The 72089-nt window shown below is 30.5% G+C and overlaps 1 protein-coding gene across 1 annotated transcript; it reads left to right on the top strand.

Annotated features, from left to right (window-relative positions):
- Positions 1-44167: 44167 nt before the first annotated feature.
- Positions 44168-60392, top strand: LOC111629225 (homeotic protein ultrabithorax-like). Its single transcript, XM_023373102.1, has 2 exons — positions 44168-44712; positions 59752-60392. Exons 1-2 carry the CDS (start codon positions 44256-44258, stop codon positions 60075-60077), a joined length of 783 nt encoding a protein of 260 aa, XP_023228870.1. The 5' UTR covers positions 44168-44255; the 3' UTR covers positions 60078-60392.
- Positions 60393-72089: the final 11697 nt, after the last annotated feature.

Raw genomic sequence — 72089 nt, 5'->3', positions numbered from 1 at the left:
AATTCCTGTATCCTTTTCTTGTATCCACGTCACTTTGTGTGACGCAGTTTTATCCAGTCGTCAGGATTCCAAAGATTTTTTTATTCCTGGAAAGTGGAAAAATATGTCAAAAATAAGAGCATTTAAATGGTAACATTGTTTAAGTGTATCCATATAGGAGCAGTGGGGGGAGACAGTTGCAGTTGCCCTCCTGCTGCAACTCTGTTGCTATTATACGTATAAAAAAAATGGGGAAATAGTTACCATTCCTCGTCGACAAAGCCTAGGTGTATCATAATTTTGTTAAACTATATATATATATAAACACATAAAAATTCTAAAAAAAAAAATAAATAAAATAAAATTTATATATATATATGGTAAGCTTTGTAGTTTTTTAATGATGTGTTGTCTAGATTTTTGGCATCTGTTACCTGTTTTTTATTGTTGTTATATTGTTGTTTGTGTGAATAATTTTTCCTTGACTTACGGGCAAACCGACGAACGTTCTGTCTCTGTAACATTTTTTGCGCTTCGTCAATAGAATGATCCCATATTTTTTAAGTTATTGGAATTCTTGTGATAAATATTTTTTTCTCGTTTTTTTTTCTAATGTTGCTGTTGATGGAACGTTTGATACGTAGATTGGCTCCTTTATGGAAGCTCTCTGAGCCTTTAGAAGGCTCTCAATACGTTATAAGAGCCTGTAGAAGGCTCTGATATTGAGACTCTTCTATAGGTCATTGATATATATATATACGTTAAGCATCATTCTATTGATGGATATTTTGATCATGATCACTCTGTGAATGATAATTATGTAGATAGAATCTAAGAAATTGTTTCGATTTTGTATTTTTTTCTTGTTCTTAACAAAAGAAAAAGCTTTTATACGTATTGATGCTGATGATGAAGATGAGGATGAGAGTGGAGGAGGAGGAGGAGGAGGAGGAGGAGGAGAAGACATCCCATGATGAAGATAAATTGATAAAAGTGTCATAAGCATTCCCACCGTTATATAAAAGTTGTAGAGAGAAAAATTAATGTTGTATTATCTGTCTATTGTGGAAAAAAATCTTTAAAAATGATAGAAAAAGAAGTACAAATGAACTGGTAGAATCTATTTACAGTTTGTTATTTATAGAGAATCTGGTTTGAATTTTCGAATCGTCCCATTGTACTGTACTCCATAATTATGTGTACAATAAAATATGTAATATGTCGAATTTTTTGATTCGTTTATTTTGTCTCTAAACATGAATTTTTTAGATATAACAAGCGATTTTTTTAATATACCCGACATCCAGGAGGGAATTAAATAATTCTTCCTCCTGGATTTTGATCGATTAAACGAACTATAATTTAGTTTAAATTGCTTATAAAGTATAATTTAACGTCTTAAAAATAGAATTTAAAGTTTAAAATTATCTTAAAATGCTTTTAAAATGTTTTAAAATGCTTTATTATTAATAGAATTTGCTAGAGTAGCGAGACTACTGTACTCATTAAAGGTATAATTCTTTACTAAAAATTAATTTATATGAATTTTTATATTATAATATAATTTAAACATTAAAATTACTTCTTTTTAATTTTTTAAATAATTTCTTAAACTGAAAATAAAAAGAGAATATCATTATAACGTGGAGTAAAACACACGTGTTATGCAGTGAAGCTACATTTACAGCGTGTGCATATTTAAATACCTTTATAAAAAACGAAAGAATCAATATAATAATTAAATTTTGTAATTATTTAGATAAAATATAAAAACATTTTATATAAATTAAAGCAAATTTTGCATTAAGATCGTTATATAATTTCTATTACGCAAAGATCACATAAGAGCTCCTAACGTTAAGCCAAACATTATTATGCACTCAGACGTGTCTATGTAAAGTTATCTATGTTAATATCTAGGAAACATGATACATCAATATTAAGATCACGAAATGATGCTTATACAGTTCTTTAACGTGTCAACAAACGATATTTTAACAGTATATAGGAGTTAACGTGTAGAGAAGTGGGATAACATCGAAATTATTACGCATCTCCATCATTGGAGAAGAGGATAAACATGTTAAAAGATCTTAATTGTATGAATCAACTAAATAAACAAACGTAACAGAAAGTAAGCAGGCGTAAAGATGTTTCATTTAAGCATCTTATCCACCTCAACAATAGACATTTATTCAAATAATTGGTTCTAAAAATACACCATGCTGATTCATTATATGATATACTGTACTTATATTTATATCAATCAAGAAAATAATGTTTGACGATTTACTTAATGTTTTACTTGCATACTAATTGCTGCTGGACATTAAGTCGCCATTAATATTGATACTTAGTCTGTAGTGCTCTTATCTAGCTTATCGTGAAGTAAAAGGTGACGACAGTTCTGCTTCTATGATGACATTTACGACGTTTCTTTCCTAACTGTCAATGCTGCACGTTTATCTTAAGGCTTTATAAATAATTTTCTGTATAAACTTGATATACCCCCTACAAATATCACGCATAAACTTGCCCCCATAGATCCATAAAATCGATTTTTGTTAAGTGTATCCCTGTAGGGGATACCGTATGCATTTAACGTAATTAAAAGTATTTTTCGAACGTTCAATCAGGAAAATAAGGTTATTAATTAATTTTAAGTGTTTTATTTGGTGTCTAGGCCGTTAAAAAAATGGTTCCTAAACCTATTTTAGGAGCCTACCCCATAGCTTAAAAATCTTCCATTTAAGAGCCTACTTAGTGAATTTTAAAGTGATATTTTAAGTAAAGCCTTTCTTGAAACTTTCAGAGCTCTTATTTAATAGCCTACTTCCTAGCTTAAACATCCTTTTTTAAGAGTCTACTTGATAATTAAAAAAGCCTTATTTGAAACCCTTCCCATATCTCGAAAATTGCTATCTAAGAGGACGATCATTATTGAAGAGCCTACTTTATTTAAAATGTCTAAAACGCCTTATTTAAAAGCCTATTTTCTGATTAAAGTTTCTTATTAAGACATACTTTACACTTCATCAGATATTCGTAAGTTCAAAATCCTGTATTAAGGATCAGTTCCTTATTTTATTAACCTTAGTGCATTCCTAATTTTCGCCATAAGTCTTAAAATATAGCCTTCTGTCTAATTTAAATAATGTACAATTTTAAGGCTCAGTATATAAAAAACCTAGGCCTTTAAAATTAAAATTAACCCGTGTAGTGTGCAGATAACTCGTGTAAAAAGTACAAATGCTTGAAAACGTACGAGCTAAAAATGGCCTGATTATAAGGCTCTTTAAAAAGAAGCCTTGTAATCAGGCTAATCTACAATAAGAAATAGTTATTTTAAGTTCTGTCAAGAGCCTTGCTATATATTAAGAGCCTGTTTTTAATTTAAACAAAACTCGATTTTAAGGCTCTAAATTAGAGTAGAGTACATCAAAATCCAGGCATTAAACCTAGAATTAAGCAGTTTAGAGTGCAGTAGAAACAATAAATGACCGACAACATAAGAGAAAAAACAAGCAGCAGCAACCTTTTGAGCAAGAGCCTTTTCCAGCTTTAAAAGCCTACAAATAAGAATCAATTTTTTATATTTTAAGAGCCTGTTATAGTATATGATATCTGCCAAAATCATGTATTATATTACGAGCCTGTTTTTGATTTAAATTTAAAAAATGTTTCGAGAAGCCATGCCTTATCTTACTATAAAAAAAACCAAGGATTAACCTGATCGTAATTTACAGTTCAGTTAACTGCTATAGAGGCTATGAAAGCCTGATTATATAAGGAGCAGAAAATCAGCAGCAAACCCCCTGAGCAGCATTTCTACTCGTTGGTTTCATCAAGTTCTTTATCGATCCAAGCCACAGACATTATTCTGATAGAAGAGCAGACAACCAACTTTCCTTAAACAAGATTAGACTTTAACTGAATCAATGGTCGATCGTTAATCGCTTCTCAGATCGATCACAATTAATTAACTTTTTCTTGGTAGTAAATTTACTTCTTCTTTGATCTAAAACTTTGGTTTTTCTACTTAATTAGACTTATCGCTCTACAAGGCTAAACTCTAATTGGTTACAGTAAATTGGATGGTGCTGGAAAGTAGTGCACAGGAAATAGCACAGATTTTTTTGGAAAAATAATAATTAATTTCCTACTTTGGAGGAAAATTTAGCCACACTAAAGCCTTAAAATCTCGAAAAAAAATTGAAATTATTCAGCAAAAGCTCTGAAATACCCTAAAAATATTTATAACCCTTAAAATTAAGTGAAATATTTGTTTTAATTTTAAAAAATCTCACATTTTTATACATTTTTAACGAACATTTAAGTCTCTGTAACTCTAAAAAGGCTTTAAAAATTTTAAACTAATTCTAAAGTCTCATTTCAGGCTAAATTTTAACGGTTTATAATGAGATAAACGTATAGACGAGCCTTAAAATTACGATCAATTAATGGAGAATTATTATAAATTGAGCCTTTAATTTATATGAATAGCAAACAGAACTTAAGTTATATATTTTATACCTCAATTTATCATATAAAAATACATTTTTGTAGCCTTTAAATAATTAAAAGACTCAAAAATAGTTTATTTTAAAACTATATGTGAAAATTAAAATTTATTTTTCTTGAAATAAGCCTTAAAATTTGGCACAATTCATAGCAAATTGCGGAAAATTGTGTTTTTGTCATAAAAAAAATGTAAGAAGAAAAATTAATCTAAAAATTTGTAACTCAGTTTTAGCCTTTATGACTAAATTAAAATAATTGTAAGGCACTGAACTGAATAAAAACATGATTTTTTTATTCAAATAAGCCTTAAAAATTTGCATAATTCTTAAAGAATTGAGTGAAAGTCTGCCTATTTTTGAACAATATAACAAGAAAAAGTACTTTTTACACTTTTACATTTAGCCTAATTACCACGCCTTAAAATTAATTTAAGGCTCAAAACTAGTGATAAATGTGATATTTCTTGAAAATAGCCTTAAAATTTCGTGACGAATCTCGGAAAATTGTGCCTTATTCAAAGACAATGCATCGAACAAACATAATCATTTTAAAGAGAGTTTTTGAAGGAATTTTTGAATTTTATTTTATTAAAAAAAAGGCAATTTTATTATCACTAAAACGGAAATTTTGATTGTGTAAAGTACAAAAATCAATTTTTATTATTTTTTATTTTTTAAAAGGTACATTAAGGATTTTTATGTGATTATTTTTTGCTATTTCCACAAAAATTTGCTAGTGTTTATCAGTAGAAAAATAAATAGCTTTTATCTTGTTGTAGTTCATATACATTTTTTTCCTTTCCTAACAGCCTGTTATCTGTGGCAATTTGTGAAGATATCTAAGCAATAATTGCATTTCTTTATTGCATAGTTTCTGTGATAATGAGAATAATTTTTTAATCAGTTCTCCTGTCAATTGAAGTTGATGTTTGCAACTAACTTCAATAACATTTTTTTTTTTCAGGCGAGTTTAATAACTATATTTTCTATAGAAAAAAAATTATGTTAAAAACAAGCTCTTTAAGGCTAATTGAGCCTTATTTTTTGTGTAAATGTCCATTAGAATTATAAAAACATTCGATACCTTATAAGATTTATTGATATTTCTTTCGAGAATTCGAAGGCTTAAACGTTTCAGAAACCTGAAAAATAAGGAAAAAAATTGTTTTAGAAATGTAAAAGATTATTATTTGCATTAAAATTAATTAATACTTTAATTTAATTCTTTAAAATTTTGTAAATTTTGCGTATTTTTAAGTTAGTTTCCCTTTTTCTATCTTCCTCGAATGCTGCTCAAAAGGCTCAAAACAAATGGGATGTTAAGCCTTGAGGCTTTAAAATTTTTATATTTTTATTGAAATTTGAAAGAATTTATACAATAAAATTTAATTTTTTTTTTTAATTATAAACTTCAAAATTTATGAATAATCTTTAAAAAAATCTTCATCTTTAAAAATCAAATTGAAGATCTCTTCTAACGTTTATGTAATTTAAATCAATTAAACTGACTTTAAAAAATTAAGAATAAAAAATATTTAATTAAAATTATTCAAAACTTGATAATTCGAGAATATATTAAATATATAACGAGTTTAATCAAGTCTTAATTGAGATGATTCTAAGAAGCTGACAAACTCCTCCGGGATGCGGCTCCAATTTAATTCAATTTAAAATAAATTATTTAAAAAAAGTTGCATATTTAAAATTTTTTTGACCAATTAAACTCGTTTCGAGTGTTTTTTTAGAAGCAGGTAATTAGTAGAGAAATGTGGTAACAGGTTATGTTCACCTGTATCTAGTGCAATGTCACCTACCTTGACTTTATAGCTGTATAATACAGTATAATTTGTCGTATAGGATTTTACGATCTGAATACAAAGGTCGTAAATGTTAACGTTATCTAAAAGTAGCTCTATATCCCGTCTGTATGTCTGTACAGGTAGGAATGCATTAAAGTTGTAATCATTCAAAATAATAACCCCCCCTTTAATAATTCATTTTGGTGACGTTTCCGAGTAAAATTGTGATTTATTGTTAGAATTTTAACCTTTTCTTTAGAAAAAAAAAGGCGATTTTTTCCTGAGATAAAGTCATAAACTCAACAAGAGCCTTAAGATAAGGAGTGTGGTCAACTAGAATTTTATAGAATAAGAATAGGATTTTAACTTGTAAAGTGATCGATTTTTATACAAAAATTGTATTTGATATATTACAAAGCCTTAATTTTAGCCTTCTAGCTTATTATTTCTTCGGTTATTAAGGCGCAACAATTAATTGCAACCCGATAGCCTTAAATCACGTTAAACTCGCGGAGACTTTCTATGCGGTGTTTTAAGGCTCAATAAAACTGTTAATGGTTAAAATAGATTTTATAGCCTTAAAACAAAAGCATAAATACACGAATTATAAATTAAAACTAACTTACTTTGTAAATATTATTTTGTATGGAAACGTGAGTTTGGCATCAGGCTCTTAAAGATTCTACCCTTAATTATAGCCTCTGAATTTATTGTTTACGTATGAAGCTCGAAGCGTGTTAATTTAACCGCTCTTATAAAAAAAAATTTAAAATAAAAATTATATTAATTTACAAAGTGTTTTCATTATGTTTTCAGGCTTAAATAAAATAATTTTACCATCGAAATGTTTATTTCTGAGCCTTAAAATAAGCTACACGCTTTAATTTTAAAGTTAAATAAATCCTAATTTTATTAGCCTTAATTCAGTAATAAGGCTCATGATTTTATTACGCGTATTATTAGGCCAGGAAAGTCTTTGATTTTTTTTCTATTTTTATAAAAAAATAATTAGAATTTACTTCCAAAAAAATCTAAAAGTTTTTTTCTTGATGCTTCAGAACTTTAGTTTTAAGTGTGTTCAACTTAGGAGGTGCTTCAATTGCCATTTATCACTAATTTTATTGTTAAGTAATTCACCGACTTTGAAGAAAACTGGAGAGAAAGAATTCTCAGATGTAGGTCCGAGTTTTGTTCTGGACAATTTCTGTCATCGTAAATAACATAAATTAGAACAGAGTTGGGATTGGTCGAACACTTCTACACCAAAAATAGTACCTTCTGCTATTATTTTAGGCCCTATAGGCTTTAATTGATACATATAACCGACTAAAGAGCTTCCTTGTTTCGGTTAAATTAGTGAAAGCTTTCGATAATAGTTCGATTTAAATGTATTAAGAATGAAATTGTAAATTAAATCTACTCAAAAAATACTTCCGAAAATATCCTTAATCTGTATTAAACTTCCAACTTTAATTTAAAAAAATATATATATATTCAAAAATATTTAAAAGTTTTAAAATTAAAAAATAAATAAATAAATTCTAGAATATTGCAGAAAGCGAGAAATAATTCTGTAAAAGTGAAATTAACAATTAAAAAAAAATACCACGTGGTTTTTAATAATCAGTTTCATTCGTTTAATTGTGTTACGAATAAAAATAGCGAAAGTGATCAGTTTCGTAGACGAAAGTGATTGGTTAAAAATATCACGTGGAATTTAAATTGAAATCGACAATAAAATCATGAAATTGATTACTAAAAATCGACAATAAAAACGTGAAATTGATTACTAAAAATCGACAATAAAAACGTGAAATTGATTACTAAAAATCGACAATAAAAACGTGAAATTGATTACTAAAAATCGACAATAAAAACGTGAAATTGATTACTAAAAATCGACAATAAAAACATGAAATTGATTACTAAAAATCCACGTGTTCAACATGAAATTGATTACTAAAAATCCACGTGTTCAACATGAAATTGATTACTAAAAATCCACGTGTTTAACATGAAATTGATTACTAAAAATCCACGTGTTTAACATGAAATTGATTACTAAAAATCCACGTGTTCAACATGATTTATTTTAGTAAAAAAAAAAAAAATTCGAAAGTGAAATTGATTTATTTCCTACTGAAATAGATTAATAAAAATCACGTGGATTTCAACAACTGAAATTAACAACAAAAATATGGAAAATTGATTAATTAAAAAACCCAGGTGGTTTTTTTTCGGTAATTGATTTCATTTTATAAAACGAAACAGATTAATTTTGTAACAGAAATTGACAGAAAATACGTCTTTAAGAGTGAAATTGATTAATAAAAAAAACCACGTGGCGTTTAACAAAGAAAAATATACCGTAGAAATAGAATTAATGAAGTAAAATTATTTTAAAAAATCAACGCGTTAAATTGAGGTTATAAGCGAGGAAACCAATTATTTTGCCCTCTATTTGAGACAAAATTAAGCCAAAATCGAGAAAAATCCATCAGATAAAACAGTCGAAAAGTAAAATACAAGCGACTCGCTTCTACTTAATATGAGGTAATGACTTCTACGAGAACAGGTTCTACACCGACATGCTAATTAATATCGTCTAGTCTCTTCTCTACTCGGTCATAAAATAAAGCAGCGTGCAAAGAGGGCCCTGGGGCCGGTTAACCGGCCTTCTTAAAAATAATCTTCAGCGTGTAAGGGCGTGAAAATTTCTTATGCACGATCACTTTTGGAATGCCTACTAATTTAAATATTCTACTAATTTCTTGTAGACTTTCTTTCTTTGTTACTCTACTTCAGATGAAGTCATAATCATTTCATATATCTAATCTAAATAGGGCCTTTGCCAGGATAATGAGGTAGTTTTACACGCCTATATTTGTATTTTTTTTAGAGCCGTTAAATGATTTATTTTTTTTTGTTTCATACATTTAATTACCAGCTTTTATAATGTAACTTAAACATAGTTTGTAAATATTAGGCTCTTGGCAATTATGCCTGAGTGGGAATGTTGTAGGTAAGTCGTAGAAAATTAGCAATTTAATTAACTTAATAATTTCAATTATTACTATTTTTATTTTATTTTTCTATATTTTGCACGTAATGAAATTTATAATTTAGTTGGTGATTTTATTAACGTAGCCTGGTAAACAAGCACAGTAAGGCTTAAAGTTGGTTTAATTAATAATAAGTTTTTTAAAGCCTCAATTTTACTACGTTTTAAGTAAATTTAAGGTTAAAAGGCTATTTAAACCTACAGGAGTTAATAGAAAAAGGTGTAAAATTAAGGCTTCAAATGCAGATTTTACTTTTAAAAATTGCAATCAAGCATTGTAGCATGACCTACTTAAGGCTCAATTTTAGCTAATTTTCTATCTAAATAACTTATTTTATTATTTTTTTGGCTAGGTTAAAGGTTATGAAAGAATGTTTTGTGCGGGTCTAATGATAGCTCGGAGTGTTTTCTACCCCCCAAATGATTGTTTTTTCTTTAAATTACGACACTAGAAACAGTACAAACTCTCAAATCTGGGTCTAACGAACAATGTATCATTTATATACAAAAAAAAAAAAAATAAATAAAATCTAGGCTTTGCACCTATTGACAGACGAATTATAAATTATCTTGGAGTAAAAACAAGCAAAAATTAATTAACCTGGAGGCTTAGAAACACTTTATACACCCTCAGGCTTGTGTGTTTCTGTAATAGGAAGCACTTTCATTACTAAACGTCACCTGAGATTTTTTTTTTCTGTTGTTAGTTGAAGCATCTCAGAGATGCACCTTTGCATAACGTTCAATTGCACAATTGACATTGAGGTTTAAGGCTGCCAGGGTATGAGAAAATCTTAAGTTTGACTGCTTATCAAAGCGTGAAGGACGTATGCTCATGGTTGAATAATATTTATAATACTCCTATCTCGATATTGGTCAGTTATAATGGGGCAATTAGGGTAGGACGATACTCTATAATGATGTAATATTATAAATTCAGCGCGGCTTTAAGGGATAAACAAGAAAACCTGTAGTCATAAATCTCAGTCCAGACAAACAAACGTTACTTTGTTTTCTTCTATACTTTACTTTTTTACTTGAATAATATTTTATAAGCATGCAAAATATTTCTATAGAGCCTCATATTTTGTAAATTCTCATTAAAAATATTCATTAATACCTTTTTTTTTTTTAATAGGAATCAACGAAGGGACTCATGAGCCTTGTGTGAAGTACCAACTTATATGTTAATTTTCTCACATTATGAGGCATAATAACTTAAATGTTTAAATGAAGTTTTAAAATTAGATCAACAATAATGTTAAATAAATCATATAAACTGATCAAAGCCTCATAAATTATTAATTTTAGACAGTTTTAAGCCTGTGTTTACGTAGTGTAGTAAGCGCATAGATTTACTTTAAATCGTTTAAAATCGCTGAATATTTAAATTTAAAATTGGAATTTAGGGTCTAATTTTAATACCTATATGGCCCTATTAACTAAAAATTCAAATTAGGTGCACGTGAATTTCAAATGAGTCACAGAATTTGCATTTTATTACAACTAACTTTAAGGCATTGGAAAATTTCTCAACCATTGATGAGATTTGTAACATTTCTCTATTTGTATAAGGCCTCACCGAAAAGAATTTTCTGGTTTTTATGACATCAATGCTGACAGTTGGTAGTCTAGGGGATTCTGTGGGACCGGAACTTGACTCGACCATTCTATGTGCGGAGGGGAGAGAGTTACTACTGAATGAAGTTAACAAGAGACTGCGCTATAACAATGTTCAATAATCGAGATAAACGTAATTTTCCACGAAATTATGAGGTTTTATATATAGAATTTACCCTCATAACATTAACTAAATAACCCGATTAATATCTTAAAGATAAACTTCATAGCCTACAGGCTACGGCCGATTTTATTAATTGTTTTAATTAAGGCTAGCGGCGGCTTAATTTTAACTCAATTATCAGCCTTTCTAGCGTCGTAATGATGCATAAAATACACAGAAGTTAGCAATTTTTAAATATATTTTAGAGATTTATTAACTCATAAATTTATTACAAATATAAACAATAAAATATTGTTAAATAATTTATAATATTTTAAACAATAGAAATCACCTGTAGACGATTTTTTCGTTTATCTCCACAACGCGACTTTAACATTAATCACAATGCCAGATTGTTTCGTGTTATCCAACTTTAAACCTGTTTAAATATTATTCAACTACACACAATACGCCTACAGGCACAATTAAATATTCTTCATTTCGCTCAACAGATGGCATAACGTGTCGTAATTAACCTGCGATCAGGGGGTGGCATGATACATAGGATTGCTAATATTGTACGGGGTCTAGAATTAAACCAGTTGTTCTAAGGTCTAGTGTTATGCCTTTAATTTATCAGGCTTTCGTGTTCATGCTCTTCCAACCCCCTAACAAGTATTCTATTTTAGTTCTTCTACCCATTGATTAGTCTAAGACACTATCCTCCTAGTCCCTCTTAGAAGAAATTTGTGTTCCTTTCGTTCCCTGAGTGTAGTTCCCTGAGTGTAGTTCGTTCCCATTTTACCAGTCATGAGTGTACTCACTTAAGTACATTTTTTCATTCTCTGAATGTACTCACGTAGCCTCTAAGTATACTGGGAACAGATTAGTACATTTCTCCACCCCCTGAGTGTACATAAAGGATATTAGTTCCTACAAGAATACTGTGAGCAGTATTGAAGTTCTTATTCAAGTACACAGCTATGATTCATCTTAAGGGGCAGAATTTTACTCGAATATGAAATTTTAATAAGTATGGAAACATAATTAAATTGTTGCTGTAGTAGTAGTATGGAGCCCTTAACGCCATTAAGGGCTGGTAATGCCTAGGATGCTGTAGTATTTTAATATTTCATACTCTGCTGGTAGTTAAAACACGAACGTGGTCTTATTATTAAGGATTTAATTAACTTGAACAGACGAAATATAATAGTAAAAATTTATTAAGAGGAGTGTAGGTTATAAATGCGAGTGTGACACGTATGACTCAAAGTAATTTAGGGTAGAGATATAAAAATCAAGAATTGGATAAAGATATCTCCAGTTTCAGATGGAAAATCCGATTGTATCCACCTGTAGAAAAGTCCCCTTTCACTATTTATAGTCAATTCTCTTTCGAAGTGTAGCATTATTCTCCTACCCATCCAATTTTCCATCCCTTATCCAGCCTTTACGGTTTAGTCATTTGCCTTTAAAATCAGACAGGTTGGAAGAATCTACTTTGGTTTAAAATTAAAGACTTTCATTATTGTTGTTGCAGTTCGATTTCTTCAGTCAAACTCTCACCCCCCTTCTAGAAACATTGCGCATGTCCCTGTAAGCAAACAACCAATAGCCCATGGCTGTGATAGTGGGGCCTGTCGTATGCAAATGAAGCAATTCGGTTTTCCCCTTGGGGAAAGTGGGGTGGACGAGCGAGATTGGTTTCCTACCGGTGAGTGACTGCCCCCAGGAGGAGAAGGGAAGGAATGGAAGCATCTTCTACCGAAACAATCCACGTAATGGATTGAGCATTTGAATTGTGCCACTTGGTCATCTTACCTCTTATACTCTATACGCATGGAAGAGTAGGGAGTACTTTCCTTGTTACAAAACAGTAAATCACATCCCTCGCACGAACGATCGAAATCTGTTTAAGCAATCTATCCGACTTTAATTAATAAGTAGTAAAAGTGCCCTCGAGCATGACTACTTTCTAGATACACTTCTTCAAGAGAGAAAATTCTACTACTGTCAACCAACGAAAAATTCCCTAATAACTCCTAATTTTCGGAAGATTCCCTATTAGCACTTCTAGAAAATTTTTGTTAAGTACCTATAACTGTCTAACAAAATTTCTCTAGTAATGCCAACTAACAAAAAGAAATTCTCCAGTAGCGTTAATTACCAGAAAATTCTCTAGTATTAACGACTAAAAAATATTCCCTATTAGTGCCAACTAACAAAACAAAATTTCCCTACTAGTTCTAATTACCAAAAAATCCCTATTAGTGCTGAATAAAAATTTCCTAGTATTGCCAAGTAACGAAAAGAAATTCCCTATTAGTATTAACTAACAAAACAAAAATTTCCCTAATAGTGCGAATTTCCAGAAATTTCCCTAGTTATGCTAATTTTCAGAAATTTCCCTAATAGTGCTAATTTCCAGAAATTTCCCTAGTTATGCTAATTTCCAGAAATTTCCATAGTTATTCTAATTTCCAGAAATTTCCCTATTAGTGCCTAACAAAAATTCCTTAATAATGCCAACTTATGACAAAAATTCCCTAATAGTGCCAACTTATAACAAAAATTCCCTACTACTGCCTATCCGCATAGAAGTTTAATAAATGGAAACCATAAGCGATGTTTCGATTGATGTAGGGGAGAAGCTTTGAATGGTTCTTTCGCATTTACTGATTACTTCTTCAAAAAAAGGGCCAAAGACGTGCACTTGTATCGATTGTCTCCCCAAGTATAACATGTAGGATGATACTTTTTATCCTAATGCAATTCGACAATAATTCTTGCTAGCATTGTGTACATAGAATATCAAAACTCGTTCAGAAAAATATACCCAATCCAATTTGCCCATCAATTTTGGGTAACCTCACATGCTTAAACTTTGCTTTTTCTTTTCCTTCAATTTTTTTTTTTTAATGAAAATCGATTATATTAACTCACCTTCCTCTTTGTTTACACTTAACTCGACCTCAAACTGTGGTCATTTTTATACATTTTAAGGCCTGTTAGGGCCCTACTCGCCTTAGCAGATGTTAATCGTAACTGTTCACTTACCGTCAAAGTTAGGTGTTTTGCGGTGACGTTTACGAACCAAACACCTTAAAAGGGAAGATTTTTTTAATTATATTTTTACGTTCTAATTATAGATTTGACTCAAGAAGGGTGGTAAAGGCCGGCACCTCTCTGCCCAATCGTCGGTGGCGACATCTAGCGACAGGATTTCTTTCTAACACGGTTTAAAATTTCCCTGAATATTCCCCACGTTATCCCTACTGATAATTATTATAATTTTTAAAAAAATTCAATAAAACAAACCACACAAGAAGAAATTACACACTTTATTTTCCAAAAAAAAATTAATAAAATATAATTTACGTAGGTATTAATTAAGAAAAATTGTCTTGTGAAGTATTGTATAATTTAAATTAATTTTTTGTATGCTTTTTTTTGGATTTTTTAAGAGGGGTAAACGGGGTGAGAGGGTTTTTTTTTTCTAAAGCATATTTTTCGTGTTGGCTATGACAAATGAATTCCTATAAGTTATATATTGTAAAGATAGAATGGGAATGAAAGAGGGTGACATTTCCAGGTGTATTCCCACAGGTATAGTGTGCACACCTGTACTGAAAAAATTACTCTTTGTCCCTATATAATCCGATTAAAATGAAATATATGTTGCATATCCTTGTTATTATTTGTGAAAAATAAGTTTCCTGCCCTTAAAAAAAACTTTTAGAAAGTGGCATTATTTTACAAGGATAATTATGCCTTCAAAACTGTGAAATTTGCATTAAGAAAGAAGGCTCTATTGGGCCTTGAAACGGGCAGTTGAGCTTTAAAAAATAATACTTAAAGGTCCCTCAAGGCCTTTAAGATTATTTTGAATAAAAAATCCAAGGAAACCTTTAAGTAATCGGAGTATTTACAGGCCCTACAGGACCTTTAGGTAATTGTATATATTATTATTATTAGCATATTACTGTTAAAAATGTAGAATTTGTATGACAAATTATATTGAAAACAGAATTTTAATAGGCCCTAGAAGGCCTTTACATTTTGTTTTTTTAATCCTATTTTTGCTTTTTAAAGTTAACTTTAAGCTCAATTGCTCGAAATTTTTGCGTTTATGTTACTTTATTCAGTAATTTAATAAAAAAAAAATGTTTAATGAAGTTTTATTAATTAATAAAATAATAATAAAAAACTTTAAATTAATAAATGTTTTTTTCAAAGAAATTTTTGTTTTTACGCTTAAAAAACATTTTAAAAATAGATCTAACCAATAACAGCCTTAGAAAATTCGAACTAACCAATAAGAACGTCAATTTCGATAACGGATAATATTGTATTTATTGTTGATTGGTTCAAAGTTTGTAATTTACAAATTATTCTATTGGTTAGTATTATATAGTTGGTTTAAAAGTAACCAATCGCATTTATGTTATTTTTAATAGGGAATATTATTTCGTTTCGTTTGTTATTTTGTTACTATAGTAGTATTTATGTTACCTTAAAGGCTGTCAGATTTCATAAACGTAAACTTGTTGGGAACTAAGGTATAGATAGAAAGGAACCTGTAAGAAGCAGATAAATGTTGCCAGACGGCAAAACTGATCAGTATTCTTCTCATAGTAGTGTCTCAGCATTCCCTAAAGCCTCATACAATCGCTTTGATGGCATTCTCAGTTGATGGCTTTTCTTCCAACTCGATTAAATTTATATAATCTATCATTCGTTAGATATTTTTACATTTTTAACTTAGATAACAATAAATGTTACTATGGTAACGTATACTCTACATGCCCTTATTTTTTTAAGGTTTTTATGGGTGTTTCGTTGGTTAATTTGAGCTGTAGTAGCATAAAAAATTGAATTATATTTTGTGTTTTTTTTTGCATTTTTAAGGCCTTCTATCGACGTGATTTTGTGGATTAGGGCGTTAATTTAATTTTTTAGGCGGGTATAGGTGTTTTAATAATTAATTTGAAGTGGAGAATTATTAAAAAATGAGATTACGTTCGAATATTTCGTATTCTCAGGCCTTTTGTCAGCCTGATTCAGCCTTTTTAAATGCATTTATACGTTTCTAGTGATCGTTTTAAGGCAGGAAAACAAAAAATTAATATAATATTTGAGATTTTTGTATTTTTAAGGACCTCTATGAGTATAATTTAGTGCCCTAATTTTTGGGGGCTATTTTCTTAGCAATGTGGGGCATAAGTTTATGAATTTACTCTGTTTTATAGGATTGCACACCGTTTTGTTGTGATCAGAAGGTTTGTTTTTATATTTTTAAGCCTTCTGTAGCCTTAATTATGTAGTAAATATGGTTTCAATATTGTTGTTTTGTATCTTATTAGTTGTAGCCTGTAGATTAGTTATTAGCTAAATGATTAGCTTTTAAAAATTAGAAGGCTCTTTATATAAATTTTTCAAGCCTCCTGTGAATAAAATGTTAGTATTTGGAAGCTTGAGAAAAAAAGAAAGCCTTAAACATTTTCATTAAATGGCATAGGAGTAGAGTAGTGATCGATATTCTCTATTACATTACTTCAAAATAATTAATCTTTATACGTATTACAGAGGGCTTCGGAGGCATAACAGAGCCTAAATTATTTAAAAAATCTAACAAAAATTTCAACCTTTAAGGGATAGGATCCTTCAAAACACTTTATAGAAGGTGGAGTTTACGGGGAGGAGACAGCTCAGACAGTCCCCCTCACTGGAAGCCAAATATATTCTACTTTTCCAAGCATTAAAACAATGCAAAATTTCTTATTATGCCTCATTAGTAGGCCTTAGTAAATTTTATTTTAACCTCAAGGCCCTACCCAAAATGAATTCAGTAGCCGTTAACTTTCTATATCCCTACAGAATCTATACATATTATATCCGGATAGTCCGTGACGTCAGGAGGACAAAAGCCGTTGGTACGGGGGAAGGGGAGTGGATAGATTTACGACTTTTGGTCCTAGTCATGGCATCAGATCCGGAATTCGGTATGACGTCACTTTTCTCCGGTGAAAACAATGAAACTCCGGTTCTCCGGAGTCCGGTGGTTGAAGGGAAAGGTGATTTATGTTCTTTAGCTAAACATAGAGTTAGGCATAGTATGTTTTTTCCTTCAACTATATCGGCAACTCCTATTGTGCATAAACAGTGTGTGGCTAAAACTGGACACAAAGAGACTAGGGGTGCTTCTTTCTATAGGAATTTACGGTGGTCCATCGTAACATTCATAGAAAAATTGTACTGTTGACGCAAGGAACCATGCCCTTAGATAAGTTGATGAGTGCCTCACTTTATGAATAACCAATCACGTTTAAATATTCAACAACCAATCCTAAACCTCCTAAGTAAATCGATAATTGCTTGCTTGAATTGTTTCGAAAATTACAAGAGCATTCAACTGCACTTTTTTTTTCATAAATCTGATTAATGAACGAGAGGAACTTAACAATTGCATGAATAATTTCGTTCAAAACCTTCTGTAGAAGCCTCCTAGATCATGTTAAACGATCTTTTTACGTTAATTTCCATTAGAAGAATGCTTACAATACCACTCATACAGGACTTTCTTGTATGTTAAAGAGGATAACCCCCAGCCCATGAAGGTGTATTAAGCAAATATTTACTAAACTCACCCTCTTGTACAAGTATTGTAGAGTGGAAGACTTATGCTAAAACCTATTTAGGTGACGTTTAAGGCTCCTTGTAAGGATTGGTTTTATCACTAGACTTCATTAAGAGCATCTAGTTTAATTTAGATCAAAGTAAAAGTCTAAGATGTAATTACTTGAACCTTTGTCTAGTTGTTCTGTTTAATTAAATCTTCTTTTCTAGACAGTTAATGTTGGAATAGGAGCTGAATGATGATCTTACAACCAGGTGCTATCTTTACACGAAGCGATCGATGATGCAGCGCATTATACACCCTCTCAGAGGGGTGGAAACATTGCCTTTGTCTTCTAAAATCAACTTTTCTATTCTTTGTCTTAGTTTAGTTAATCGTGTATGAAAGATAATTGATAGTATACCTTTATAAACTACACTTCTATAGCCACTCTAAGCCATAAATGCCTCTTTCCTGTTGGTTGTTAAACTGTAGTAGAGGCGTGACTCCACTAAGTCTCCATTGGTTTAGGCTGGTGTAAACCATAACTAAGGTTAAACTATTCTAAATCTTTAATCTTCTATTAATTCAGACTCTATATGAGAGGATATATACTAAAAATGCCTTTATATAATGGCAAACAAAACAAAAGAAATGTAGTTTTTGCCTTATTTTTATGCAAATTAAGCTAGTATACAATATTACAATGTTTATGTTAATTAATTGTGATATATTAAGAATTAAGCTTAAATAAATCAGTGCATGTGAGACTAGTGATTTATAAAACACCAGATATTATGCATAGTAACTCTACATTTATGCAAATTTATGAATTTTCTATGCTGCATAGCAGAAATCCATCAAATTTTCAGCAAAATAAAGTAATATTTTACACGTTTCTGCAGTTTAAACTACTGAATTAACAGAGAAAAAGCCATTTAAATATAATTATAACAAGTATAAACAGTCACTTAAATGTATGAAAATTTTGGGTTTTTTGTTAAAAAAAAAGTTATGGACCTATTAGAAAATTTAACAATTTAGTAATCCATTCTGAGCAAATTTAGAGGCAGAATCTCCAAATTTTCATAAATATAACCTATCATGTCGACTCAGGAGTTAAAATTTATTGGTTCTTCTGTTCTCTAAAACCTCCAAATTTGCATAAGCAAAAGCTATATTTGTGTTAGTAATCTATAAAAACTACTAGTGAATCCTCCAAAAAAATAAAAAATTAAAAAAAAATTCGCAATATTTATGCAAATTTGGAGGATTTTTAACTTCCAGATTCAATCCAGACACTGTAAGTGCACTTATAACATAAATACAAATTATAAATAAATTAAGTAATGCCTATCGTGAATACCTAACAGAATTATGCCTAAATGTCCTCATTGTTACTTAAATTTAGTAAAGAAACTCGTCTATATATGTAGGCTAATGATCTCAAAATACCTGAGTAAGAAGAAGAAAAAAAATATATGTAATTATGGCATTAATGCCTGAGGCATTACGGTTTTACTTTTTCTGGCTCTCCCAATTTTTATTTATGACATCGTTCAACGCTTACATATTGTATATGGCAAGTTTGGATAATGAATGGTTTAGATAAAAGCCTATAATGAGTCAAAGGTAGGCAGGTATATAGGCTTTTGAGGTCACTACCAAAACTCTGATCGTAAAACCGTCACGTGTTGTCTGACACTCTCCCTTTGCTCTTACCGAAAGTTAGAAAGGAATAGAAAGTAACCTAAGGCCCTACTTAAGTTGATTATTTGTTTAAATTTAGGGCCTGTCCGCTATCGTAATTAACTCGTAGATTAAAAGTACACCTGTAATAAATCGCCTTGTAACTTATTAAATATCAAGCACCTTGATAAATTAAAGGTTCCGTTATGTAGGGAAAGGTGTAAGTTATGCCTCTTAACCATGCATAATAATTAGAAATTCTTCTTTATTTTATTAATTAAATTTTTTAATAGTTACTCTCCTCTGTATGGGCTGCGTTAAATCTCTGAAAGAGAAATCCTATCCCTGAAGTGGAGCCAGATATTGTGATTTATATGGAGAATTTTAATCGTTTATATTTATGTCTAGGCACGAAATAGGGATCATAATTATGCCCTAATGACAGACAAGTGAAAGAAGTTAGCACGAGGCACGCGATGTTCTAAATATGCACCTTAGTAAACTGAGAAAAATCTACTTTTTTACTAACACGACTGCATTATAATTCGTGTAATGGCCCTCTAACTATGATAATTGTGTAATTGAAATACGAAATGAGGCCTTTTAGTTAAAAATAATTATAATTTGTTGAATTTATTAGCGCAGTCTGTTGCGTGTTCCATTCATTTTGGATCAACTGTGAGCGTTTGAATGGAGATATTTCCGAATTTTTTACGTTATTAACTGTATATAACTGTATAACAGTAAATTACTGAAAGAATTTATTACAGCTCTAACAGAAAGCTGTAAAATTAATATTTTTCTGTTTTATACGTTAGAATTACATTTGCAAAACTTTTTTTTTTAAAGTATACGTTAGTACAGTAGAAAATGGAATTAACATCGTGAAAAGTTCTAAAATTTTAACATTTTGTAATAATAAATTATAATTAAACACCATTTATACCCAAATTTCTAACACATTTCGTAGCAACTGAAGCGCAACTTGAAATTAGCGCTGACAAAATCGTTTATATAAAATTTAAATAACTAAATATATAATAAATAATTAAAAAACTAAATTCTGGAACAAATTCTAAACCAAAATCAATAATAAAACAAGAAAAATAAGTAGTAAAAACTAAGAATTTCTAAACGTTAAGATGGCGTAACCTTAGGGGAATACATCTAATTTAAATCATAGTATATTTAAATGTAGGCATCCCGTGAGTCCAATCGAATTTTAGATGCATTCGAGGATAAATTCCGTATCTATCCCCGAGCATGTATTACTGTAGATGGGCTATGACGTCAGGAAATACCCCATCTCCAAAGTACCAAACTTCCATCTACAGGATTGCGCTTAAGGGATTCGCTACGTTAATTTACTCTACAACATCACTTTGTGAGAATTGCATCTCTGATTAAACAAAATTTATTCCACAAATTCTACAACTAAACTTGATTGCTTTGTAAAGAATAAAATTTCAGATCATCTCTACGTTTGTTTACTTTATAAAGGACTCATACATTTAGCCCTCTAAGGGTTAGAAGACACGAATTTAGCCCTTCTAACTTTTAAGGATAAGGTGTAAAAATATGCTAAATCTTGTAAACAATATAGAAAAATTTCTTTTTCCTATTGTAAATAGGTTATAACTTGATTATTTTTGTAGTTTGATGTCTTGGAAAGCTAGATTTTGGGCTTGATAATAAAATTAAAGTTGGTGACTTGGTATGATCTAAAAAGTCACATTTAAAAACCTTACTCTAACTTGATTCTAAAAAATTATATTAATTCGTAAAGTTCTTTACATCTGGTTCTGCTTCTAAAATCACTATATCTAGTAAATGTTTCTATCTGTTTTAAAAATTTGCATATAGTTGTGCATTGACTATTCCGTTCTAAACACTCACATCTAATAAACCTCTCTTTATTTTGGTTCTAAAAACTTATATGTAGTTTGTATCTTTGTATCTTATTCGAAACAAACTGCATCTAGTAAACTATCCTCTCTCTCTAGTTCCAAAAACCTACATCTGGTAAATCTCCCTTCCTCTGCAGTTCTAAAAAATCTGCATCTTGTAAACCCCTCTCTCTCTAGTTCCAAAAACCTACATCTAGTAAACCTGCCTTCCTCCACAGTTCTAAAAAAACTGCATCTAGTAGACCCCTCTCTCTCTTCAGTTCTAGAAAACTGCATCTAGTAGACCCCTCTCTCTCTTCAGTTCTAGAAAACTGCATCTAGTAAACCCCCTCTCTCTCTAGTTCTAAAAAACCTACATCTAGTAAGCCTCCCTTCCTCTGCAGTTCTAAAAAAACAGCATCTAGTAGACCCCTCTTCCTTCAGTTCTAGAAAACTGCATCTAGTAAACCCCTCTCTCTCTAATTCCAAAAACCTACATCTAGCAAACCTCTCTCTCTCTCTCTGCAGTTCTAAAAAACTGCATTTAGCAGACTCCCCTCTCTCTTTCTGCAATTTTAAAAACAATGTATAGTAAACTTCTCCATACCCTAATTCTAAAAACATTCATCTAAAAACATCAATTATAATTTGAAAGCATTTTTTCTATTGTAATTCTAAAAAAATTACTCTGTTCTGGTTCTAAAAAAACTGAATTTAATTTGTAAACTGTTTCTAAACTGGCTTTAAAAAACTTAGCCTTAAATTAGAAGCTTCTGAGTGGAAATTTACATCTAAATTTATCTTAGAACTAAAAAAATTCAATTCTAATTTAGAAATAACATTTTTATATACTAAAATTTCCTTTTTTGGATCTAAAAAATTACAATTAAATTCAAAAAATTTAGGATTTAACACAGAAATATTTAAAATTAACTAATAAATCGCTATCCTGGATTTAAAAAAACTCCTATAAAATTACATTTAAAGATGTTCTAATGTGCGAAGAAGCCCTAAATTCTTGCAGTTTAAATGTAAGGTTAAGGTCTAGAGATATATTACAGCAACGAATAGACATACAGAAGTACTCTTAGAAATATAATTTAAAACAAAAACCGTGAATTAAAGCGTACGCTGCCGTAGATACGAGCTTAAAAATTCAAGTTTAAAGGAATCTTTCCGGCTTTTAAGTGTCAGAAATCGCTCTAAAGTGTCAACAAACCCAATTATAAATAATTATAATCATATTTTATATGGTTAAGACGTAATTTTATGATTAAAAATATAGGTTAAATCTATGATATTCTATTGTTTTAATAGGAATAGAAAGCAATATAATGCACTTAAGAGGCATTAAAAGTTACATCATTTCGTGTTGAAGGAATTAATCACGCAAAAATACAAAATCGTGTGGGATTCTGTGTTCAAAAACACACCCAACATCATGTAGAGATGTTATCGCACATTTTTAATGTTATGAGCATTGTCATTAAACTATGTTTGTTGATCTAACCCCCCAGAGATAAACATCTCTGTCATAGGCCACTGTATATGTGCCACGTACACGCACCTCGAACGTGTTTCGACTGCTTATAAGGCATATAAAATCTATATGTATGCCTTTTTTTTATAACTTAATCTCGCTTGATTTATGAGGCTCTAATTAGTTAAGGCCTCATAAAGTAACCATAAAGCGCTTCCAAATGCGAGGTCTTCATCATCGAGGCCTCCAGCCAAAGGAAGGCCTTAAATTTAATACATATAATAAAATTACGCCAGTGTTATAAGATCAAAATGATCCTAAACTATGCTTGTAAGTCAATTTTGGCATCGAAACAAGGCCTGGATTTTTTTGAAAATTTATTTTGAAAGCCTTCAGCCGAAAGAGGCCTTAATTTTAATATAAACACGTAAATTAGGCCATTTTTTGCCAGTATTTCAAGCTCAAGATGATCCTAACTTACGCTTTAAGGCTAGTTTTGAGCATACTAAATCAAGCCTGAATTTTTGAAAATTTAATTTTAAAATGTTCAGGCAGAAGATGCCTTAAATTTCATTGATATGCCTTAATTAAGACTTTTTCTGCGGGCGTTTTAAGCTCAAGATTGTTCGAAATTAGGCATTAAGGCCAGTTTTGGACTTAGCAAACGAGGCCTAAATTTTTAGGAAATTTATTTCTAGAGGCCTTTACAGTAAAGTACGTACTAAATGTAACCTCAGTACAATGATTTCTTAGTGTTTTATGGCTATTATACGTATAAAAATTTATGGAAAATACAAAGATAAATTTTTTAGAATGTACGAATTTGTATAAAATAAATTTTTTTATAGAAAAATTACAAAAAAAGCAGTAAATTCGTGTAAAATAACAAAAATTATACAAAAATAATTGCTAATATTTTTCTATATTTTTTTAAGAATTCCAATTCTAAAATAATCAAAATTGCAATTACAAATGTTTTTCTTACTTTTTACTTAATTTTTAATGAATTTGTTTTACTTTTATTCACGTTTTATAACTAAAAATTTCCAAAATTTAATTCTAAAAATACAAAAAAAAATTTTTAAAGTAAAAAACGCAAACAAAATCGCTATAAAATGAAATTTACTGTTAAATAATTCTAGAATATAATTAAAATTGTCGGAAAAAAATAATTAAATTTAGTTTTTCAAGTGTATTTTATTGATTTTTTTAAAAATTTCTCTTTAAAAAATTCAATTTTAAGGACTAAGTCCATACTCTTTAACAGTATACTTCATAGGCCAGTTGCTAATTTCTCTACGAAATTTTTCTAAAAATTTAGTTAAAAATACATAAAATTTATTATAAATTGAAATTTTAATTGTTTATTTATCTATTTACAATCAAAATTTCTATTAAGAATTGACTAAATGAAGCGAATTTTGAATTTTTTAGATCCTATCTTAACACAACTCATAAGACCATAAGGCCTATGCAATATAGACTTTTATTCTTAAATTTATGAAAATATATGAATATTTTGGGCAAAAATTGCTAATTTTCATTAAATATTTTTTAAATATTCACTAAATTTTTTACTAAATTATCAATTTTTTGAAATATTTTCGGTTTCTTGTGAAGGCCTTTGTGTAAAGCTCGTATCTACGAATTTGAAATGGATTTTTGTATAATTAAAAATAAATTTAATTAATATATTTAGAAGATTTCTAGATAAAATTTAGACTGTTCTAAGCTTAAAATTTTGTTTAAAAACTCTAAAAATATTCATTTTTGCATTATCTAAGCTGTAAGGAGCGTTGAAGTTGGATATAATGAAAGTAGATAGAAGGCCTTGAAAAATAACACTTTTCGAAAGAAAACACTAATTTTTTTAATTAAAACACTTTCTAGAATCAATAAGAATGTAAGTTTCTATCTATTCTACATTAAAAACGGTAAAAAAGTATGTTTTTTAAGTGTAAAGATCAATAAGATTGGAGGAGGACTAAAAACTGATAAGAGGCCTTAAAAAAAGCATTTTTCAGACAAAAATTATTAATTTTTTAGATTAAAACTCTTCCTACAATTGATAAAAATGCGTATTTATGTGTAGATTTTGTTGTATATAAAAGAATTTTCTGTATTTTTCAAGTAAATCGCTGATAAAGTCGCGTTAGAATGCGAACTTTAACTCGAAATACATGCAATGCCAGAGGATGTAACATTGTAACACGAGTACTTAAAGGAGAAGAAGCAAGCGAGGTAATGTGAACTACAGAAAATTTGATCTTTGACATGAAACGAAGCGATATAATGACAAGAATAAAGGGTGCCATCCGCCATCTTGGAAAAGACACCTTCAGCAACAGCGCGACTCGACTACAACTAATAAATATTTAGTAACGAATATAATTTAATCCTACCTATCTCGCGTTTCTTGATTTCTTCATCCCCTCCCTTGACATGTGGGCGTCGTCATGACGGATACCTAAACAAGATGGCTGCCAAAGGCAATTTCATAAAGTGGGTATCTCTTAAGTTACCGTATATGAAATTTCGTAAGGAGTTTTGAGAAGCGGAGTAACTTAAAAAATTAAAGATAAATTTGGGATTTTTTGTTGTTGTAGTGTTCTTTGAATGTTTTTCTTAACGTTACGTTTAATGTCTGTTAAAAAAAAAATAGGAAGATCGCTCCTAGGAGGCGCCAGATGGCAAGCATCTGTGGTTTTCTCTTCACCCCATTGGACAAACTGGAGTGATGGTGTTTACTGGAATTACTCGACTACCAATGACAAATCAGGGTGGGTCTATGTTTACCGGCAATAAACAACAAGTTTATCTCCTGATGGAATGAGGTGTACAAACTTTATATTTAATGAACGAATGGATCTAAGTGAAGTTGATCGTGCATCCAAAACCGGGAGCCACTTTGCTTTCATTCATCCCTTGCATCAATCTGTGCATCTACAACGTCTTCCGCATCTATGATATTCAGGTATTGCATATTTTCAAACGTATCTATGTATATATAGTTATGACGGGGTTAAAATTCGATTTCTCTGGAGTCCTGAAGGGTTGCAATGAGCTCCGTAGCGTTAATAAGTGGGATAGCACGGGATGTATCGACCCTTATAGAGTATTCTGATCACATATATAGGGGATTTTCAAGGGGGAGGGGCATTGGGCTGATCCCTCTATACTTCTTTCTTGCTATGTGCGGTGCAGCATGGGAGACACATTACTGCCATTCGGAGCAGAAGGAAAATTCCAAGTTGGTGCCAATGGTACCTGTTACCCTTCGACTACATTCACTTACTACAATGATTTCGGGTGTAGAATAAATTGTCTCGAGTACAAATGATGCATTTATCTTGAAGCAAATTTCACTTCAGGAAGCCAATATGGCGGAATAACGGTTCGCTCCTCCTAGCATAGTTTCTCATTTCCAGCTCTGAAAATACAACAAAGATAACATATTGTTAGCATTAGTAAAGATTTAGACACTGATTTACGTCATCTGTAGTGTTTACATTTAGTTTTATTAAAATTTAACACGGCATAAATTGATATCTATCGTTGCATTTAGTGCCATTTAGCGAGTTGCGTTAACTATACAATTAAAAATTAACGTGTTTTAGGTTAAATATAATTAAAATTGTCTAAATTTTGGCAGTTAAAGTTATTGTATATATTTATAAACGTAGGCCTAAATCCGACTTGGTTTTGAGGCATTTCAAACAACAAAAATCGAAAATTTAATAAAACTATAGGGAAAATTCCTCAAAGAGAATTAATTTTAATTAAAATAATTGTGTTCAATGGTCTATAAAGTGTATTAATTTAATTTGGTTAGATGGATGTAATTCTATTTACATGTAAGCACGAATCTTACGCTTTAACCCTCATAACAATTGAAAAATGTTAAATTTTACTACAATTTATCCGTTAAATATGATCTAATTATGTTTAAAATTATAAAAAATTTTAGGGTTTAAGTTAATAGATTAATTAAATAGCATAAAATTTAATTAACAGCCAGTTAATGCTTCATTTTTCATATAATCACTTCCTCTTCAATTCCTATAAAATAAAATAAAAATCACTTCAGAAATGTTTATTTTAATTTTTAAGACAATATAATTTATTCTTATTTAAGTTTAATTGCATATAAATTATAAAATATAATTATTTTCCTCCATTAAATATCATTAACAGTTGATATTCAAAGAACTTATCCAGTTGATAATATTTTTAGATATCAATTGTCAATGATTTTAATTGAGGAAAACGTTGATATAATTATATTTAAATTAATTATTTTTAAATTTAAGTTTATATACTTTAATTTAACTATTTAAAGGTGTATTTTTGTATAACATTTTCGTGTATTTTTGTGTCTATATCTGGTATTCGTTAACTAAACAATCAAGGCCTTAGATAAATGATAACTTTACACCAAAATTTTGTGATAAATTATATTTATTTAAGAAATTTTTATTTATTTTTCCTTTATCTAATATAAAACTTTGCATTCTTTATTAATAAAACATAAATAAACACATTTTTAAATGTCCTATCATGCGAGAATACCTTATCTCTTGCCTTTATTTCCTTAAGTTACCAAATATCTACTAATTATATCGGCTTTTGACATGTTTGAACTTCTAAATATATTAAGAAGATAAAATTTCGTAAATATTATAGGATATTTTTCCATAAATAGAAGGCCTGAATTCAATTTATTGAAATATAGGATATATTTCAAATTTTCTGTGTACTGTACGGTACTTATTGAAGAGAATATATAATTTTATTCGGAAAAAAATAAGAAAATAAATTATAGAATTGGTTAAAAATTTAGAAAATTGCGTGCTTTATAAATTAAGCAATTTTAAAATACATTTTTCTTAGTTTTTATAATGTTTATAAGCTGTAAATAATGTTTTAAAATTGGCCTAAGTGTGATTATTTAAACTAATAATTGTTTCAGTTTAAAATATAAAATATAGNTGGGAGACACATTACTGCCATTCGGAGCAGAAGGAAAATTCCAAGTTGGTGCCAATGGTACCTGTTACCCTTCGACTACATTCACTTACTACAATGATTTCGGGTGTAGAATAAATTGTCTCGAGTACAAATGATGCATTTATCTTGAAGCAAATTTCACTTCAGGAAGCCAATATGGCGGAATAACGGTTCGCTCCTCCTAGCATAGTTTCTCATTTCCAGCTCTGAAAATACAACAAAGATAACATATTGTTAGCATTAGTAAAGATTTAGACACTGATTTACGTCATCTGTAGTGTTTACATTTAGTTTTATTAAAATTTAACACGGCATAAATTGATATCTATCGTTGCATTTAGTGCCATTTAGCGAGTTGCGTTAACTATACAATTAAAAATTAACGTGTTTTAGGTTAAATATAATTAAAATTGTCTAAATTTTGGCAGTTAAAGTTATTGTATATATTTATAAACGTAGGCCTAAATCCGACTTGGTTTTGAGGCATTTCAAACAACAAAAATCGAAAATTTAATAAAACTATAGGGAAAATTCCTCAAAGAGAATTAATTTTAATTAAAATAATTGTGTTCAATGGTCTATAAAGTGTATTAATTTAATTTGGTTAGATGGATGTAATTCTATTTACATGTAAGCACGAATCTTACGCTTTAACCCTCATAACAATTGAAAAATGTTAAATTTTACTACAATTTATCCGTTAAATATGATCTAATTATGTTTAAAATTATAAAAAATTTTAGGGTTTAAGTTAATAGATTAATTAAATAGCATAAAATTTAATTAACAGCCAGTTAATGCTTCATTTTTCATATAATCACTTCCTCTTCAATTCCTATAAAATAAAATAAAAATCACTTCAGAAATGTTTATTTTAATTTTTGAGTCCTAAAAAGTCATGCTTGGAGTTTTAATTACTTCCGTTCTATTAGGAACTTTTAGTTCAAATTTCCTATTAGAGCCTATTACAGTACTTTACAGCCTTTAATGGTTACTACAACGTTAACCACCCCCTTATAACCATAAATAAATTCTAAAAAATTGAATTTTGAACCAGTTTTACTAGCCAAATTTACTCTAAATTACACTAAAAATGAATTATCTAAATTTACAAATAAAATATGTAAAAGTCATGTAAATAATACAACAGTGAATCGATTCCAGAAAACAATTAAATACAATTTTCTGATTGGTCTTTGGTGTTATTTAAATTTCTCATATTCTTCGTTAATTGGATAGATTTAATCACGTGTATAATTCAAATAATTTTGAATACTTTTAAGTTACATTACGTGAAGAAATGCTACTTAAATGTTTGAAAATTAGATTTTAATTAACAAATTAGGAATATTTTTTTAGATTTTATAGCCTTTTAAGGCTTACAGGAGCATTCTGAAGCTTTTTAAGTTATCATAAGCATAGGATATAATTTAATTTTCTTAAATATTTGTTATAAAATTCGTATACAGTCGACCTCTTAACAGAAGCCATTTCTAAACAGTGGTCTTCAGGAGCACTTTTAAGCATTGTACAGTCAACCCCCTATAACACTGTTGATAATTTCGTTTTATATGAATTCCATGTTGTACGAGTCACTTAGATTTTACAAATACGTGAGCCGTTCGCAGCCCGGCACATGTATTTGTAAAATCTAAGTGACTCGTACAACATGGAATTCATATAAAACGAAATTATCAACAGTGTTATAGGGGGTATGTATACAAAATAACCTCCAAATGACGGCCATTTTTTAATGTTTTTGTCAGTGTCCGTTATTCACAGTTTTTACTTTACTTAATAATTTTTTAAACATTAAAATTCGTTATTTAATAAGAATTTTAAACTTCATTTTACTTTTTATTAAGTGTAAGACTTTAAGGCCTTGTTAGGCCTTATTAAAATGTTTAAAAATTTATTTAATAATTTATAAAAAAAATATATATCAATAAATATTAAGTTAAAAATAATTGCACGTATTTATTTTATAGTCTAATAAATTTAATTTATTTAAAATGCTAATTAGGCATAAATCATTTCTTCTCATTAACATAAATCACAGAGATAAGCTGCTGTATATTCTGTATAAATAATAAAGTACTTTTATAATTTTATTATAATTTATTATTGCAATTGTTTAATGCCTATAGGCATTATTTAGGTAATATTAATGAAAAATATCCAATAAAAATTGTCGTTAAGGCCATTAACTTGGCGTAAACGTAACACAAGCTAAATATATGCAACGTCACACGCGATGTAATCGTTCTGCCTTAGGCATTAGGCATATCTGGTATCAAACTAAGAATAATTAATGTTTAAGTTGTTGCTTGCTGTGATAAATCGCTCGTCGATTAGTTTCTATTCAGGCATAACTTATAGCCTGCAGGCATAAGTTTATTGTAAATTTCTCGATATTATCCTTACAATATCGAGTATTTTCGTCACTGTAGCCAACAGGCATTAATTTTTGGTAATTTTTCTTAAATAAAATAGCCTTATAACATTATAATCTGCCTTATTTTGTTGTAAATTCAGTCGTGTTAGCCTTCCATGTATCGATTTTCTCGCCTTATTCTAGTTTTATGTTTAAATATTATTCAGGATAACTTACTTTATTGTCTCATATGTAGCCTTATTGTTGCATTTTAATCGATATTTTGTGTGTATTTCTTTATATAAATTTATAATAACCTAATGAATGAGCATTATTCTAGTTGACTGACACCGCCTTTGTGAATTTCTCCAGATAAATATTAGTGTTAGTTTCGTAAATTAGCCTTATTTTAGCTAGTACACACTATTCTGTTGTAAAATTTTTCATATAATATTTACAATAACTTTAATAATGAGCCTTAAAGCACCACTAACAGATAAATCTGAATTTAAACCTTTTAACGTAGCCTTTTTCTATGTTATATTTGCTACTTTGTTGTAAATTCTACGAGATAAGTCTTACACCTGTCTGTTTACAGCTTTATTTTAGCTTGAAGGCTCTGTTACTAATTGAGCCTTATTAATTTCCCTTCTCCTATCCCAAAACTTTACAAAATACTACAGTTAAGCAAGCAGATTGTTGAGCCTTAAAGCGTTTAAAGGCCCATTTAAGCAGTCGACCTTTGAGGAAGTTGTATAGAGGTCAGGAAAAAGAAAAAAAAAGGCATCATTAAATTATTTTTATGCCTAGTAATTTTCTTGTATTATAGATAACACCGAGGAAGAAAGAATGAGTAAATTGCTCCTTATGTTGGTCAACAAGCCTTTTCAATAGAGGAAAATGAGCCTATTAATAGATAGAGCCTATTATTGTGATTTTTAACTTTAATAATGTCAAGTTTAAAGAGTTCTCTTCCTTATAAACATTATAAAACACTTCAAAATCCACTTAAAAATTCATCCTTAATTTGATTTCAACCTATTTATAGAGCTTTAACCTATATTTATTTGGTTATTGCCTAAATTTTGAACCTCTAAGTACTACTTTGTGTCAGTTTAGTGAGAAATTAAACAAACTGTGCCGTAAATTAGCAAGTTTTTATGAAAATTAAGGCTCTACACATCTAGAAATTGCCAAATTGTCCAAAGACGGTGTTGACAGTGGTTAGACAGCATTCGATATAAACTATTGTTTAAGCCTTATAAGGCTAAATCAAGCTAATAGACCTTAGAAAACGTGCTTAATACACAGTTTAGTCTGCAACACTTTATAAAACTTGTTGCCTTAATTTAATCCCGTTAAATAATAATTCATTATGTAAAAATTTACTCTCTTGCAGACTTGTTCTAAGCTACCAAGCCTTAACTTAGCCTCTCAATTATCTATCTCAAAATTAACATACAATTATGAGGGTGTTACTATCTGTTTTCTACTCTCGAGTGTATACTAATAACGGAGGGTGAAGTAGGAATTAATCTAAAATTAAGGCTCTAATTTAGACTGTATCATTGTACTCAAATGATCATTTTTTTAAGGCATGTTGGTGCTCGTGATACCTCAAGAAGTGCTCTTTTGAGAGTGCCCTAGAATCTGGGAACCACAAAAAAAGGTAATATGATACTCTCAGATAGATTGAGCTCTCTCAAAAAGCTGAAAATTATCTGAAAAGGGGGACTGGAAACACTAGTTTCCTGTATATACTTTAATCCTCAAAATTAAGTGGTTATTAACTATTTTATTTAAAAATTTAGACCCTCGTAGGTTAGGGTTTAACTCGCAGATTTAATTCAACGAATACAAAGATGAATAAAACGAAAGTGAAAGGTTGCAAGTAGCATTGTTTACCGTACACAAACAATAAATATGCATATTAAGAGCTATTGTGATATTTAGCAGTATTTTTGTCGTCGGGGAAGGCTATTCGCTGGAGACATCTAGCGTCACAATAACGACATGGGAGAACGGAAAGGAGTTGCGTGTTTAAACGTACTCATCCCTCTCGAAAGCCAAACTTTTGTACATTCTCTTCTATATCCTTGTTGACTTCATATTGTACTGAACAATGCCTACTACATATGCATTTTGTCCTTGCTCATGCCGCCGACCCCTCGATACACGTCACCTGCAAAGAAAGAAAGAAAAAAAAGGACAAAAAATTACCTTCATTGTTGAAAAATGCAAAATGCAATTCAGTTTTTTTTTTTATTTTTTACCACCAATTTTAATGAGTTTTCTAATGCAAACTCCTATATTTTCTTAAGTGATTTTCTGTGTTAACTCGTCATTCTTTTTTTTTTTTAGGCAACACACCTACACTCCATCACCATTCTTTTGATGGTTTTGGAAACATTCCTGCCTTCTTTAATTATTCTAATGACTTTTTAAAAACTATTTCCTTCATTTTTTAAACTAAATTATTGATAATTTTGCACCTACTCCTCCACAATTTTGTTATTTTGTCTAATAAATCTCAGGCAAATTTTTGTATTTTTTAATGTTTTAATACCATTTTCTGTCGTCTCCTGTATTGTTTTACCATTTTCAAGCAAAATCCTGCACGTTTTTAATGCTAATATCTAGTCGAATTCTTATTATTTTAATAAAATTTCTTGGCAAACTCGTTAATGTTTTCTTATTCTGACTACTTTCACAGCCACAACTCTTCATCCCCTTTCTACTCTAATGAAGTTTTTGCTTTAAAAAATTTGACATTTTCTTAATAATTTTGAAGGAAATTCTTCAATTCTCTACCTTAAAACTTTCAAACTCTTTCATTCTAAAGCTTTAAATCTTTCACTTTTCAGGAGCACTAAAACGTTTCTTCCTCTCAAGAAATGTGTTCTGCACTATAAACTTCCACATTTTAAATCTTTTTCTAGAACTGTTCACTTTTTCCCAACTCCAAATCTGTTTTCAACTTCAAAACCTTTTAGCTTAAACGTTTTCAGGTTGTAGATTTTAATTTTTTCCCCTTCTTTTCAGTGGATATTTTTCTAACTTTTTTTACCTTTTTTTTCTCTTTTCTTTAAGTAAAACACTTAACTGAATCTATTTCAATAATAATTTGAATATAAATTAAAGTTTTAATCGCGTTTTGCTAGAGAAATTAGAACTTGAAGCTTGAAATTAGTATTTATATAAAGGTTTTGGTGTTATAAAGTAGTGTTATACAGTGGTTTAGTTTCATAAAGTAGTGTTATACAGTGGTTTAGTTTCATAAAGTAGTGTTATACAGTGGTTTAGTTTCATAAAGTAGTGTTTATACAGCTTTTTAGTGTTATAAAGTAGTGTTTATACAGCTTTTTAGTGTTATAAAGTAGTGTTTATGTAAAGTTTTAGTGTTATGTATTAGTGTTTATATAGTGTTTTAGTGTTGGAAATTAGTGTTTAAAAAATGTTTTAATATTTAAGTAAGGCTCTATTGTTAATAACTTAACCAGAAATTAATGTTAACAATTGCTACTTAAACGTGATTTTAGTGCAAAAAATTAATAAATAAAGCTAAAAAATCAATTTTAAAAGAACAATAATTCGTCTATTAGTGTCAGAAATCAATGTAAAATTCCCTTTTCTTTTTAAAACAATATAAAAATACACTACAAACACTTAAAATTCGATCTTTTTTTTTACGTTAAAACCAGAAAAAAACAGGCGCATTAACACTAATTAAGGACGTGACAAATGTGAAAAGCGAGGATGTTAGACGAATCAAATCGTATTATTTACACGTATTATACATTTAAGACGGCGTATAGTCGGACATAACTATCATAAGTAAGACCATAACGGATGCGGATGGCCATTTTGTCTGTTAACATAGGCGTTAAAGGTATATAGCCAGTCACAAACTGCTCATTATACTGCACTCGGCTCAACAACCCGTAGTGTAATTGTGTTTGCTTAGCTATTGAAAAATAGTTATATTTTGGGCATTGAACTCCATTTAGTTCTGTGTGTTGCGTGAGCGTGCAATGACTACATCGCGTGTATCCATACCCACGTCACTTGATGCATGTCGCCAGTTATCGTGAGCTAGTCAGATTGCATCATGCTTGTGTACTCATTGCGTGTTCACTACTCCCCATTGGTCCTCCCTTGCCTCAGACGGGCCGGTCCATCGATTGTCGTTCCGAGGGGGTGGTCTGAAAGCTACGGCTCGTATAATTGGTCGGATAATTTTAACCTATCGCGTGTCCTTTTTTTTGTGTGTGTTTTGTTCCTGCTTAATTTTAATGAGGGAATGTGTTTATGGGTGTTGTTTAAATGTCCTATAATGTAGAAGATGTGTAAGAATTAATTACGTTGATGGGTGCTTTTGAGTGTCGGCAATAAATGACAATGATCAAATCTGGTATTTTGGTGTTAGAAGTTCGTATTTGTTGTCAGTATTTAGTGTTGAAATTAGTGTTTGAAGCTGGGATTAGTATTAGAAAATTAGGACTTAAAGCTGGAATTTAGTGTTAGAAAATTAGGGCTTAAAGCTGGAATTTAGTGTTAGAAAATTAGGGCTTAAAGCTGGGATTTAGTGTTGGAAATTAATACTTAGAAGCTGATGTTTGGTGTCAGAAAGTGTTAGGCTAGTGTTTAGTAGGAATTAATACTCGAAAAGCTGGTGTTTGTTGTTAGAAATTAGTATTTAAAACTACTTTTCAATGTTAGAAATGGATTTCGAAAAGCTAATTTTTAAGATTAACAGTTAATGTGTTTATAAACTGGTTATTGGTATCAGAAATTGATGTTTGACGTTTGTTTTAGTATTTAAAAGTCAATAGTTGAAGTTGTGCTGTTGATAGAGTGTGTGGGGAGTTTATTTTAATGTTATAAATTAGTAGTTAGCATTTGAAGCCGGTAATTAGTATTAGAAATTAATGTCTAAAAGTTATATTCAGTGTTTGAAATAAATTAATATTTTCTTTATTATTTTATCTACATTGTTACACACACAAAATCAAGCATAGGTTGACTACACACATTAAATACCTACAACTTTATAAACTTCCACTTGACGTATGTAGAAGGCGAAACAATACATTAAATGAAAATAATTGAAGAAATGCCATTTATAACTATCTCAATTACTTAATTATATTATATTTTGTTATTTAATTAGCGAAATTTCGGAATAAACAAAGAAGAAAGAACACTCCCCCCTCCCCCGGTTGTTATGTCTTAAATCTTACATGGTCTGTGATTGTTGCCGTTTTTAGCGATAGTTTTACAGTCAGATAGTGGGGAACTAATAGGGTCATGTCCCTATAGGTTCCCATCCTATTTCTGTCCTCGCACCATGACCCAATTTTCTAAGCTTTCAGTCTTTTGTTAAAATAATCCTTGTCTGTTTGAGCTTCGATTTGTTCGAATAATCTAAGTCCTTATTAAAACAACGATTTAAGGAACCGTATAAGTAAATTAGTTAATCAGGATAGCAATTTTACATGTACTAGAAAACAGGCTTTAAACACAATAAAAGATTAATTTTACGTTAAAAAAACGAATTTATATATCATAATTTACTTATTTATAACGATATAAATGCGCTTAAATACCAGAATTACAAGTTTTAAAAATTTAATTTAATAAATTTCTAATTGAATGTTAATCAACCACATTTTTTCCCGTGTATTATCATAAAATAAAAGTCGATTATGCTAACAAATGAGCATTAAAAATCGATTAATTTTAAATGTTAATCACTTTCTTTTTAATTACAATTAATCGATAAAGTCTGAATTAAATAAAATTCCTTAAATACTAGACTTAGAAACTTCAAATATGTTATACTGTTTAAGTTAGTAAGGTTTAATTACGTTCAATTTATTGCCAAAACGAAAATAAAATTTATTACAGACCCTCGTTTCATTAATAAAAGATGAAGGGAATAAAATGTATAATCAATGAATAATCTGCTTTAAATTGCAAAATAGTTCATGTTAATTTAATTATATCGTGAATATTTTAAGTGGGTTTTATATAATTATAAAAAAATAAAATTAAAGAAAAAGACCTCCCGTAATGGAGAATTGTATAATCGATTCGAAATTTAAATAGATTTTAAATAAATTTATTTAATTCGTTAATTGTATTTATTTAAAGTAGCGAAATTATAATTTTTTTAAATATTTTAAACGTAATTAACGCGATTATTTTCATTGTTAAAATTGATGTCAATTACGGATTTGTAAACGACATTTAAAAAGTAATCGATTAAATTTAATTAAAGTCACGTGTTCGTGTAATTGACATTCCTTTCAAGGTCATTTTTAATTGCGATTTAAAATGAAAATGAACAATTTCGATTGCAGTTATTATTTTTATTACAATTAAGTTGAAATTGATTAATTTTAACGTTAATTGCGATTAAAATCGTGTATTTGATTATTTGTGATTCTAGTTTTTATGTTATTTTTTAAATTAAAAATTAATATAAACTTTTAAAGTATTTTTTTTTTTTTGAGATAAGACAGAATTAAATGTACAGAATGTTCTGGTGTAATTCTAGAATGAATAACAGAAAAGCTAGAGTTAAAATATTACTTTCTTTATGTATAAACTATCATCGTGATCACATATACCCGGAGGACATCAAAAGCGGGATACTTGTCACGTGTCATTGCGCTCAGCATGATGGGACATTTATGACCGATTTCGCTAATTAACGTTATCGCTGATGACACGCCACGAGGTGTCGCTCTGAACACTAGAAAGGAGTTATGAATGAAATAACAACACTATCAATTTCTCGTTTATTAAGTTCTCGTTTTCCTGAATGATGCTTTCAACGTATAGCATACAAGAAAAAAAAACCCTCAAATAGCCTATTTATTAAACACTAAATCATCAAAATTTAGTATTAACTCCCAATTTAGTATCAGATTTAAGTAAAAATTAGATAAAAGCATATTTAAATAATTTAAACATTATTAATTTGGTTTAATTAGCATCTGTTTATAGACCCTACAGGTTTTAAAATAGGCTCATTAAGTTTATATAGGCTATTAATAGAGGTGTGGCTTGGAATTAGGTCTATTCTTATTAGATAAAATGCATTTTTTTAATTAATTTGATTGTAAAATTGCAATTGTGATCAATTAACTACCAACCAATAAACTTAGGTGTAATGTTGACAATGTTAGTGGGTGGTTTATGAGGTTCAGTAAAATAAACGAAAATTTTAAATATAATTAAATGACAATGCAATTAATATTCAATTTGAATAAATTGTATTTAAACCTTAATCAGTTTTAATTACAAATGATTTAAAACTATTTAAAAAGCTTTTAAACAAAGCCATAAACTGCAGAGACACATAATCCCTTCTGTCATTGGTCATTTACACCAACCAATCAGGTGTTCAGTCACTTTCAGAAAATTGTCCAATAACATATTTTGTTTTATTATAACTTTATTTAGTAAATTATTTAAAAAAAAATTATATATTGTTTTTAAAACTCTATAACCAGAGTTTAATATTATATTTTAAAAATTAACCTATCTTAATTAAATTTTTAAAGGCTTAATAATATAAATATGCACTAAAACAAGAGGCCGATAGGCTGATAAATGGACACAAGTTCTATTAAAATTAATAAAAATTTGATTTATAAAAATAATGCTTAGTTACATTTAAAATAATAATTTAAATTAAATATTTTTAAAATAAATTAATTATTAAATTTAAATTTTAAATTCCGACGACGGTTATTTTAAAATTTGAAAATTACCAATGAAACGGTAATAAAGAAATAGACATAATAAAAATTCATTTCATTGGTTACAATTGGTTCTTTTCAGTGATGATTGACGTATTAAAGGGAGGAGTTATATGAATATTTTTTTAAAGTTGATGATATAAATTTAATTTTTATTTTTTATTTTTAACGTTCTTTTAAATTATTAAATTATTAAAACGAATATAACATGAAGCTATAAAGTTTTTATATATTAATAAATCAGAAAATAATTTGATATAATTTAATTTTAAATTAATATTACAAATAACTGTATAAACTGTGTTTAGTAGCGATTTTTGGAAAGTTATTTCATTTTTACTCAGTAAAACATTGGCGTGTAATGCAAAAATGTGAAAATAATATAAATTTTTGCTGAAAATATAATTTAATTCGGTTTTTACGGTCAAAATTTAACTACTAGCTACTCTGGCGCGCGTAGTACTATAATTTTCTCCAAATTTATAATTTAATTTTTTAATTAATTTCAGTATAAAAATAATTTTAAGCATATCGACATACTAATTAATAAAAATAAAGCTAAAGAACACCTCATAATTTAATGTTCTAAAGCTCGTATGCCAGGAAGGTATGTATACAAAGAAAACAAATACTTCACTAAGTAATGATGTCGACGAACCTTGTATAAATATAACAGAAAAAAATTTATATAATCAAATGTCAGAATCATATTTTCATTCTATATAATGTCTATTACTTCAAATTACGTAACCAGATCCAAATGTGAACACACTAAGGTTAAGTATGCAAGGTAACTGGAGAGATTATTACTTCATAAACACGAGTTAGTCATGATTTAAGTCCTTAACTTTCTAAGGTCAAATTACAGAGTGTGTTTAACCTCACAGATTTGAAAACCAAAATATTAAAGAGCTATTGGGCTTAAAAACTTAAAAATATACCTGTATTTTAAGGTAGATTATTGGTTAATTACATGTAAATACCGTTAATCAACTGTCTAATATGGATATGTAAGTTGCTTAATGTTTTAATTTGCCTTAAATAATTTTTATTTAATAAGAGTAGAGGTCTATTCTACACGCCTATATTAAAAAAAAATTGTCTATTTTTTTTTGCTTATAACATCGTTACATCGAAAAAAAATCACACTTAATTTGTGTTTTACACGCTTTAGAACCGTTATACTGTTATCATTTCATTTTATATTGATTAATTTATCTAGAAAATCATTTAAAACATAATATAACTCCCTCATTTAACTGCAATTAAGTAAATATTATATACAACTGCATTCTCTATTACATACTATATAAATTACTCATTAAAGGTAGCAATTTAAATAAAACTTTACCATTATAACAACAATGTCTCCACAAAATAAACATTGTTAACTCCCCCTTTAGAGTGCTTCAGCTTTATAGCTTTATAGTAACTGCTGCAAACACTATTGTACTGTACGTAAAAAAAAAATTAATACTTTTTTACAAAATAATGCATTAAGTTACTCACGTAACTAAGTCACATAATTTAAGTGTAACATTTTAATGCATATTCTACATGAATTATAATCTAACAGATAATTTAAAAATGACTTTTAAAATGGAATTTATTATTTATTTTTAAAATCAGCCAGTATCAATGACAAATTAAAGGGCATTTAAAGACTTTTATTATGTTTACAATTAGTCGTTCAGTTCATTAGTAATATGTCTAAATTATGAGTGAGTATGCTATACTTGGAACAACAAATTATTGGAAGTATGGCTCATAAACACGCAAAAAATGTTACCTAGGTAACAATTATACAAACATTCAAGAGGAAAGTTTTGACAGTGAACAAACAAGTTGATATTTTAATTAATTAAATATAATAATTCAAAGTTAATCTGTTTATATGTCTATCCACCGAATTCAACCGCAATTTACATATATTTTTAAATAATAAGGTTTAAAAATCTTAAACAATAAAAAATAGAACTAATAAATAATATCAAGTCTTATTTATATTTTAATTAGTATTTTAATAAATATTAATTTTTTAAAATTGTTATGGATTGCTTTGTGACATTTAATTCGATTTTTAAGAATAAATTTACTTAAAACGGAAGATATAAATTTGTTTCCTTATTTCTCCGCTAGAGAGAGCCACTGCTGTTATTCCCCGTGACGTTAGCTTGAAAGGTTGTGAATGTCTCAAAGCCTTTTAAAAATATAATTTATCGCCATATTATACGCTCTTTTAAATTTTAAAATAAACTTTAAGACTGCTATAATAAAGTTTAACTCGCTTAATAAATAATATAGTAATCATTTCGAAAGTATTTTTTTTTAAATTTTTAATTACAATTAAATACGTTAATTTTAACAATATTTAAAAACGTCAATATCTTTCTTTCCATTTTTATTTTATTTTTATTCTATTTTTAAATGTCCGTTTCATATTTATTACCACGTGGCCTTTGAAATTGATTTATAATCGATTTTATTTTTAAAATTTTTTAATTGTTGCTTGATTTTCTTTAATTTTACAACAATTAAAATTCAAGATGGTGAAAATGACAACTTTATTTCTGTGAAATTTATTGAATTTTAAACGTAATAATCGAAATTTAAACGATGAAAATTCAATTTAAAGGATTTGTAATTTCATAATAAATTCGATATTATAAATCTGTAGCCTACAGGTTTAAAATAAGGCTTTATAAACCGATCAATATAAATATTTAATCTGTATTTTTTAAGCTACAGTATTTTATTTTAGGCCTTATAAAAATCAATTTAAGTAAAAATCATCCTGAAATTTCAAGCGTACGAACTAAAATAAGGCTTTATAAACCGATCAATATGAATTTTTAATCTGTATTTTTTAAGCTAAAGTATTTTATTTTAGGCCTTATAAAAATCAATTTAAGTAAAAATCATCCTGAAATTTCAAGCGTACGAACTAAAACACGAATTATATTAATTAAAGCCTACCTAGGATCTAAATAACATGTGAACAATCTGATCCAATTCATTATACGAACGTCACAGACCCGATGACTACCCTACATCAGTTTTCCCCCCCCTTAATACTGCTTGATATCCTGCATAACATAAACATAATTAAGTACAGTGCCTCTGGGTATAATCAAACCTAATTAAGCAAACATTAAAATTAAATTGGTCGATCTTGCCCCCCTCTTACGACTATTAATAATGGAATATAAATGCGTTTGGAGTGAACGCAAAACAGGCACGATCAGAAAGCATCACGTACGGAATATTTATGAATGCAAATGAATACAAGCATTTGTCTTATCTCAGCGGAAACCGCTTAAAAACTAATAAATAAATAAATAAATAAATTTATTATCACATAATGACGTTTATCTTTTTACTCTCAATAAAAATAACATGATATAAGGTCTAATACGGCTTTAATTATCTATTTTATTAGGTGTTTATACACCTCTTAATATAAGATTTTACATAAATTAAAATGGAATCTGTTTAACTAAGGACTGGTTTCATTTAAAACATTTTATAAACTTCTGGTAATTTAAATATGATTACATTTTATTTTTATTTGTATAATATATATATATAGGCCTATATACATACATATTAATTTTTATACATTTTAAAACGTTAATTTTAATTTTCCTTCTCAATTATTTGCTTTGTTACGGGTGTTTAAAGTTCATTTTATACGATAAAAATCGTTATTTTTATATTGTTATTAATTTAATTAAAAATTTAAAATGTTAATTAAAGTATTAGCGTTGTTTAATTATGTTTAAAATGTTTAAATATATATCCGTTAATTGTGTTTAAAAAATTATATATTTTAAATTTATCATCAATTAATTGTGCTTAACAGTATAATCCTCTTTTATATTGATTAACTGTGCTTAAAAATTGTTTTTTTTAAATTCTATTTAATAATTCTATTTCACATTGTTACTACTTAATTATGTTTAACCTAAATGTATAGGCCTATATTTCATTTTTAAAATTGATTAATTAGGTTTTAAAATGTAAATTTCATTTTTGTTACTGATTATTTTTGTTTACAATTGTCTATTTTGTCTTTTTTTCTTTTATTGATTGTTTAAAAATTGTATATTTCATCATTGTTATTGATTAATTTTGTATCAATTTTATCTCGTGCTGTTATTGATTAATTCTATTTAAAAGCGTCTATTTCATATTGTTACTGATTAATTGAGTTTTAAAATGTTAATTCATTTCTGTAAATGATTAATTACGTTTAAAAATGTCCATTTAATATTCGTTATTGATTTAATTCTATTTAAAAATATCTATTTCATTACCGTGCTGGTTAATTACGTTTAAGAGTGTCTAATTCGCTTTGTTATTGATTAATTTACCTTTTATAAATTTAATTTCATTTTTTTTTCTTAATAAATAAGTTACCGGTTAACTGTTACTGATTAATTTTACTTTTAAAATACTAATTTCAAATTTATAATCGCGTAAGAATTATTTTTTAAAATTATATTTTAAAGCATTTATTTAATTTTAATTATTTTTCACCCTTGTTGTTACATTATTCTTAATTAATGTGCCTTTAGAAAAGCGCAGACATTTTCTTTTTAAAGTCCTTAATGTTGTAGAACATTAACGTTCTAGAATGTGAGCTAAATGAAACATTCTAAAACACGAAATGAAACTGAAACGTCATAATTATATGTTATAAGAATAGATATCATCAGGATTGATCGAGGCATAGTTTTCATTGAAAAGAGGCCTTACAGAGACAATTCTTTATGGTATATATGACGCGATGACAGAACAGAGAGCTTTATAAGAATCCCCACTAAGTTAGGACCACTCTTGTGTTTGCACAGCCCTCTTTTATACCTGAGGGGTAACCCCCCATTCATTTTCGGATTCTTTGTGGCCTAATCTAATTGTATAGTTGGTGGTTACAAATTTTCAGACGGAGAATTAAAATTTGTTACCCTGGAAAGTTTTTGTGTATGTGACTGGTCACCCACCATGCCTGAGGAACGGCGGAAAGTGAAAACACTGACTTTCTAGAACTCGTGATATATGGATTAGTGCATAGTCCATAAATTTTGACTGGGATCAGGGTAAGACAGCCCCCCCTCCACGGCCGGAAACTGACTGTGGTTCGATCCAAACATAGGGCTTGGGGGAGGGTTGCCCTGTAATGTAACATGGATTGATGGAAGCAGCGCCCCGAAAGATCCGGTCCTATCGCTATCCGGAGAGGCAGGGAAGTAAAATGAATGTGTTACAGACAATAAGTTAGCTTGCAGATCCCACATCTGTCCATCTGTCAAAAATGGTAGATGTTTGTGTTTTTGTTGTTTTTCGGTTGCCTTTTCTAAGATTTCTAGATGCTTTTAATGTAAGCCTATGAAAAAATTTCGATTCTCCTATTATTCCCTTCTTATTCTTTCATAAAATTTCGATTTATGAGCTTATTTATCTCACGAATAAGGCTTACCTTTTAATAATCCATGCCTTATTATTCCACGAAACCATTTTATGAAGTTTCAAAAGCTCGGAAGAGATCGAAATGATTTAGATATATAAATTTGGAGCCTTAACATTCCTAACTACATAGGAATTGGCCTCGTCTATAGCCACAAAAGCATAAATTTCATTGTCACCGCACGCGTGGTGCCTTATTTTAATTTATTTAAACACTAAAACACAGCCTTAATTGTTTACGTAAGGCAAATTAAAAATCTATTAAGAGCGTCGGAAGGAAAAAAAGGCATACTTTCCTTTTTTTTTCTGTAGGCTCTATATAATGAAATAGCAATTGTAGAGGGTTGTATCACGGTTACGGCGCTATATATCTACCAAAGTGAGCCATAACATCAACCATCCGGCATCAGGTTGAAGCAGCAAAGCGATGCGTAAATCACGTGACCCTTTGTTTCGAATTATTACTGCCTCGTTACGATCGACATTTACTACGAGGAGCAGTAAATAAACGTCTCGGATATTAAAAGGGAGGGCAACAGAAGATTAATATAGGTGTCGGCTCGTAAAATAATTATAGATATAGAAATGCAAATGATCCGTCATTGTGTAAAGGATTAGATATGGGAACTATCTTGTCCCCTTGTAACCAGGAGGTAGAGTAGACCCACCCCCCTCCAGCATCCAGTCAATGGCGGCAGGATACAGGCAGGACGTAAGCTGCTGTTCGGTGAGCGGCTCTCCTATTGGTGGGTTTGTTCATGCCTAAGGAGAGGCCGACCCTACAGCCATGACCAAATTTAATCCAGCACAGTGTAGTGAGGTAAAAAATACAAATTCAAAACCCGATGTGGAGAGTAGTACCGCGGTGGGGTGTTAGTTACAGTAGATGATGAACACGTATTTTGAACAGAGTGGTGGATTCTACAACGGACAAACTACAACAGAGCAATCGTATCGTTATCCACAGAGTTTACTTGTCCAACCTTATCCACCAGCGACTGGTGCAAGGTCGGCTCACGATACCACTTACGGTGAAGCTGGTGCAACAGCAGCAGCGGCAGCAGCAACATCTTGCAAACTATACACGGGTGGAGGGGATACCGGTGCGGTCTTTAAGCCCGAGTGCCTGGTTAAAGATCAGAATGGCTATCAGCAAGCGGTGAAAGAAATGGCCGCCTGGTCAGGAGTCAGGACCGCTAGCCTGAGCGATCCACTACGTACGACTTATGGAAGTGAAGCTACAGCTGCTCGAGTGTCTGAATCGTGGAACCAGTGCTGTCAGTCGAGTCCAGCAGTGGCTCAAGTACCCACCAACGCATTCTATCCCTGGATGGCTATCGCAGGTTGGTGGACCCTTTAACTTTAAAAATGCATCTTATTGTATAGAGGGGGGAGCTTGGCTTCTACCCCTTGCTAGAGTGGGGGTGGTTCTCTCGTGACGGCCACAGAAACCGCGATTCTATTGTTATAAAACAGTCTCTGTTAACCGTTTTTGCTCTCCGATTTGGGAACGGATCATTTGCTTTGGGGAACGACCCCTATCTCATTAGAATGTGAATGACAGGTCGGGAGAAGTTTTAAGGTGTGTCTATCGGGCGACAAACCGCGTCACAAAAGGCCCACAGTTTCTATTAGCCTGTAGGAAGTGCAGCGGTTTAAACAGAGAAAAAAGTCTCCACTTCCTTCATAATTCTTATCAAATCTGGCAATAAATCTTTTACTTTTACTTTCGGATAATCAAATTTTTTAATCCCTCTTCCACTCTTCAAACGCAGATTCTTCAATTTCAATACATTTCTATCCCAAAGTGAATAGGGCCCCTTATATGAATATATTATTATATTTTTAAAAAAATCTAAATCCGACTTACCTGAAGGCCTTAGAAGATTGCAAAGCCTTAAATTATAACTGAAGCCTTAAAGAAGTGAATATGTGCCAGGCTCTGAAAGTATTCTAAGTGCCTACAGGCTGGAAATTTTATACAAAATGATAAATTTCTGATATGAGTCGTTATTTTATCACGGGTGTATGTTTTAGAAGGGGGGTTTACGAACCATTTCTCTCTTGTATCTGCTGCGACCACCGTGATCGTGTCACAACTACACGCGCTTCTAGGACTTTACTGCCTACTAGGCCTTGCCTTTTATACATGATAATGATGACAACGGGCAATAAACCAAATGGTCCTCCTAGAGCCAAGATTATCTGCATCCATCCCTCTTATCTCCCGCTCGTGTTGGATGAAAACGAAGATGATTTATGATTTCTGCGTTTACCATTTATCATAAATCACTATCGGGTTGAAAAAGCAATTTTTTTAAGATATGCATCTAAAAAAACTGTTAGAAAAAAATATGGCCGAACTCCTTAAACAGGCTCTCTCGAATATACACTTGAGATTCGAGGTCTGAATGTTATCTCTAGTATTTTGAGGCTCGCTTCGGGTTATAGATCTCTTACCAAGAGTTGCATCGATATAGGTTACGTTCTCTCAGAATTTCAAGCCTTTAAGGCTCTTTAAAGTTAAATTTAAGGCTCACAATACGCTTCACTTTTAGGAGAACGTTAAGAATGTTTAAAGCGTGTGGTTTTATTTATTTACGCATTTTAAACATGTTTAAGATATAAGCTGAAAGGCTCTATTCGTTAAAGTGTTTTAAGGCTCTTCTACTGTTTTTTAATGAGTCGTAACAATTTAGTAACTTGAATGAGTCACTAAATTACCTCTTGTAAAAAAAATTATAGGGAAGAAGAAGATAACGCATCTCTCTTACTCGCTCTCCCTGAGCCTTATCTAATTTCAAACACTATTTTTGGTAGATTGATTCAGGTTTCTCTTGTAACAAAGTAGTTCTATAAAGATGGATAATGATACCAAGTTAATTATAGAGTTGGATAACGATATCTGAGCCTTATCAGTGTCTCGATCAGGCAAATTTATTCTTCTCCTACACGCTCAGGTGATTTACAGTGATAGTAATTGGTCTTGATCTATACAATTTGCTCAGAGGTTGGCTTAGCCTGTAGGCATTTCGTTGTAAAAACTTTACTTATTTCTATATAAATTTATAACTATAAGATTATTTTATATGCTACACAGGCTCTTTACTCTGTAGACGTTATATTTAGTATTAGGCAATACAGCCTGAAGGTACGGTTTTGTTTAATTGATCGTTTACACCTTTGCTATGGTTAAAAGTCTTCAATTCCACTAGTTTACAGGCCCAAATAAAGTTAAAATTAGGTCATATGACTATAAATTTTATGTATAAATGTTAATATAGTAGTTTATGAAAAATTATAAACAGTTTTGTCTTGTTAACCTTTCCTTATTTTGAGATTTATTCAATATATGTCAATGCCGCTTACTTTATCTATGATCGTTTTTCTTGAATAAAAGAGTAAAAGACATACATTTTTACAAGAAATTAAAAAAAATATGTAAACTTTTATTAAATAAACTTCACTGTAAACATGTTTCACGCGTAACTACTAAATTAGAATTAATTTTAATTGATTATTACAACTGCTACATGGGCAAAAGTAATTTAACAGGTTTAAGCTGTTTATCTCACTAACTAATTAGTTAATTTTATTTATTCTAAGAAACCTTAAGGAGCATTGAGACTTCTTTAAGAAACTGAAGAAAGTTTAGTTGCATCTTTAATACAATCTTATTTATCGCTCCATTTTAATTGTGTACACGCGACATAAAATAATGCGGACGCGTTAAAATGACTTAAACTACGTACCGGTTTTACGTAATTACGTCTAGACATAGTTGACAAGTAAGGAAACAATAAAACATTGTAAATTTTTAATAGAATATATGTTAAAAGCTTAAAATTTTTGTGCGTAAATCAAATAAAAGTATTGTTTGCTTTAGGTTGAAGAACAAACAAGATGCAGCTTACTAATGCCATTATGAAAGTATTATTTACATAAGTGTAAGGCATTTGACAAAACTAATAAACATGGCGACCTTCTGTCGATCTTTTAAACATTATGTATGCCATAATATATAATATTTTCAACTTCTTATTGCTGAAGAACACGGGAGGTTGACATCGAGAACACTTAAACAATTGATAAATGGTTCCTAAATCTGTTACAACTATCGATAGTTACGACCTCATATATGCTTATTTTGATTACCACTTTGCTCTTAAAGTTTACAGGCTCTTTAATTCCCCCACCCACCCCCTCAATATACACCCCTGAAAGGTCGCTCTACGCGTGCTAATATAGTAATAATCTTGTTAAGTACACCAGTGTTTCTGATGCGATGTGTTCAAGAGAAAAAACTGTCTTGATTGCTTTATAGTAACAATTGTATCGATTGTCACACTTAAAATTATTTCTGGTGTAAGATTTAGTGTAGTGTTCCTAATCAATTGTAAAATTGTGTTAGTAATGTTTAGTGTTTTTGATGCTTTGGTGACACCCTTTCGTGGTGTAGGACAAAGTGTAGGCGATGTCATAATTTATACTCAGTTCGGTCTCGTATGCTACTGCAGTAACAATTTTGTTGTACAACAGTACATTCGAGTGTTAGTGTGCTGCCATTTATACAAGAAACTCGTGTTTGCTGCTCGAATAAGTAGTAATGGTAAGTTATGTTACGATACTTGACAGGAAACAGAAGCAGTGATACTATAGTAATAATTCTGAAGGTGATGTGCTTCTACAGTAATAACTACTGCCTGCAAGAAATTTTCTATTATTCTTTCCTATAGTTCTGTCATGATTTTAGCCCCTTATTACTATGGCAGCAGCTTACTTCTATAGTAGTAAATTAAAAAATTTTGTTTGACACAATCTTGTGTATAAGATTTATGTCCCTGTAGTAATTTGGAATGAGAGGGTTGTACTACTATAGTAACAATTCTACTACACGGCTCGAGTGTCTGGTAGCTTCTATCTTTGTAAACTTAAGTATGAAACCCTTCTTGTTTCTACAGTAGTAATTTTGGGTATTTAAAGTATAGGCCTGTATTCGTCTTCTGGGGGATGAAAGAGTAGTTAGTTATGCTACTACAGTTGCTAATTCTATAGTAATAAAGTATAAAGTATATATCTGGAAGGAATAGATAGGTAAGTGAAAATATAACAATAAATTACACACGCATATGAGGTGTTTGAAGTCGTATCAGGTAGTAAAGTGAGTGCTTCTATAGTAATAATTTCTAGCACGAGCTTGTTTGACAGATTTGGATCTTTGGGGGGGGAGCTAGCTTGCTTGTAAAATTAACATTCTTGCATTTGTTCCAGTCAGCGAAAGTGTATCTTTGTTTAAATTTGCTGCTATAGTAACAATTTTCTTAGTAGTGAGGTTGATAACCTCACTTGTTAGAATAGTATTTAAATCTAGAGAATATGAGGTTTTGAGCTGTGAGGTTATCTACATAGTGGTGCTACTATAGTAATAAATTTGACAGGGAGTATCAGATAGCTCGATTTGTAGATAATAAAAGGAGGGTAAAATCAATTTTGCAGCAGTAGAAGCACAGAATACACATGTTATAACGAATGTAAAGTGTGTTTTGTGCTGCTAGAGTAATAATTTTATTAAGGTGAATACTTGGCAAGTTCGAGAAAGTAGGTTTTTATGTGATGAAAAGCAAAAATTTTGTTCGTTTTCTTGTGTAAAATTATCAAAGTAATGCTATTACAGTAATAAATTTGGAAGTAATGATAATTGATAGCTATCAGGCACTGCTAAGTACAATGAGAGAGCAAAATTCGTATTATAAACAGAGGTTTGAGTTTAGCTTTGTTCCTAACGTGTGTGTAAACTGTGCTACTACAGTAACAATCTTATTCACTATAAACATAATTTAGAAGGGTGAAAGCTAAGAAAGAGGCGAAAGATTCTGCTCTTATAGTAGCAATCTGGTGTTATTTCGGCATTGTGCTACTGTAGTAACAATTGAGGCACGATATTGATGCATTTTTACAGAAAAACATTCAAAAAACTTAATTTGTAAGGCATAATATAATGCAGAATGTCACTTCTTCTAGAGCCTTTCAAGGCTCTAGAAGAGAAAGGCTCTAGAAGAAGTGACATTCTGCATTATATTAACGCCATTATATTATATGTTTTTGCTGGGATTTTTAGAGGGAATGGCAAATTTTAATGCCTTAAACGTATTTAAATTCACGTGCACTTAACTAGCACGAACAATATGGAATTTTTTTTGTGAATAAATTTAGGTTATGCCCCAGCTACAGGCATCTTTTTTTAGCTTAATGTTTCCTATCCTAATTAAACTTAACTAGAACAGCACGTGAGCCTTTTTGGCAAAAATTAACCCACTTACAACATGATATCATACTTAAAAGGCTCATAAAATAGATAAAGGCTGCGTAAATTTTGGCATTGAAGGAAAACACTTCTAAATCAGGCTCCTTTGGCCTGATTTCTTTAGAAAATTTAAAATTTTTAATTAATAAGGCATTTAACACCTTCAAGTGATGTAAATATTACAAAAAGCTCTATTAGCCTTCTATAAAATGTCTACCACCGTTATAAGCGGTTTGAATAAGGCTCTATAAGCCTTTTCTAAGCGTAGGTGATGGCATTTTACAGGTTTCACTAGGAGTTATTACTTATCATAAAGGTAATTCATTTAAATAAGGCCTGTAAGAAAATTTAGAAGTTTTATTAAAAGCTTTATCTGTTTGGAACTCACATTGCCTGAACTGGCTAAATTATACAGAATTGTGGAGGTTTTAACGAAGGCTCTAAAAGTAGTACAAGCCTTTCTGAATGTTTTCAATAAAAGAAATTTCGAATTATTTGTACATTCAACTGGAATAAGGCTCTGCTAGCCTGCTACAGGCTTATGTAAGCGGAAGGAGATTATTAGAGGTTTCCCCCCCCTACTAAAGCGTGTTACTTAAGATATAAGAGGTAAATTCTAGATTTTAATCAGATTTTTTCCTTGCATTTTAGCCTTTATGGTATTTTAAAAGACTTCCCTTCTTTATGGCGTATTTCCGGTGGCCAGGCGCAACTTTACTACCCTCTCTCTACCTCCAACGTCATCTATCAACTCCCACGTCCTTTACTGCTTCGAGTCTCTTCACTCTCAAGGACGTTATCTCGCAACTTTTAAAGCCTCCCCCCGTTTCGATTTCATAACAACGAAAAAGACAAAATGCCACACTAACTTACAAGCCTCTTACATCTAAAAATCCCTAAAATCAAGGGATTTTTTTTTACATCCCCCTCTCTTAGACTCACTCCACACTACTTTGCTCAACCCCAAGTACTTTGTTGCTGCAGTAGCATTGTTTAAAATGCAACGTCTTGTACTTTAGTTAAGGTTTTTTAATTCATAAAAAGTAGCCTTAACCTGCAGGCATTTCACGAGATTTTTTGAAGGATGTAGAGAATTTCTACAGGGAAATATTGATACGTAATAGATGACTTATGAGGTTTTTTTTTAAAGAAAAATACAAGGAAAAATGATGTGTAAATGTGTCTCGTAGGTGTTTTTGAGTGTTGCCTTAATTGTTTTCACGAAATTGGGTTTTTTGGAACCAAAATTAAGTTTATTTTAATTAAATTTTGTGGTTTTGGAACCGAATTTCTACTAAATTTTAAAGCTAAAACTTAGTAGAAATTGAGCCTTAAAATTGTGGGGGGTTTTTTTTCTAGAATTTCAGGCGAGGAATTTGAATTTTTTGAAGATGTCTTCTACTTCTTGAGACTGCTTTAAAACTTGATTTAACCAGATTTTAACGCGACTCGAGAGCAATTTTTAGTTTATCCAAGTTCTAAAAACTGCTTCTGTCTCTAAGGAAACTATTTTTAGATTGTTTTTAAGGATGAGAATTACCAAAAAAATTCTCAAAAAGCCAAATATTACAGTAATTTAACCTTAAATTTTAACGACTCGCTCGGGTTTAAGGTTCAAACTTGTCGAATTTATTCAAAAAATAATCTAAATTTCAGACCTTTTATCGCATTTACGGTTTTAAAAATAGATATTTTTAGATGTTTTTAGGGTAATTTTACATGAGATAAATGAAGTTAAAGTATAGCCTCAAGTGAATTATCTCCTTTTCTACTGATTTCCATTGTTCCCCATGAAAAATTTCAAATTATTTAGACTTAAAAGTACATTTTTACAATGTTTTCATGTGTGTTTTTAATTGAGTTTTATGTACTTTTAAGAAGTCATAACTTGATATCGTATCGAAAAGGCTCATAAGATGGATAAAGGCTACGTAAATAAGGCTATTTTGGTATTATTAGAAAGAAAGCATTTCTAAATCAGGCTCTGATTTCGATTGAAGATTTGAAATTCTTAATAAGGCTTTTTAACACCCTTAAGAAGTTTAAAAAGGCTATACTAGCCTGCTATAAAATCTAGTTTCTTCCTATTGAATTATATTATGTTTAGACTTCTAAAAAGTAGATTATTTTAGATGTTTTCGGGTGTATTTTTTATGTTCTGAATGAGCTAAAGGCAGCTTTATGTGTGTAAAACGTCACACAATTAGTTGCTTTCTATTGACTTCTCTTGTCAATTTTACATTATTTATCGTAATTTGTATGTATAAAAATACAATTTTTAGATGATTTTGGGTATTTTTTTTTGTTTAAGATAAGCTAAATGTAGTTTTATGTGTGTAAGACGTCACACAATTAATTTCTTCCATACCTTCCCAGAGCAGTGGGAAGGAAGAAATTTTGCTTTATATCGCTTTTAATCTTTTTATAAATCTAAAAAAAACCCAAATTTTCTATAAAATTTCCAAGCATTTCGGTTATATTTTATATTATATTCTATCTTGCTTCTCCAGGAATCACGCTTCGATCGAATATCGGCTCTTTTTCCAAGAAGTGGTCATTGACCTGACATATTCGTTGACTTTTTTGGAATTATAGGACTTATATTCTTCTCGGATTTTTATATAATTCGATTTTTTAGGAATTGCGCTTGTGATTTACTTAAAATCATTCTTTATAACTAATTACATGTTGTTTATTCATGGATAAATCAAACCACTCTTTTACGGGTGATTATTAGAGAAATTAGAAGCTATGAGGCCTAGATATTGGTTCATATTAAAGCCTACAGGCCTTCTTTACTTGCTACATTCACTTGTTGTTACGTGGGCCCTAATTTATAGTGTATATGTCCTGTATAAGTTGAGCTGAATGACGTAAGATATTGTATGATATAAGCATAATTTGAAGCTTAAGATGGGTCTTACAAGTAGTTCAAGGGCCTATAGAACTGTAGGCTCTTGTATTAAGTCGCTTTAAACTAAAGGCCTACGCTTAGTTTCATCTGAAAAAGTACTTTTGGGCATTTTTTAGCTCTAAATCAAGTAATTTTTTAGATTTTGCGGTTTATAAGTGGTCCTGATTCTAAATTTTTTAAATAATTTGGTTAAGTTTAATTAATAAATTGCATAATTAGGCTTGAAGGATGTAAATCTTATTAGAATTTGAACCTAGTTAAGAGCTTACATTTAATTTTGTGCTTTAGAGTATAACTTACTTAGGCCCTTGAGAGCTTCTTAAGCCATTTTTGGGCCTAGATTTAACGATTTTAACAATTTTATACTTTTATAAAGGCATAAAAATGCTTCGAATATCTAAAAACACCCTTCCTGACGACAGATTTTAAAGATAAAACTAAGAAAAATCACATTATCCAACACTCGAAGGCCTTAAAACTCAAAGAAATACTCTCATTCTAAGTAACCAGCGCCTTAAACTATGAGATTTTAGACACGTAAAAGTACAAAATTAACCCCCAAAATTCCAAAAAAAACTCTATATTTTCTATAATTAAATTAATGTAATAGATAAAAGATAATTCCCACCTCCATTTGATATCAGTAAGTATCCTTAAAATGATAAAAAAGAACAATATGGCGGATGTCACATAGTAAGTGATTCTGTAGAAAAAATGGCGTGGGGAGGTGGTCCAAACTGTCATGGCGTCGTCTGACGTCATTTTTGGTCCATACACCTTTCACCTTGACCTCCCAATGGAAGAAGAAGGTGGACCATATCTTAAAACAAAGGCGTGGTTAAGGGCATCTTCCTAACTTTCAACATCTCCCTCTTTCTTCAAGCCTGTCTCACTCCAAAAAAAAGAAACTCCTACCCTAAACTATATATAACCTACTTAAATAGGAGGTAAGTTGATCTAATTTAAGGATATTTTCCTAAATATTTTAGAATTTTATCATGTATTAGGGGTTGAAAACTGTGGTGTAGCTTATGGGTTTTCATATGGAAGCTTCAGCCTTAAGGCTTTTCTTCTATAAAAACAAGGCTCATCTGTAAAAGAAAACATGAATTAGTATTTTGAATCATTAATTTTCTAGATTATACATCATGTAAATTAGACTCTAAGCTGTAAAAAATCAATTTTTAGAGTGTTAGATTTAGGTGTAAACTATATTAAACAGAAGCATCCCTCTTTGATAAAACCGTTTTTAAGGTTAATTTATGCAGTTTTATGACTGTATAATATACTAATACAGTCGAAGATTGTAAATTAACTGATATAAAGTCAGATTTTAGGGTGTAAATTTAAGTGTACACCTCTTAGATAAAGCAATTTTAAATCTTATGTAAACAAACGTTAAAGAGGAAACTTTTTCAATAAGAAACCTCCAAATTTTAATCATAATTAACCTTGTTTTATTCTCCTTAAAAGAACAGCTCCTTAAAAGTTTACAAATGAATTCTCCATAATCAGAGGTTTCTTACTAATTTAGAGGATTTTTATACTTACCTTTAGTGTAATTCTGAATGATTATACTAAAATTATAATCCTGAATGATTTTTAGAACAATATCCAAGGAATATTTTATTGTCCTTATATTTATTTCTGTAGATATTTTGCACTTATTTTAGGGTAATTTTTACATCCCTAATGCTTTCTAAAATCTATTATTAAGAGATTTTTACTGTTATTTTTAGGGATTTTATAACATTTACAGACATTATTAGGGAATTTACATAATTATCTTAGAGGTGTTCATACTGAGTAGAAGCATAAAAACCTCTAATTTAAACGTTGTTATATGCATAGTTTTGTATAGTTATTTTTGGAGAATTTTTTGTATATTATAAAAGACTTTTATACTAATTTCCTGGTTATTTTATCTATCGAAAATGAGTTAGGTTAGTTACGATTTTTTTTTCTAAATATATTATGATATTTTTATATCTATTTTCAGGGAGTTTAACTCATTATTGAAGGTCTTTTAATGACTTTTAGGGATTTTGTATTATCTAAAGATTTTTATACATACTTTCACGGAATTTTGCTCTTAATTTAAGAACTTTTTACTCTTACATTTAGGGATTTTTGCTCTTACATTTTAGGAACTTTTTACTCTTACATTTAGGGATTTTTGCTCTTACATTTTAGGATTTTTGCTCTTATTTTAAGGACTTTTTACTCTTTCATTTAGGGATTTTTGCTCTTACATTTTAGGATTTTTACTCTTATTTTAAGGACTTTTTACTCTTTCATTTAGGGATTTTTGCTCTTACATTTTAGGATTTTTACTCTTATTTTAAGGAATTTGTACCCTTCTTATATCAGTGATTTTTTTCTGTTATTTTAAGGATATTTGTTCTCATTTAAAAAATTTTTTACTCTTATATTCAAGCATTTTTCCCTATTTTCTAGAAAATTTTGCTTTCGTTTTCAAAGATTTTTGCTTATTTTCAGGGTGGTTTTGCTCTCACTTTTAGAGGTTTTATACTCTCAACAGACATTTACTAGAAAATATTATTAGGGAATGCCAGTTTAATTTCTTACAAAACATATTCTGGCTAAATAATGTTAAGATGAAGTCCTTCCAGTTTAGCATCCAAAAAAAATCTGAAAATAAGAGAATAATTTTGTTAGAACAAAGCTGAAAATTTGAATAATTTATCGATATTTTAGCTCAACATACAGTCAAACCTCCGTACAACGACCACCGAGGGAGACAAAAAACAAAATGGCCGTTGTTTACAGGTCATTTTTTGTATGCATTTGTATGGCAAAGATGGCTTCCGTTTAACACAGTGTCCGTCATTTGGAGGTGGCGGTAATTAAAGTTTTGACTGTAGGCTATTTACATTCTTAAATTTAGAAATTGCAAAAAGAATTTTCTGTTTAAAATAAAATGAATTTACTGGGATAAAGGCCCCTTAAATTATTAGAAAATATTACACATCTCGTGTTTTCTATGATTCTTATCAATATTTGGCAATTATAATTGATTCGTATCTGTGTTTTTTTTAGAAACGTTTATCAATAAACAACTCATAATTGTAACTAGACCAGTTTTTTGGAGGAAATATAACAGGATAACTTGCATTCTTCTAACCTTACCCCCAAGCTACAACTCAGTTTCACTAGTAAAAATTAAGCTAAATTCCAAAAAAATCTCTTGGATTTTTCAGAGTTTTCAGATATTAACAGCTTCATTAAGCCTGTTACAGCCTTAAAGTGCCTGAAAATAGTTTCACATTGCATAATATAAATGATCGCAGCATCAATGAATGAGTAGCTCGTTGGTATGAAAATTGATAATTTATTAAAGTAATAGCCTTTGTTAATGTATTAGCTTATCTTTACAGCTGTAGCTACAACACTGTAAATGTAGCGCGTGCATTACGTTAATGCCTGTAGGCTATACGATAACATCACACATAGAAAATAGTTCAGTAGCTACATATGTTATCTACTCTGTCCAGTTTTAATTGATAATGACGTTGCGTGATTGTCGAGCCCGTCCTGTCTGTCTGCCTGTCGCAATTTTTACCTGTTTTCCGTAAAGAAACAGGGAAAGTATCTGCGAGACAGTTTTGCATTATGTGGAAGGAACGTACGGGTTTTCGAGGGGTGAAGTTTCATGACGTAAAAAACTCGCGAATTTTGGATAATCTTATGCACTTGAATGATAGTTTAACTCAAATTTATGTAAAAAAGTAAGGGATTTAAAGTACGCTCGTGTTTTATGCTCGTGTCTACCAACCTCCTTAAGAAGGACACTTTAGGAATGAGAAGTGTAAAGCACTAAAACCTCCTCAGCTTCAGAAAAGTCAGCACTAAAGATTTAGTTTTTAAGAGTATAAACATCATAGGCTCAGTTTTGTAGGTGTAAGCACTAAAAAATTTAAGAGCATTTGCATTAAAGGCTCAATTTTGACGGCATTAATTCCTGTATTCGACTTTAAACACGTCAGAACTAAAGGCTCAGCTTCAAGAATGTTAAGAAATGAGCTGCAAGAGTTCAAGCTCTAAAGGTTTATGTTCAAAGAGCAATAATTCCAAAAGGATAATTTCAAAAGCCAAAAGCAATAAAGGCTCAGCTTTACAGGCGTTAACCGAAGGCTCGCGTTCTTGAATATAAACGCAGAAGGCTAAAAATTGAGCTTTAAAGACTTAGTTTCAAGAAACATAATCAATAAAGGCTCAGACTAAAGAATGTTAAGACTGAAACTGAGCTTCAATAATTCGAGCTGTAAAGGTTTATATTCAAGAGCATTAATTCCAAAGGTATACTTTCTAGAACTAATAATAAATAAAGGCTCAGCTTTGCGAGTGATTGCATCCAAAGAACTGTTTTCATAAGAATAAGGCTTAAAGGCTCATCTTTATGAGAATTATCATCAAAGGCTCGGCTTCAAAAGTGTAATACTGAAATTGAGCATCAAGAATTCGAGCTCTAAATGACTAAGAGCCTTAATTCCAAAGGTTTAACTTGAAGAACCATAATCAATAAAGCGCTTTAAGAAAGGCTGAAAATTCTGACACGTCTACCAAAGTCTAACTTAACACAGAAACAGGCTCGATAACAATGTTCACAACACTTCAATCCATTCGTCAAGAGTTCATCCAATCTAACCTTAATGACTGTCTAAACGAGCCTCATAAAAATACTTATAAGTTTAGTTGTAAGCAGTAGATTTAATTACTCGACTGTTATAAGGATTGAACAATTAAGACAAAAGGAAATATTCAGTTTGACCTTCAAATGTCGTGATGCATTTATTTTTTAATTCACCATTGTCGTGTCTTTTGTTGCATTCACCGCATCATGGTAGTTCTTTTTTATCTTATTTTTCTATATATTTTATGTTGTGCTTACACGACATATCTGGTCAGAGGTCTTTGTAAATAGTTCAACAGCATATTAATGTCTAAGTAGACCTAAAATAATAATAGAAGGCTTTTTGTTTGTCTATAGTAGACCCCCTGTAATAAAAATATCAATAATGAACTAAACTATTTTAATTGATTCTTTATTTTTAGGTCTCTTCTCCCTCTTTATAAAGTACTCAAGTAAGTTCCTATTGTCTGTGTTGATGCTTATATTTTCCTTTGAATTGCATAATAATTCTTGTGTTTTTTTTTTTGGAAGTCTTTCAAGCAAGTTTCTGACTAAATTAGACTTTTTAGAGGATTCTTAGATTTTCTATAGGGAAAAAAATACCTTGGAGGATTCTAAATCATTAATTAGACTCAGGCACATACTCTAGATATTTGCTGAATTGGGAAAACATTTGTCTTTCGGGATTAACTTCGCTCTAAGACCTGCGAATGTAGCTTTGTAGACACTACTCCAATGAATTTTTAACCCTACTTAAACCCATTTACTCCGTTTCTAAGTTAGTTATGCTATTAAATTCAGGCTACATATTAGCCTGAATTTAAATATAGCCTGGTAAATAGGCTGGTGTACATTTAACAGTAAGAATAGCCACGTGTTTACTTGTTACATTAAAACTAGGCTCTCGTTTTATGTAGTAAAGGGATATATTAAGTAGGGCCTATTTACTATCCTAAAACTAGCCTCCCCTGTTGTAGCATTTTATAAATGGTGGCCTTTAATTAACCGGTACTACGTAACATGTAAATAAAGGCTCGTAACAACACTTGAATAAGGCCTGTTTATGCGTGATTATAATATACCTACCTAATGTATTATGTATAGTATAAAGATGCCTCCTTGATGTATGTATCATATATTAGGTTAGCATTATATATCAGGTAAGTAGGAGTGATTAAATGTAGGGCCTACTACGTTACGTACTGTACAGTGATAAGAAACTACCCAGTGTTAAAAACCCTATTAAAAATTCCTCTACGTCATAAAGCAAATTAAAGAAGTATCGACGGCGTTGAAAGGCTCAGAATTTTATAGTGAAGTGTATGATGTCATTCCGGTTTTCAAAATGGCGTAATAGGAGTAAAACGCCTAATAATTGATAAAGCTATCAAGTTGACAAAGCATATAGGCCATAAATTTATTTTAAGAGCACTTTAACAATTTTTAAAACATAAAAGGACGTGTAAGTGCAGTCGTTGGAGATGTATCGTATAAAGGGCCAAATAAGACTGTAGTAAACGATAAAATCTTTACGATCTGGCTGTGGCGAGAAGTTTACGACCATTTGACGATGGTGTAAACAGGAGGAACTTTACTTCTCCTGATATCTTAAGAATGTTGATCGCCCTGGACAGATACTACATACTTGTACCCAAATTGCTGCCCTTTTTTTTAATACTAAACCCTTCGTTCTTCCCCCTCCCCGTTTTTTTTTTTATTATCGATTTCTTTTTAAGGCTTTAAGGCTTCAACCTGGCTTTTATTTAATTCAATTTTGATAGCCTTCGTATGTAAAAAAGGCTAGGATGTGTTGATAGCCTGTTAAAAAGGTATGTTTCTACTTAGTTTTGTATAAAATTTAGTGCATTAGGCCCTTGTAATTTACCATTTATTTAAGGTTTAATTATAATCGTATTAATTACTTAGAAGTCCTCGATTATTTAGAGGTCTATCTTACGAATTATTCATTATTCAAAGGCTTATTATCTGAGTATTTATTCAGAGTTAATGCGTGCGAATTATGATATAGGGATTATTTATACTATAAGTTACCAATTATGCCCTACCTGTATTATAATTTGCATATATAAATTGATTAGAGGCCTACCTGAGTTATCCTCAGGTTACCTTACAATGTATTAATAATTAGGGTCCTATCTGAACTTTACTGAGGGGAGCCTCGCGTTAAGAGTCTATAGTTTAGGGCCTCATATTTTTATGATTATTTGATGGAGGGAAAGGGCCTATTCTTGTTTGGAGCCTCGAGTCTTAAGTTCTGCTCTGATTATACCTGATAAATATCGATTACTTAGGGGACTGGTTTAGTCGGAAGTACTTAGCGCTTGTTTATCTTATTCTTAAGGCCCTAGCGTGTCATTTATCAAGTAACTTTAAGGCCTAATCGAGAGCTAGATTTTAAAAGTTTGAAACTTGTTACCAATTAATTCTTTATTTTATAACTGAATTTATCTGACATACCCTTTTTCTATTTTTACTTTTTTTTCTTAAAGGGGCAAACGGTTTAAGAAGGAGAGGAAGGCAGACATACACCCGATATCAAACCCTGGAATTAGAAAAAGAGTTTCACACGAACCATTATCTGACACGGCGAAGAAGGATCGAAATGGCACATGCCCTGTGTCTGACAGAACGACAGATCAAGATCTGGTTCCAAAATAGGAGGATGAAGTTGAAAAAAGAGATCCAAGCCATCAAAGAACTGAATGAACAAGAGAGACAGTCCAAAGGATCTTCCCAAGGGAACCAGAATCAAGGATCGACAACTCCTGCACCTGTTACAGGACACAGTGACGTCGGCACTCCTGGTAAAACGTAAGACCATTATAAAAAAAAAACCACACCCATTTAAAAAAAATTACAATCCAGCTGCAAAAATATAAAAAACAACAAAAAAAACATAATAAAATTCCAAAAAATCACCACCATGTTTGGTCCATTCTTCAATATTTCTTATGTTTATGTTTATTTCATTCAAACTACACCCCTCTCCCTCACTCCCTCTCCCTCTCTTTAAGAATTTATATTATATTATTATATTATTTTATTGAGTTATACGTCATATTATATATATATATATATATATACATATATATATGTAAATGATAAGATCTCATGGATGTAATTTTTCTTTGATTTTATGGACATTTTCCGTATGTTTCGTGTNCATTTAGGGATTTTTGCTCTTACATTTTAGGAACTTTTTACTCTTACATTTAGGGATTTTTGCTCTTACATTTTAGGATTTTTGCTCTTATTTTAAGGACTTTTTACTCTTTCATTTAGGGATTTTTGCTCTTACATTTTAGGATTTTTACTCTTATTTTGTTGACTTTTTTGGAATTATAGGACTTATATTCTTCTCGGATTTTTATATAATTCGATTTTTTAGGAATTGCGCTTGTGATTTACTTAAAATCATTCTTTATAACTAATTACATGTTGTTTATTCATGGATAAATCAAACCACTCTTTTACGGGTGATTATTAGAGAAATTAGAAGCTATGAGGCCTAGATATTGGTTCATATTAAAGCCTACAGGCCTTCTTTACTTGCTACATTCACTTGTTGTTACGTGGGCCCTAATTTATAGTGTATATGTCCTGTATAAGTTGAGCTGAATGACGTAAGATATTGTATGATATAAGCATAATTTGAAGCTTAAGATGGGTCTTACAAGTAGTTCAAGGGCCTATAGAACTGTAGGCTCTTGTATTAAGTCGCTTTAAACTAAAGGCCTACGCTTAGTTTCATCTGAAAAAGTACTTTTGGGTCTTTTTTTAGCTCTAAATCCAATAATTTTTTAGATTTTGCGGTTTATAAGTGGTCCTGATTCTAAATTTTTTAAATAATTTGGTTAAATTTAATTAATAAATTGCATAATTAGGCTTGAAGGATGTAAATCTTCTTAGAATTTGAACCTAGTTAAGAGCTTACATTTAATTTTGTGCTTTAGAGTATAACTTACTTAGGCCCTTGAGAGCTTCTTAAGCCATTTTTGGGCCTAGATTTAACGATTTTAACAATTTTATACTTTTATAAAGGCATAAAAATGCTTCGAATATCTAAAAACACCCTTCCTGACGACAGATTTTAAAGATAAAACTAAGAAAAATCACATTATCCAACACTCGAAGGCCTTAAAACTCAAAGAAATACTCTCATTCTAAGTAACCAGCGCCTTAAACTATGAGATTTTAGACACGTAAAAGTACAAAATTAACCCCCAAAATTCCAAAAAAAACTCTATATTTTCTATAATTAAATTAATGTAATAGATAAAAGATAATTCCCACCTCCATTTGATATCAGTAAGTATCCTTAAAATGATAAAAAAGAACAACATGATGGCGGATGTCACATAGTAAGTGATTCTGTAGAAAAAATGGCGTGGGGAGGTGGTCCAAACTGTCATGGCGTCGTCTGACGTCATTTTTGGTCCATACACCTTTCACCTTGACCTCCCAATGGAAGAAGAAGGTGGACCATATCTTAAAACAAAGGCGTGGTTAAGGGCATCTTCCTAACTTTCAACATCTCCCTCTTTCTTCAAGCCTGTCTCACTCCAAAAAAAAGAAACTCCTACCCTAAACTATATATAACCTACTTAAATAGGAGGTAAGTTGATCTAATTTAAGGATATTTTCCTAAATATTTTAGAATTTTATCATGTATTAGGGGTTGAAAACTGTGGTGTAGCTTATGGGTTTTCATATGGAAGCTTCAGCCTTAAGGCTTTTCTTCTATAAAAACAAGGCTCATCTGTAAAAGAAAACATGAATTAGTATTTTGAATCATTAATTTTCTAGATTATACATCATGTAAATTAGACTCTAAGCTGTAAAAAATCAATTTTTAGAGTGTTAGATTTAGGTGTAAACTATATTAAACAGAAGCATCCCTCTTTGATAAAACCGTTTTTAAGGTTAATTTATGCAGTTTTATGACTGTATAATATACTAATACAGTCGAAGATTGTAAATTAACTGATATAAAGTCAGATTTTAGGGTGTAAATTTAAGTGTACACCTCTTAGATAAAGCAATTTTAAATCTTATGTAAACAAACGTTAAAGAGGAAACTTTTTCAATAAGAAACCTCCAAATTTTAATCATAATTAACCTTGTTTTATTCTCCTTAAAAGAACAGCTCCTTAAAAGTTTACAAATGAATTCTCCATAATCAGAGGTTTCTTACTAATTTAGAGGATTTTTATACTTACCTTTAGTGTAATTCTGAATGATTATACTAAAATTATAATCCTGAATGATTTTTAGAACAATATCCAAGGAATATTTTATTGTCCTTATATTTATTTCTGTAGATATTTTGCACTTATTTTAGGGTAATTTTTACATCCCTAATGCTTTCTAAAATCTATTATTAAGAGATTTTTACTGTTATTTTTAGGGATTTTATAACATTTACAGACATTATTAGGGAATTTACATAATTATCTTAGAGGTGTTCATACTGAGTAGAAGCATAAAAACCTCTAATTTAAACGTTGTTATATGCATAGTTTTGTATAGTTATTTTTGGAGAATTTTTTGTATATTATAAAAGACTTTTATACTAATTTCCTGGTTATTTTATCTATCGAAAATGAGTTAGGTTAGTTACGATTTTTTTTTCTAAATATATTATGATATTTTTATATCTATTTTCAGGGAGTTTAACTCATTATTGAAGGTCTTTTAATGACTTTTAGGGATTTTGTATTATCTAAAGATTTTTATACATACTTTCACGGAATTTTGCTCTTAATTTAAGAACTTTTTACTCTTACATTTAGGGATTTTTGCTCTTACATTTTAGGAACTTTTTACTCTTACATTTAGGGATTTTTGCTCTTACATTTTAGGATTTTTGCTCTTATTTTAAGGACTTTTTACTCTTTCATTTAGGGATTTTTGCTCTTACATTTTAGGATTTTTACTCTTATTTTAAGGAATTTGTACCCTTCTTATATCAGTGATTTTTTTCTGTTATTTTAAGGATATTTGTTCTCATTTAAAAAATTTTTTACTCTTATATTCAAGCATTTTTCCCTATTTTCTAGAAAATTTTGCTTTCGTTTTCAAAGATTTTTGCTTATTTTCAGGGTGGTTTTGCTCTCACTTTTAGAGGTTTTATACTCTCAACAGACATTTACTAGAAAATATTATTAGGGAATGCCAGTTTAATTTCTTACAAAACATATTCTGGCTAAATAATGTTAAGATGAAGTCCTTCCAGTTTAGCATCCAAAAAAAATCTGAAAATAAGAGAATAATTTTGTTAGAACAAAGCTGAAAATTTGAATAATTTATCGATATTTTAGCTCAACATACAGTCAAACCTCCGTACAACGACCACCGAGGGAGACAAAAAACAAAATGGCCGTTGTTTACAGGTCATTTTTTGTATGCATTTGTATGGCAAAGCTGGCTTCCGTTTAACACAGTGTCCGTCATTTGGAGGTGGCGGTAATTAAAGTTTTGACTGTAGGCTATTTACATTCTTAAATTTAGAAATTGCAAAAAGAATTTTCTGTTTAAAATAAAATGAATTTACTGGGATAAAGGCCCCTTAAATTATTAGAAAATATTACACATCTCGTGTTTTCTATGATTCTTATCAATATTTGGCAATTATAATTGATTCGTATCTGTGTTTTTTTTAGAAACGTTTATCAATAAACAACTCATAATTGTAACTAGACCAGTTTTTTGGAGGAAATATAACAGGATAACTTGCATTCTTCTAACCTTACCCCCAAGCTACAACTCAGTTTCACTAGTAAAAATTAAGCTAAATTCCAAAAAAATCTCTTGGATTTTTCAGAGTTTTCAGATATTAACAGCTTCATTAAGCCTGTTACAGCCTTAAAGTGCCTGAAAATAGTTTCACATTGCATAATATAAATGATCGCAGCATCAATGAATGAGTAGCTCGTTGGTATGAAAATTGATAATTTATTAAAGTAATAGCCTTTGTTAATGTATTAGCTTATCTTTACAGCTGTAGCTACAACACTGTAAATGTAGCGCGTGCATTACGTTAATGCCTGTAGGCTATACGATAACATCACACATAGAAAATAGTTCAGTAGCTACATATGTTATCTACTCTGTCCAGTTTTAATTGATAATGACGTTGCGTGATTGTCGAGCCCGTCCTGTCTGTCTGCCTGTCGCAATTTTTACCTGTTTTCCGTAAAGAAACAGGGAAAGTATCTGCGAGACAGTTTTGCATTATGTGGAAGGAACGTACGGGTTTTCGAGGGGTGAAGTTTCATGACGTAAAAAACTCGCGAATTTTGGATAATTTTATGCACTTGAATGATAGTTTAACTCAAATTTATGTAAAAAAGTAAGGGATTTAAAGTACGCTCGTGTTTTATGCTCGTGTCTACCAACCTCCTTAAGAAGGACACTTTAGGAATGAGAAGTGTAAAGCACTAAAACCTCCTCAGCTTCAGAAAAGTCAGCACTAAAGATTTAGTTTTTAAGAGTATAAACATCATAGGCTCAGTTTTGTAGGTGTAAGCACTAAAAAATTTAAGAGCATTTGCATTAAAGGCTCAATTTTGACGGCATTAATTCCTGTATTCGACTTTAAACACGTCAGAACTAAAGGCTCAGCTTCAAGAATGTTAAGAAATGAGCTGCAAGAGTTCAAGCTCTAAAGGTTTATGTTCAAAGAGCAATAATTCCAAAAGGATAATTTCAAAAGCCAAAAGCAATAAAGGCTCAGCTTTACAGGAGTTAACCGAAGGCTCGCGTTCTTGAATATAAACGCAGAAGGCTAAAAATTGAGCTTTAAAGACTTAGTTTCAAGAAACATAATCAATAAAGGCTCAGACTAAAGAATGTTAAGACTGAAACTGAGCTTCAATAATTCGAGCTGTAAAGGTTTATATTCAAGAGCATTAATTCCAAAGGTATACTTTCTAGAACTAATAATAAATATAGGCTCAGCTTTGCGAGTGATTGCATCCAAAGAACTGTTTTCATAAGAATAAGGCTTAAAGGCTCATCTTTATGAGAATTATCATCAAAGGCTCGGCTTCAAAAGTGTAATACTGAAATTGAGCATCAAGAATTCGAGCTCTAAATGACTAAGAGCCTTAATTCCAAAGGTTTAACTTGAAGAACCATAATCAATAAAGCGCTTTAAGAAAGGCTGAAAATTCTGACACGTCTACCAAAGTCTAACTTAACACAGAAACAGGCTCGATAACAATGTTCACAACACTTCAATCCATTCGTCAAGAGTTCATCCAATCTAACCTTAATGACTGTCTAAACGAGCCTCATAAAAATACTTATAAGTTTAGTTGTAAGCAGTAGATTTAATTACTCGACTGTTATAAGGATTGAACAATTAAGACAAAAGGAAATATTCAGTTTGACCTTCAAATGTCGTGATGCATTTATTTTTTAATTCACCATTGTCGTGTCTTTTGTTGCATTCACCGCATCATGGTAGTTCTTTTTTATCTTATTTTTCTATATATTTTATGTTGTGCTTACACGACATATCTGGTCAGAGGTCTTTGTAAATAGTTCAACAGCATATTAATGTCTAAGTAGACCTAAAATAATAATAGAAGGCTTTTTGTTTCTTTATAGTAGACCCCCTGTAATAAAAATATCAATAATGAACTAAACTATTTTAATTGATTCTTTATTTTTAGGTCCCTTCTCCCTCTTTATAAAGTACTCAAGTAAGTTCCTATTGTCTGTGTTGATGCTTATATTTTCCTTTGAATTGCATAATAATTCTTGTGTTTTTTTTTTTGGAAGTCTTTCAAGCAAGTTTCTGACTAAATTAGACTTTTTAGAGGATTCTTAGATTTTCTATAGGGAAAAAAATACCTTGGAGGATTCTAAATCATTAATTAGACTCAGGCACATACTCTAGATATTTGCTGAATTGGGAAAACATTTGTCTTTCGGGATTAACTTCGCTCTAAGACCTGCGAATGTAGCTTTGTAGACACTACTCCAATGAATTTTTAACCCTACTTAAACCCATTTACTCCGTTTCTAAGTTAGTTATGCTATTAAATTCAGGCTACATATTAGCCTGAATTTAAATATAGCCTGGTAAATAGGCTGGTGTACATTTAACAGTAAGAATAGCCACGTGTTTACTTGTTACATTAAAACTAGGCTCTCGTTTTATGTAGTAAAGGGATATATTAAGTAGGGCCTATTTACTATCCTAAAACTAGCCTCCCCTGTTGTAGCATTTTATAAATGGTGGCCTTTAATTAACCGGTACTACGTAACATGTAAATAAAGGCTCGTAACAACACTTGAATAAGGCCTGTTTATGCGTGATTATAATATACCTACCTAATGTATTATGTATAGTATAAAGATGCCTCCTTGATGTATGTATCATATATTAGGTTAGCATTATATATCAGGTAAGTAGGAGTGATTAAATGTAGGGCCTACTACGTTACGTACTGTACAGTGATAAGAAACTACCCAGTGTTAAAAACCCTATTAAAAATTCCTCTACGTCATAAAGCAAATTAAAGAAGTATCGACGGCGTTGAAAGGCTCAGAATTTTATAGTGAAGTGTATGATGTCATTCCGGTTTTCAAAATGGCGTAATAGGAGTAAAACGCCTAATAATTGATAAAGCTATCAAGTTGACAAAGCATATAGGCCATAAATTTATTTTAAGAGCACTTTAACAATTTTTAAAACATAAAAGGACGTGTAAGTGCAGTCGTTGGAGATGTATCGTATAAAGGGCCAAATAAGACTGTAGTAAACGATAAAATCTTTACGATCTGGCTGTGGCGAGAAGTTTACGACCATTTGACGATGGTGTAAACAGGAGGAACTTTACTTCTCCTGATATCTTAAGAATGTTGATCGCCCTGGACAGATACTACATACTTGTACCCAAATTGCTGCCCTTTTTTTTAATACTAAACCCTTCGTTCTTCCCCCTCCCCGTTTTTTTTTTTATTATCGATTTCTTTTTAAGGCTTTAAGGCTTCAACCTGGCTTTTATTTAATTCAATTTTGATAGCCTTCGTATGTAAAAAAGGCTAGGATGTGTTGATAGCCTGTTAAAAAGGTATGTTTCTACTTAGTTTTGTATAAAATTTAGTGCATTAGGCCCTTGTAATTTACCATTTATTTAAGGTTTAATTATAATCGTATTAATTACTTAGAAGTCCTCGATTATTTAGAGGTCTATCTTACGAATTATTCATTATTCAAAGGCTTATTATCTGAGTATTTATTCAGAGTTAATGCGTGCGAATTATGATATAGGGATTATTTATACTATAAGTTACCAATTATGCCCTACCTGTATTATAATTTGCATATATAAATTGATTAGAGGCCTACCTGAGTTATCCTCAGGTTACCTTACAATGTATTAATAATTAGGGTCCTATCTGAACTTTACTGAGGGGAGCCTCGCGTTAAGAGTCTATAGTTTAGGGCCTCATATTTTTATGATTATTTGATGGAGGGAAAGGGCCTATTCTTGTTTGGAGCCTCGAGTCTTAAGTTCTGCTCTGATTATACCTGATAAATGTCGATTACTTAGGGGACTGGTTTAGTCGGAAGTACTTAGCGCTTGTTTATCTTATTCTTAAGGCCCTAGCGTGTCATTTATCAAGTAACTTTAAGGCCTAATCGAGAGCTAGATTTTAAAAGTTTGAAACTTGTTACCAATTAATTCTTTATTTTATAACTGAATTTATCTGACATACCCTTTTTCTATTTTTACTTTTTTTTCTTAAAGGGGCAAACGGTTTAAGAAGGAGAGGAAGGCAGACATACACCCGATATCAAACCCTGGAATTAGAAAAAGAGTTTCACACGAACCATTATCTGACACGGCGAAGAAGGATCGAAATGGCACATGCCCTGTGTCTGACAGAACGACAGATCAAGATCTGGTTCCAAAATAGGAGGATGAAGTTGAAAAAAGAGATCCAAGCCATCAAAGAACTGAATGAACAAGAGAGACAGTCCAAAGGATCTTCCCAAGGGAACCAGAATCAAGGATCGACAACTCCTGCACCTGTTACAGGACACAGTGACGTCGGCACTCCTGGTAAAACGTAAGACCATTATAAAAAAAACCACACCCATTTAAAAAAAATTACAATCCAGCTGCAAAAATATAAAAAACAACAAAAAAAACATAATAAAATTCCAAAAAATCACCACCATGTTTGGTCCATTCTTCAATATTTCTTATGTTTATGTTTATTTCATTCAAACTACACCCCTCTCCCTCACTCCCTCTCCCTCTCTTTAAGAATTTATATTATATTATTATATTATTTTATTGAGTTATACGTCATATTATATATATATATATATATATACATATATATATGTAAATGATAAGATCTCATGGATGTAATTTTTCTTTGATTTTATGGACATTTTCCGTATGTTTCGTGTGTGTGTACGTAAGTGTGTGTGTATGTTCTTTTAGTTTACTTTCTTGTGTTTTCCAGGACCAAACATGGCAGCTGTGAGATTGGTAACCACGGCCTACGCTGGTAGACGTGTAAATGTATACGTAATTAACGCGGGTTTAATTGATTTATAAGTTCTAATTCTGTATTTAGAATAAGTAGTTGACACTTAAAAGTCGACTTTTTATTGATATATCTGTATTGTAAGACTTGATTTTCCTTGTCATATCTCGCGCGAGTTTAGTGAAGAACGACAACAGGAACGAAAAATCCTACTCTCTCCCCCCCAATCCCTCCTGCATGCTATGTGTATGATTACCTGTGAGTGTAGTCTCTTTTTGCTACATGTTTTATTCCTATAGTAGCATCATCGTCGAGCCGTGTTTCGTTCATTTTGCAACCAAAATAACTAAGGAAACAAACATAAGGATGCCTTTACTTTCCGGTCCACTTTACAGGATACGAAAATTTAACCATATACGTATAACACTGTATCCACTTAAGGGGGTTATTCCCTCATCCGATATCTCCAGGGATGTGCTGAGAAAGTATATATATATATATACATATATATATTTTTCCTTTTAATTATGATTTTTCTGATCCTCACAGACTGATGCTGATCTTCTGGAGAATAGGAAAGAAAAACAAAAAAATAGTCATGAAAAATACGTAAAAAAAAAGCATTAAAATTGTTCTTAAACACCCGAAAATTATGCCATTATATACTTATATATATATAAAAGAAATATTATATATATATATACATAAATAAAATATATAAGTTATATATTATACACACCAACACACCTTGAAAGAATCTCCACGTTTTGATCCCTATTTTTGTGTATATTATTTGAAGAAGAAGAAGAAGAAGAAGAGTTGTTATATTTTTTTGGCATTTAATTTTTTCAGTTTTACGGTTGTTTTTTTGAAAAATAGGAATCTTTGTACATGGGATTTGTTTTCTTTTTTTTTATACACTCTTCAGCATCCCAATCTGGATATTCCGTAGCACAATAAAGACCTGTTTACTAGAGACATGTTTTTTGTGTGATTTCTTTGAATATTTTCTATACATTTTATGGATTATCACCCAAAAAAAAAACCATGTAAAGTTCCGGTTTTTACTCCTCCCCCCAAAAAAATTCGAGGGTATCCTTAAGGTTGTTAAAACTCTCATCAATATTCTGTTGTTTTAAATTATTAGCAGTGTCCTGTTGTTACTACAAGTCCTTAGTAGGATCCTTATTTTCTTCTTATTTTGGAAACCCTCAGGAGTGTGCTTTTGGTTAACTAAACCCCCCTGAAAGTTGTGAAATCCTTCAGCAGTATCTTGATGATTATTAAAAATCCTTAGTAGTGTCTTTAAAATTATTAGAACTATCCTTAAGTTTGTTTAGATCCCTGAAAAGTATTCTGAAAAGCTATCAGAAACTTATAACTCTATCTGTAAAGGCTGTCCTTTATCCTGAAGGCTGTTAACATCCTCAGCTCTACCCTGAAGGCTTAACTTTCAGCAGCATTACAAACCCTTACTTCTATCTCGAAGGCTTATAATTTTAAGCCTTCAGCAGCATCCTAAAGGCTATTATAACCCTTTAACTCTATCCTGAAGGCTGTTAATATCCTCCCAGCTTTATCAAAATGCTTGGAAATATCCTAAAGGCTGCTAAAAAAATCTTTTCGCGCGTTCTTCCTCTTAACTGTTTTACTATGAGGTCTTTAATTGTTTGAAATGACTTATTGAATGCGATAAGATCTTTATGGGGATAATTACATACTTTTTTTTTAAAATTTAATTTTGTTATTTTATTTATTTATTTATTCCTTGCTCTTAAGTGGAGTAGGTCTTAAAGTGTTTTGTAACATTTTTCATTTTAATTAAATATTTATATGAGGCCTATTTAAATTATTTCCTGGTTTGTAATTACAGTGTCCTGAGGGTGTTTACCTTTTTTTGTTATAGTGCTTGTAGGCCTACTTAGTTGCATTTTCCTTTGGAAGTTTCGTTATCGTGAACATTTTTAAGGTTTCGAGTGTCTTTTGTTTAAGTTTAATAGTCCTGTAGCATTCAATGCTATTTTTTAACACTCTTTAAACCCTAATTATATGGTTCTTCTTGCATACAAACCCTATTTGTGAAGATCTTATTACATGAAAACTTAGGAATCTTTTATTATATTCATGAATTTCTTACAGCCTTTAAACCCTATTGAAACCCTACTGTAAAGTTTCATATGAGAGACGTATTTATGAAGTTTATATAATAAGCTCTATTTTTGTTTTCTACCTTATTTATCTAGCTTAAGGAATTCAAACCTTATTCTTATAAGGTTTTATATTCTACTCACGAGGATCATTCAATACTCAAAACCTCATCACTTATTTGAGAGCCACCACAATGATGTTAAAATTGAGACAATACGAGGGATTATGAAGCACCTACAATATTCGAAAACCTTATTTAAGGATCTATTGCCATCAAAACCTTATTTATAACATAATTATGTAACATTCAGTGCTAGATTTTCCTTATAAAATTCAAAACTATAGCAACTTTTATGAGGATCCTATAGTGTAAGCAGGGTTCGACTTAGACTTGAAGCCCTAATCTAAGCTTAGGGCATACATGTAACAGGCCCCTTTTCCTCGTGTACAGTACATACAATAGTAAGCTATATGTAAAAAATGGAAGCCCTAAGCTGAAACTTGTATAGGTTATATACAAATCCGTTATTGTATGTAAGGATGTGTTACGTTCGAAACTCTCTCCCTTATGCAATTAAATTCGCTAGTTACGCTGTTACTTTCCTGTTTTAGAANCTACCTTTTTTTTCGGATAATTATATAGGCCCACTGAACAAATTCCTTTTTTTTTTATATTTATCTGGCCTAAATTTAGTGTGTTGATAGTTTGCATTATTAGGGGATTTTTACACAAAGAGTTTATTATTACATAACAATAAGCAGGCCTTATTTTTGTATAATAGAGCGTGGCCTAGTTGTGTCTAAACACAGGAATACAATGCATAAAAGTTGCGTTTTTGGATGACTTTTTGAATATTTTAGGTCTAGAAATATGCCTCTGTTCTTCATTTGGAGTTTCGAAAGGAATTTTGGGAGTTATTTGAAATTATTTTTTACAATTTTCCATCTATTTACTACAATGGATTCGCTTGTATACAAAGCATCTACCTCTGCTAGTGTATAGAATGCTGTTAAAGGCATTAAAAACCCTTAAAGTAACGGGCCTAGATACTAAATTAAACGATCCAGGCCCTAGAAAGTCATCAAATTTGTCAATTAAACTCCCTTGGCGTTTATTAAAGGCCTAAATTATCCTAGAAACTAGACCTCATACTAGTGTCTT

Source organism: Centruroides sculpturatus, unplaced genomic scaffold (assembly GCF_000671375.1).
Source record: "Centruroides sculpturatus isolate CEXI.00-Female unplaced genomic scaffold, Cexi_2.0 scaffold663, whole genome shotgun sequence".
Classification (NCBI taxonomy): domain Eukaryota; kingdom Metazoa; phylum Arthropoda; class Arachnida; order Scorpiones; family Buthidae; genus Centruroides; species Centruroides sculpturatus.
This window is presented reverse-complemented; position numbering and strand designations above follow the sequence as displayed.

What these genes read in the sequence shown, in the direction of transcription:
- LOC111629225 (XM_023373102.1), top strand. Translation starts at nt 44,256, where the DNA reads ATGATGAACACGTATTTTGAACAGAGTGGTGGATTCTACAACGGACAA. An exon ending in TCCCTGGATGGCTATCGCAG is followed by an intron (nt 44,713 to 59,751) that starts GTTGGTGGACCC and finishes TTTTTCTTAAAG; the next exon opens with GGGCAAACGGTTTAAGAAGG.